General features: G+C 37.4%; 2 protein-coding genes and 1 pseudogene across 4 annotated transcripts; 2 read left to right on the forward strand and 1 right to left on the reverse strand.

Moving 5' to 3' along the window:
• Positions 1-28,816: 28,816 nt before the first annotated feature.
• On the forward strand, positions 28,817-45,192 carry LOC128221028 (T-cell-specific guanine nucleotide triphosphate-binding protein 2-like). Of its 3 annotated transcripts, none has more exons than XM_052929431.1 (3): positions 28,817-28,944; positions 40,961-41,038; positions 43,763-45,192. In XM_052929431.1, exons 2-3 carry the CDS (start codon positions 40,966-40,968, stop codon positions 44,926-44,928), a joined length of 1,239 nt encoding a protein of 412 aa, XP_052785391.1. In that variant the 5' UTR covers positions 28,817-28,944; positions 40,961-40,965; the 3' UTR covers positions 44,929-45,192. The 3 variants fall into 3 exon arrangements, with proteins under 3 accessions (XP_052785391.1, XP_052785393.1, XP_052785392.1); XM_052929433.1 differs by having other exon boundaries at positions 43,904-45,192; XM_052929432.1 differs by lacking the exon at positions 40,961-41,038 and having other exon boundaries at positions 28,836-28,944.
• On the reverse strand, positions 35,359-37,126 carry LOC128221787 (uncharacterized; annotated as a pseudogene).
• A 16,173-nt stretch (positions 45,193-61,365) lies between the features above and the next one.
• Positions 61,366-67,500, forward strand: LOC128221788 (ficolin-3-like). Its single transcript, XM_052930389.1, has 6 exons — positions 61,366-61,516; positions 61,785-61,955; positions 62,405-62,535; positions 64,094-64,190; positions 66,239-66,406; positions 67,289-67,500. The coding sequence occupies exons 1-6, from the start codon at positions 61,366-61,368 to the stop codon at positions 67,498-67,500; spliced, it is 930 nt and encodes a 309-aa protein (XP_052786349.1).
• Positions 67,501-72,089: the final 4,589 nt, after the last annotated feature.

Here is a 72,089-nt window from a genome sequence, read left to right on the forward strand (position 1 = left end):
TTTCATCTACCTGACATCGCTCTTTGCCATAGGATGATTTCGTCCAACTCATTTCTCCTGCATTGAAAGGCCTCATCACTGGCTTTGTTCTTGGTACATTCCATATTGCTAGGACACTGGTTTTGAACTTCACACCAGCAACATGATTGCAACAGCCTAGCATGCCAGCTGCACAGCTGCAGTAAGACACCAAAACTCTCCCACCAACACGAGCTGATCTGTCATTTTCTACTACCACCCATGTGTCAGCTGTTTTTTTGATTATTGCTATTGAGGGTGTCACTTGGGCTTTCATGATACATTTGTCACTAGTCTCACTAATGTCCTGCATATGCACTTCTTTAACCAAGCCACATTAAAAATATTGGTATGTTTTTCCTTTCTTGTTTTCATTCAATAACCTTTTGACTATCTCACTAGAAGTCATTCTATTCCAGTACTCTGCAATGTATGTAATGTAAACCGAGGGCCAGGTAGCTAAGCCATTCTTCTCAAATTTTCACCCAGATGTCAATAAAAAAGGGTCTGGAAGACGATGTTCTGCGAGCTCAGCGTTGGCGTCTACTGGCAGGTTTTCTTCCCAGGCACAAAATGCCCTGAAAAATCAAGATCTTGTTTTAAACAACTGATACAAAATTAAACAATATTTATACATTTTCATGGAATTTTGTTTCTAATGTTCATGAACATGTACTGAAAAGAATTCACCAGTCAATTGTAACACCCCCCTCCCATCCCCCGACCCGGGGTAAACTTATGAAAATCGGCGATATTTTAACGTTTCAGGTTGCCCGGCAGTGCTGAGTAAATGGAGTGGTTTTGTTTTAGCTTCGAAAAATAGCGGGGAATGGGCCTTACCTAGGTATCCTGGGGTGCGGTGACATTTGGCGGGGATTTAACCAGCAGTTTGTCCCCGCAGGCCCGGGATTGTCTGGACTGTAAGTCAAAGTCCCAACTATTCCTCAGACAATGTGGGCGTGGTTACAATTAACTTGTGCGTATAAGCATATACTGTAGGTGCAAGCAATGAGATGCAAGTGACGACGGTGGCAAGTTCAATATTTAGTTCTTCCAATGACTAACTTTTGACAATTTTTACCCATCTAAGGGTGAACTTCCAAACACCTTTTATTCAAAATGCTGAAGCAATGAATAAAAAGTAAATATATTAATGATAATAAATACAGACAATAATATGAACGATCTGTAAATCTATAAATCTGTAAATCTAAGTTACTTGTATATATAATAAACAGGAGTTTTCTGTCAGGAAGATAGAGATAAATGAGGAGTTGTGTACACACTAATTTCTCCTAATATACTGTGTAACTGAAGGAAGACAATCCATAAATCTCTAGAACTGCCTTACTTTTCTCGCTGTACAAAAATGAATGAGGAGTTGCAAACAAGCAGGACCATAAAACTGTTACTATTTAAAAGTGTACGGCAACAGCAATTTAAAGACGGTGAAACTCATTGATGGAATAGGCCCTCAGACAGCTACATTTTCTGAGAAATGGATATCAGACTAAATTATCCAGAGATAATTTATAAGATTTACATGAAATAAAAAACATGTTACTGTGTTTGTGTTCAACTTGTTACTTATTCCTGATTTGGTCCCTTCACTCCATTTAAAATGTGATTTTGAGAGCTTTATGATAGAACAAACTTGGAATTTTAACTAAAAAATCATGCATTTCGAAATTTGAATCATAAAAAAAATGCAAAAGTTATGAAAATTGAACTATTTTTACTTTAAATTGTAGATCTACAATCATTACCTTCAAAATGGTGATAAAATAAAAACAAATATATCTAATAAAACACTGTTTTCTATCTCATCTGTGTCCCTCTTCTTACATGCTTTATCTGCTCTTACCCAAGTAAAGAATGAAAGGTCCACAAGGCCTCTTATAAACCATGAGAATCCTGTTTACTTATCTGATTTTAAATCACCCAAAAGGCTTTATACACATTATGGTTCTTTAATTTGTATCTAGTCTCCAAAGGTGTCACAGTTGTGATTTCATTGAAAGAATTGAGGTTCGTTATTTAAAAAATGACGAAAGGAAAGCTTAAACGCAGTAAGTTTGGCGAGTATAACAGTCTGGAAATAAATATGCAAAAGCTCACCGTGCTGTTGATTATTCTTATATTATTCCCGGCCCCAGTTTTATGAATGAGACAAGATTTGGTCCGGGATCTAAACCTGGATTTTGATGCTGAAATTGTGTTTTTCGCTCAAATCAAGTATGAACTTAAAGCGAGTACATGGATATCTTGAAGCACAGAGTTATCGCTTACGTTCTTAGGGCTACAATTGAGAGCTTTTCTGTAAACTGCAGGGACTGTCCCCGTGAGCCTTTTGTCTGGTAGGTGAATTTTGGCTTAGTTGACTGGTGGTACCACTGTGCATTTCTTATCCACACACAACACGGTGTATCTGATATGACAGAGAATGGCCATGCACTTATGTAAGCTATGCTGGAAATACGCTCGGTACACAGGCTGTTATGTGTTATCAGATGACATTTAAACACAGAAATTGTGAGGCATCCAATACAGTAGTAATGACATCAATGCCGAAACATGTACATCTGTCATTGAGTTGTGCTGGTTCTGTTGCGTCAACACCACTGCAACTGGGCAATTCACTAGAAATATTTTTTCAGAAAAAATAAACCACTATTACTGGGCAGCGTTGTCATTCAGTGAACACCCAGAGCATCTAGTTACTTAACAGTAGCCTCATTAAGATCTAAAATTAACAAAAAGTGTATCAGAAAGCGTTCATATACTTAACAAAGCGTAAATTTCAGGCGGGCTGCGAGCAAATATTAACTAGGGCAAAAATCTCGCAGAAGTTTGTAAAAGACTATGCTAAGCTCTAGCTTGATGAATTAAGCCCAATTGCAAAGTGTAACTCAGTAACAAGGCGGAGTAAATTCAATCAAACATCAATTAAGTAACACAGAAAAATACGAAATGGCTTTAAACTCTCTCACATTCACAGCAGAATGTCTGATGACGGTCCTGTACGCCAACTAGGACGGAGAATTTGTGAAGTTACATGCACACACTCACACAACTTTACAGCCCAATAGTCATTGAGTTATGGTCAACACTGATTCACTATTACAAACTCACACTTAATCAATCAATCAATCAATCAATCAATCAATCAATCAATCAATCAATCAATCAATCAATCAATCAATCAATCAATCAATCAATCAATCAATCAATCAATCAATCAATCAATCATCAATCAATCAATCAATCAATCAATCAGTAAACTAATCCATTGATCAATCAATGCACAACCACATGGAAAGCTATGACATCCTTTGGAAGAGATGAATCTTGCAGTCCAGTAGACGGTACTGACTTACTTTTTTTGTCCCAAGAGGCAACTGCCATTAGAAAAAAACATGCTGATGGACGCACTAAAACAAAACCTTGTATTGAGTAAAATTAAACATTCAGCCTGTTGGCTGGGGTAACATATCTAAATCCCAGATGGATGATCAGCGAAACACGAATTGTATTGCGTGCCCGAGGATACCTTGACACAACTTACCATTATCCGCCTTGCGCTTTTGTTCACATAGCCGGCACACACAGTACATTCTTAGTTTGCATGTTGTGTACTGAAAAGTTTCAGCTTTCCATGACACTCTTCAATAAACCTATCCATGAATTGAAACGAATTAACAAATAACTACCAGGTATTAAATGGAAATAATGTATTTTTTTTACCTGAATTATTGATAAATACAACTTTATTGCAGGCAAACTGGATGAACTATTGTTTGTCTCCCGTTGAGTTCTTGTAATGGCTTTGTCACTATAGTCTTCTGAAGTTGTTTGCGTCCCGTTGAGTTCTTGTTATGGCTTTGTCACTGTAGTCATCTGAAGTTGTTTGTCTCCCGTTGATATCTTGTTATGGCTTTGTCACTGTAGTCTTCTGAAGTTGTTTGTCTCCCGTTGTTTTCTTGTTATGGCTTTGTCACTGTAGTCTGCTGGATTTGTTTGTCTCCAGTTAAGTTCTTGTTATGGCTTTGTCACTGTAGTCTTCTGAAGTTGTTTGTCTCCGTTGGGTTCTTGTTATGGCTTTGTCACTGTAGTCTTCTGAAGTTGTTTGTCTCCCGTTGGGTTCTTGTTATGGCTTTGTCACTGTTGTCTTCTGGAGTTGTTTGTCTCCAGTTGAGGTCTTGTTGTGGCTTTGTCACTGTAGTCTTCTGAAGTTGTTTGTCTCCCGTTGAGTTCTTGTTATGGCTTTGTCACTGTAGTCGTTTAACGCTGTTCTGTTCTCGTGGAGTTCTTCTTAATGATTTTCCATTGTAGGTTTCTTCATTGTAGATTTCTGACGCTGTCTGTCGCTCGTTGAGTTCTTGGATAGGCTGTAACTGTAGTTTTTTGACGCTGTTTGTCTCCCGTTCAGTTCTTGTTAGGGCTTTGTCGCTGTAGTCTTGTGACGCAGTTTGTCTCCCGTTGAGTTGTTGGTAAGACTTTGTCACTGTAGTCTTGTGACGCAGTTTGTCTCCCACTGAGTCGTTGGTTAGACTTTGTCACTGTAGTCTTGTGACACTGTCTGCCTCCAGTTGAGTTATTAGTAGGGCTTTGTCACTGAAATCGGTTAACGTTGTTTGTTTTACGTTGAGTTCTTGTTACGGCTTTGTCACTGTAGTCTTGTGACGCTGTTTGTCTCCAGTTGATTTATAGTTAGGGTTTTGTCACTTTAGTCCTCTGACGCTGTTTGTCTTCAGTTGATTTATAGTTAGGGCTTTGTCACTGTAGTCATTTAACGTTGTTTGTCTTGCGTTGATTTATAGTTAGGGCTTTGTCACTGTAGTCGTTTACCGTTGTTTGTCTCCAGTTGATTTATTGTTAGGGATTTGTCACTGTAGTCTTCTGACGCTGTTTGTCTCCAGTTGATTTGTTGTTAGGGCTTTATCACTGTAGTCTTCTGTCGATGTTTGTCTCCAGTTGATGTATTGTTAGGGCTTTGTCACTGTAGTCTTCTTAATTCATTGAAGGCTTCTGACGATGTCTGTCTTCCGTTGAGTTCTTTGTACAACTTTGTCACTGTTATCTTCTGATGCTGTTTGTCTCCCGTTGAGTTGTTGGTATGGCTTTGTCACTGTTATTTTCCGACTCTGTTTGTCTCCCGTTGAATTGTTGGTAGGGCTTTGTCAATGTTATCTTCTGACGCTGTTTGTCTCACGTTGAGTTATTTGGTAGGGCTTTGTCACTGTAGTAGTTTAACGTTGTTTGTAATGCGTTGAGTCGTTGGTAAGACTTTGTCACTTTTGTCTTGTGACACTGTCTGCCTTCCGTTGAGTTATTCGTAGGGCTTTGTCTCTGAAGTTTTGTGACGTTGTTTGTCTCCCGTTGAGTTATTGGCAGGGCTTAATCACTGTAGTCGTTTAACGTTGTTTGCAATGCGTTGAGTTATTGGTAGGGCTTTGTCACTGTTGTCGTATCACGTTGTTTGTCTCCCGTTGAGTTATTGGTAGGGTTTTGTCACTGTAGTCGTTTAACGTTGTTGGTCTCCCGTTGAGTTATTGGTAGGGTTTTGTCACTGTAGTCGTTTAACGTTGTTTGTGTCCCGTTGAGTTATTGGTAGGGCTTTGTCACAGTAGTCGTTTCACGTTGTTTGTCTCCCGTTGATTTATTGGTAGGGCTTTGTCACTGTAGTAGTTTAACTTTGTTTGTCTCCCGTTGAGTTATTGGTAGGGTTTTGTCACTGTAGTCGTTTAACGTTGTTTGTCTCCCGTTGAGTTATTGGTAGGGTTTTGTCACTGTAGTCGTTTAACGTTGTTTGTCTCCCGTTGAGTTATTGGTAGGGCTTAGTCACTGTAGTCGTTTAACGTTGTTTGTGTCCCGTTGAGTTATTGGTAGGGGTTTGTCACTGTAGTCGTTTAACGTTGTTTGTCTCCCGTTGAGTTATTGGTAGGGCTTTGTCACTGTAGTCGTTTAACGTTGTTTGTGTCCCGTTGAGTTATTGGTAGGGCTTTGTCACTGTAGTCGTTTAACGTTGTTTGTCTCCCGTTTAGTTATTGGTAGGGTTTTGTCACTGTAGTCGTTTCACGTTGTTTGTCTCCCGTTGAGTTATTGGTAGGGCTTTGTCACTGTAGTCGTTTCACGTTGTTTGTCTCCCGTTGAGTTATTGGTAGGCTTTTGTCATTGTAGTCGTTTAACGTTGTTTGTCTTCCGTTGAGTTATTGGTAGGGTTTTGTCACTGTAGTCGTTTCACGTTGTTTGCTCCCGTTGAGTTATTGGTAGGGCTTAGTCACTGTAGTAGTTTAACGTTGTTTGTCTCCCTTTGAGTTATAAGTAGGGTTTTGTCACTGTAGTCGTTTAACGTTGTTTGTCTCCCGTTGAGTTATTGGTAGGGTTTTGTCACTGTAGTCGTTTAACGTTGTTTGTCTCCCGTTGAGTTATTGGTAGGGTTTTGTCATTGTAGTCGTTTCACGTTGTTTGTCTGCCGTTGAGTTATTGGTAGGGTTTTGTCACTGTAGTCGTTTCACGTTGTTTGTCTCCCGTTGAGTTATTGGTAGGGTTTTGTCACTGTAGTCGTTTAACGTTGTTTGTCTCCCGTTGAGTTATTGCTAGGGTTTTGTCACTGTAGTCGTTTAACGTTGTTTGTCTCCCGTTGAGTTATTGTCAGGGTTTTGTCACTGTAGTCGTTTCACGTTGTTTGTCTCCCGTTGAGTTATTGGTAGGGCTTAGTCACTGTAGTAGTTTAACGTTGTTTGTCTCCCTTTGAGTTATATGTAGGGTTTTGTGACTGTAGTCGTTTAACGTTGTTTGTCTCCCGTTGAGTTATTAGAGGGTTTTGTCACTGTAGTCGTTTAACGTTGTTTGTCTCCCGTTGAGTTATTGGTAGGGCTTAGTCACTGTAGTAGTTTAACGTTGTTTGTCTCCCTTTGAGTTATTAGTAGGGTTTTGTCACTGTAGTCGTTTAACGTTGTTTGTCTCCCGTTGAGTTATTGGTAGGGCTTTGTCACTGTAGTCGTTTAACGTTGTTTGTCTCCCGTTGAGTTATTGGTAGGGTTTTGTCACTATAGTCGTTTAACGTTGTTTGTCTCCCGTTGAGTTATTGGTAGGGCTTTGTCACTGTAGTCGTTTAACGTTGTTTGTCTCCCGTTGAGTTATTGGTAGGGCTTTGTCACTGTAGTAGATTAACGTTGTTTGTCTCCCTTTGAGTTATAAGTAGGGTTTTGTCACTGTAGTCGTTTAACGTTGTTTGTCTCCCGTTGAGTTATTGGTAGGGCTTTGTCACTGTTATCTTCTGACGCTGTTTGTCTCCCGTTGAGTTATTGGTAGGGCTTTGTCACTGTTATATTCTGACACTGTTTTTCTCACGTTGAGTTATTCGTAGGGCTTTGTCACTGTAGTCTTGTGACGCTGTTTATCTCCCGTTGAGTTATTGGTAGGGCTTTGTCAATGTAGTCTTGTGACGCTGTTTATCTCCCGTTGAGTTATTGGTAGGGCTTTGTCAATGTAGTCTTGTGACGCTGTTTATCTCCCGTTGAGTTATTGGTAGGGCTTTGTCAATGTAGTCTTGTGACGCTGTTTATCTCCCGTTGAGTTATTGGTAGGGCTTTGTCACTGTAGAAGTTTAAAGTTGTTTGTCTTCCCTTGAGTGTTTGGTAGGGCTTTGTCAATGTTATCTTCTGACGCTGTTTGTCTCCCGTTGAATTGTTGGTAGGGCCTTGTCACTGTTATCTTCTGACGTTGTTTGTCTCCCGTTGAGTTATTTGGTAGGACTTTGTCAATGTTATTTTCTGACGCTGTTTATCTCCGGTTGAGTTATTTGGTAGGGCTTTGTCACTGTTATTTTCTGACTCTGTTTGTCTCCCGTTGAGTTATTGGTAGGGCTTTTTCAATGTTATCTTTTGACGCTGTTTGTCTCACGTTGAGATTTGGTAGGGTTTTGTCAATGTTATCTTCTGACGTTGATTGTCTCCCGTTGAGTTATTTGATAGGGCTTTTTCAATGTTATCTTCTGACGCTGTTTGTCTCCCGTTGAGTTATTGGTAGGGCTTTGTCAATGTTATCTTCTGACGTTGTTTGTCTCACGTTGAGTTATTGGTAGGGCTTTGTCACTGTTATTTTCTGACTCTGTTTGTCTCCCGTTGAGTTATTGGTAGGGCATTTTCAATGTTATCTTCTGACGCTGTTTGTCTCCCGTTGAGATATTGGTAGGGCTTTGTCACTGTTATCTTCTGACGCTGTTTGTCTCCCGTTGAGTTATTGGTAGGGCTTTGTCACTGTTATCTTCTGACGCTGTTTGTCTCCCGTTGAGTTATTTGGTAGGGTTTTGTCACTGTTATCCTCTGACGCTATTTATCTCCCATTGAGTAATTTGGTAGGGCTTTGTCACTGAAGTCTTCTGACGCTGTTTGTCTTGCGTTGAGTTATTTGGTAGGGCTTTGTCACTGTAGTCTTGTGACGCTGTTTGTCTTGCGTTGAGTTATTTGGTAGGGCTTTGTCACTATTATCTTCTGAAGTTGTTTGTCTCACATTGAGTTATTTGGTAGGGCTTTGTCACTGTTATCTTCTGACGCTGTTTGTTTCACGTTGAATTATTTGGTAAGGCGTTATCAATGTTATCTTCTGACGCTCTTTGTCTCACGTTGAGTTATTTGGTAGGGCTTTGTCAATGTTATCTTCTAACGCTGTTTGTCGCCTGTTGAGTTATTTGGTAGGGCTTTGTCACTGTTATGTTCTGACGATGTTTGTCTCACGTTGAGTTATTAGTAGGGCTTTGTCACTGTTATTTTCTGACTCTGTTTGTCTCCCGTTGAATTGTTGGTAGGGCGTTATCAATGTTATCTTTTGACGCTGTTTGTCTCCCGTTGAGTTATTGGTAGGACTTTGTCACTGTTATCTTCTGACGCTGTTTGTCTCACGTTGAGTTATTTGGTAGGGCTTTGTCACTGTTATCTTCTGACGCTGTTTGTCGCCTGTTGAGTTATTTGGTAGGGCTTTGTCACTGTTATCTTCTGACGCTTCTTGTCTTGCGTTGAGTTATTTGGTAGGGCTTTGTCACTGTAGTCTTGTGACGCTGTTTGTCTTGCGTTGAGTTATTTGGTAGGACTTTGTCACTGTTATCTTCTGACGCTGTTTGTCTCCCGTTGAGTTATTTGGTAGGGCTTTGTCACTGTTATCTTCTGACGCTGTTTGTCTTGCGTTGAGTTATTTGGTAGGGCTTTGTCACTGTAGTCTCGTGACGCTGTTTGTCTCACGTTGAGACATTTGGTAGGGCTTTGTCACTGTTATCTTCTGACGCTGTTTGTCTCATGTTGAGTTATTTGGTAGGGCATTATCAATGTTATCTTCTGACGCTCTTTGTCTCACGTTGAGTTATTTGGTAGGGCTTTGTCAATGTTATCTTCTAACGCTGTTTGTCGCCTGTTGAGTTATTTGGTAGGGCTTTGTCACTGTTATCTTCTGACGCTGTTTGTCTTGCGTTGAGTTATTTGGTAGGGCTTTGTCACTGTAGTTTTGTGACGCTGTTTGTCTTGCTTTGAGTTATTTGGTAGGACTTTGTCACTGTTATCTTCTGACGCTGTTTGTCTCACGTTGATTTATTTGGTAGGGCTTTGTCAATGTTATCTTCTAACGCTGTTTGTCGCCTGTTGAGTTATTTGGTAGGGCTTTGTCACTGTTATCTTCTGACGCTGTTTGACTTGCGTTGAGTTATTTGGTAGGGCTTTGTCACTGTAGTCTTGTGACGCTGTTTGTCTTGCGTTGAGTTATTTGGTAGGACTTTGTCACTGTTATCTTCTGACGCTGTTTGTCTCACGTTGAGTTATTTGGTAGGGCTTTGTCACTGTTATCTTTTGACGCTGTTTGTCTTGCGTTGAGTTATTTGGTAGGGCTTTGTCACTGTAGTCTCGTGACGCTGTTTGTCTCACGTTGAGTCATTTGGTAGGGCTTTGTCACTGTTATCTTCTGACGCTGTTTGTCTCACGTTGAGTTATTTGGTAGGGCATTATCAATGTTATCTTCTGACGCTCTTTGTCTCACGTTGAGTTATTTGGTAGGGCTTTGTCAATGTTATCTTCTGACGCTGTTTGTCTCACGTTGAGTTATTTGGTAGGGCTTTGTCACTGTTATCTTTTGACGCTGTTTGTCTTGCGTTGAGTTATTTGGTAGGGCTTTGTTACTGTAGTCTCGTGACGCTGTTTGTCTCACGTTGAGGTATTTGGTAGCGCTTTGTCACTGTAGAAGTTTAAAGTTGTTTGTCTTCCCTTGAGTTTTTGGTATGGCTTTGTCAATGTTATCTTCTGACGCTGTTTGTCTCCCGTTGAGTTATTTGGTAGGGCTTTGTCACTGTTATCTTCTGACGCTGTTTGTCTCACGTTGAGTTATTTGGTAGGGCATTATCAATGTTATCTTCTGACGCTCTTTGTCTCACGTTGAGTTATTTGGTAGGGCTTTGTCAGTTATTTGGTAGGGCTTTGTCACTGTTATCTTCTGACGCTGTTTGTCTTGCGTTGAGTTATTTGGTAGGGCTTTGTCACTGTAGTTTTGTGACGCTGTTTGTCTTGCGTTGAGTTATTTGGTAGGACTTTGTCACTGTTATCTTCTGACGCTGTTTGTCTCACGTTGAGTTATTTGGTAGGGCTTTGTCAATGTTATCTTCTGACGCTGTTTGTCTCACGTTGAGTTATTTGGTAGGGCATTATCAATGTTATCTTCTGACGCTCTTTGTCTCACGTTGAGTTATTTGGTAGGGCTTTGTCACTGTTATCTTCTGACGCTGTTTGTCTTGCGTTGAGTTATTTGGTAGGGCTTTGTCACTGTAGTTTTGTGACGCTGTTTGTCTTGCGTTGAGTTATTTGGTAGGACTTTGTCACTGTTATCTTCTGACGCTGTTTGTCTCACGTTGAGTTATTTGGTAGGGCTTTGTCACTGTTATCTTTTGACGCTGTTTGTCTTGCGTTGAGTTATTTGGTAGGGCTTTGTCACTGTAGTCTCGTGACGCTGTTTGTCTCGCGTTGAGGTATTTGGTAGGGCTTTGTCACTGTTATCTTCTGACGCTGTTTGTCTCACGTTGAGTTATTTGGTAGGGCTTTGTCACTGTTATCTTTTGACGCTGTTTGTCTTGCGTTGAGTTATTTGGTAGGGCTTTGTCAATGTAGTCTTGTGACGCGGTTTGTCTCCCGTTTAGTTATTGGTAGGGCTTTGTCACTGTAGAAGTTTAAAGTTGTTTATCTTCCCTTGAGTGTTTGGTATGGCTTTGTCAATGTTATCTTCTGACGCTGTTTGTCTTGCGTTGAGTTATTTGGTAGGGCTTTGTCAATGTAGTCTTGTGACGCTGTTTATCTCCCGTTGAGTTATTGGTAGAGCTTTGTCAATGTAGTCTTGTGACGCTGTTTATCTCCCGTTGAGTTATTTGGTAGGGCTTTGTCAATGTAGTCTTGTGACGCTGTTTATCTCCCGTTGAGTTATTGGTAGAGCTTTGTCACTGTAGAAGTTTAAAGTTGTTTGTCTTCCCTTGAGTGTTTGGTAGGGCTTTGTCAATGTTATCTTCTGACGCTGTTTGTCTTGCGTTGAGTTATTTGGTAGGGCTTTGTCAATGTTATCTTCTGACGTTGTTTGTCTTGCGTTGAGTTATTTGGTAGGGCTTTGTCAATGTAGTCTTGTGACGCTGTTTATCTCCCGTTGAGTTATTGGTAGAGCTTTGTCACTGTAGAAGTTTAAAGTTGTTTGTCTTCCCTTGAGTGTTTGGTAGGGCTTTGTCAATGTTATCTTCTGACGCTGTTTGTCTCCCGTTGAATTGTTGGTAGGGCCTTGTCACTGTTATCTTCTGACGTTGTTTGTCTCCCGTTGAGTTATTTGGTAGGACTTTGTCAATGTTATTTTCTGACGCTGTTTATCTCCCGTTGAGTTATTTGGTAGGGCTTTGTCACTGTTATTTTCTGACTCTGTTTGTCTCCCGTTGAGTTATTGGTAGGGCTTTTTCAATGTTATCTTTTGACGCTGTTTGTCTCACGTTGAGTTATTTGGTAGGGTTTTGTCAATGTTATCTTCTGACGTTGATTGTCTCCCGTTGAGTTATTTGATAGGGCTTTTTCAATGTTATCTTCTAACGCTGTTTGTCTCCCGTTGAGTTATTGGTAGGGCTTTGTCAATGTTATCTTCTGACGTTGTTTGTCTCACGTTGAGTTATTGGTAGGGATTTGTCACTGTTATTTCCTGACTCTGTTTGTCTCCCGTTGAGTTATTGGTAGGGCTTTTTCAATGTTATCTTCTGACGCTGTTTGTCTCCCGTTGAGATATTGGTAGGGCTTTGTCACTGTTATCTTCTGACGCTGTTTGTCTCCCGTTGAGTTATTGGTAGGGCTTTGTCACTGTTATCTTCTGACGCTGTTTGTCTCCCATTGAGTAATTTGGTAGGGCTTTGTCACTGTAGTCTTCTGACGCTGTTTGTCTTGCGTTGAGTTATTTGGTAGGGCTTTGTCACTGTAGTCTTGTGACGCTGTTTGTCTTGCGTTGAGTTATTTGGTAGGGCTTTGTCACTATTATCTTCTGAAGTTGTTTGTCTCACATTGAGTTATTTGGTAGGGCTTTGTCACTGTTATCTTCTGACGCTGTTTGTCTCACGTTGAGTTATTTGGTAGGGCGTTATCAATGTTATCTTCTGACGCTCTTTGTATCACGTTGAGTTATTTGGTAGGGCTTTGTCAATGTTATCTTCTAACGCTGTTTGTCGCCTGTTGAGTTATTTGGTAGGGCTTTGTCACTGTTATCTTCTGACGCTGTTTGTCTCACGTTGAGTTATTGGTAGGGCTTTGTCACTGTTATTTTCTGACTCTGTTTGTCTCCCGTTGAATTGTTGGTAGGGCGTTATCAATGTTATCTTTTGACGCTGTTTATCTCCCGTTGAGTTATTGGTAGGACTTTGTCACTGTTATCTTCTGACGCTGTTTGTCTCACGTTGAGTTATTTGGTAGGGCTTTGTCACTGTTATCTTCTGACGCTGTTTGTCTTGCGTTGAGTAATTTGGTAGGGCATTATCAATGTTTTCTTCTGACGCTCTTTGTATCACGTTGAGTTATTTGGTAGGGCTTTGTCACTGTTATCTTTTGACGCTGTTTGTCTTGCGTTGAGTTATTTGGTAGGGCTTTGTCACTGTAGTCTCGTGACGCTGTTTTTCTCACGTTGAGTTATTTGGTAGGGCTTTGTCACTGTTATCTTCTGACGCTGTTTGTCTTGCGTTGAGTTATTTGGTAGGGCATTATCAATGTTATCTTCTGACGCTCTTTGTATCACGTTGAGTTATTTGGTAGGGCTTTGTCAATGTTATCTTCTAACGCTGTTTGTCGCCTGTTGAGTTATTTGGTAGGGCTTTGTCACTGTTATCTTCTGACGCTGTTTGTCTTGCGTTGAGTTATTTGGTAGGGTTTTGTCACTGTAGTCTTGTCACGCTGTTTGTCTTCCGTTGAGTTATTTGGTAGGACTTTGTCACTGTTATCTTCTGACGCTGTTTGTCTCACGTTGAGTTATTTGGTAGGGCTTTGTCTCTGTTATCTTTTGACGCTGTTTGTCTTGCGTTGAGTTATTTGGTAGGGCTTTGTCACTGTAGTCTCGTGACGCTGTTTGTCTCACGTTGAGGTATTTGGTAGGGCTTTGTCACTGTTATCTTCTGACGCTGTTTGTCTCACGTTGAGTTATTTGGTAGAGCGTTATCAATTTTATCTTCTGACGCTCTTTGTCTCACGTTGAGTTATTTGGTAGGGCTTTGTCAATGTTATCTTCTAACGCTGTTTGTCGCCTGTTGAGTAATTTGGTAGGGCTTTGTCACTGTTATCTTCTGACGCTGTTTGTCTTGCGTTGAGTTATTTGGTAGGGCTTTGTCACTGTAGTCTTGTGACGCTGTTTGTCTTGCGTTGAGTTATTTGGTAGGGCTTTGTCACTATTATCTTCTGAAGTTGTTTGTCTCACATTGAGTTATTTGGTAGGGCTTTGTCACTGTTATCTTCTGACGCTGTTTGTCTCACGTTGAGTTATTTGGTAGGGTTTTGTCACTGTTATCTTCTGACGTTGATTGTCTCCCGTTGAGTTATTTGATAGGTTTTTTCAATGTTATCTTCTGACGCTGTTTGTCTCCCGTTGAGTTATTGGTAGGGCTTTGTCATTGTTATCTTCTGACGCTGTTTGTCTCCCGTTGAGTTATTGGTAGGGCTTTGTCACTGTTATCTTCTGACGCTGTTTGTCTCCCGTTGAGTTATTTGGTAGGGTTTTGTCACTGTTATCCTCTGACGCTATTTATCTCCCATTGAGTAATTTGGTAGGGCTTTGTCACTGTAGTCTTCTGACGCTGTTTGTCTTGCGTTGAGTTATTTGGTAGGGCTTCGTCACTGTAGTCTTGTGACGCTGTTTGTCTTGCGTTGAGTTATTTGGTAGGGCTTTGTCACTATTATCTTCTGAAGTTGTTTGTCTCACATTGAGTTATTTGGTAGGGCTTTGTCACTGTTATCTCCTGACGCTGTTTGTCTCACGTTGAGTTATTTGGTAGGGCGTTATCAATGTTATCTTCTGACGCTCTTTGTATCACGTTGAGTTATTTGGTAGGGCTTTGTCACTGTTATCTTCTAACGCTGTTTGTCGCCTGTTAAGTTATTTGGTAGGGCTTTGTCACTGTTATCTTCTGACGCTGTTTGTCTCACGTTGAGTTATTGGTAGGGCTTTGTCACTGTAGTCTTCTGACTCTGTTTGTCTCCCGTTGAATTGTTGGTAGGGCGTTATCAATGTTATCTTTTGACGCTGTTTGTCTCCCGTTGAGTTATTGGTAGGACTTTGCCACTGTTATCTTCTGCCGCTGTTTGTCTCACGTTGAGTTATTTGGTAGGGCTTTGTCACTGTTATCTTCTGACGCTGTTTGTCTCACGTTGAGTTATTTGGTAGGGCTTTGTCACTGTTGTCTTGTGACGCTGTTTGTCTCACGTTGAGTTATTTGGTAGGGCTTTGTCACTGTTATCTTCTGACGATGTTTGTCTCACGTTGAGTTATTTGGTAGGGCTTTGTCACTGTAGTCTTGTGACGCTGTTTGTCTCACGTTGAGTTATTTGGTAGGGCTTTGTCACTATTATCTTCTGAAGTTGTTTGTGTCACGTTGAGTTCTTTGGTAGGGCTTTGTCACTGTTATCTTCTGACGCTGTTTGTCTCACGTTGAGTTATTTGGTAGGGCGTTATCAATGTTATCTTCTGAAGCTGTTTGTCTCACGTTGAGTTATTTGGTAGGGCTTTGTCAATGTTATCGTCTAACGCTGTTTGTCGCCTGTTGAGTTATTTGGTAGGGCTTTGTCACTGTTATCTTCTGACGCTGTTTGTCTTGCGTTGAGTTATTTGGTAGGGCTTTGTCACTGTAGTCTTGAGACGCTGTTTGTCTTGCGTTGAGTTATTTGGTAGGACTTTGTCACTGTAGTCTTGTCATGCTGTTTGTCTTGCGTTGAGTTATTTGGTAGGACTTTGTCACTGTAGTCTTCTGACGCTGTTTGTCTCCCGTTGAATTGATGGTAGGACTTTGTCAATGTTATCTTCTGACGTTGTTTGTCTCACGTTGAGTTATTGGTAGGGCTTTGTCACTGTTGTTTTCTGACTCTGTTTGTCTCCCGTTGAATTGTTGGTAGGGCTTTGTCAATGTTATCTTTTGACGCTGTTTGTCTCCCGTTGAGTTATTGGTAGGACTTTGTCACTGTTATCTTCTGACGCTGTTTGTCTCACGTTGATTTATTTGGTAGGGTTTTGTCACTGTTATCTTCTGACGATGTTTGTCTCACGTTGAGTTATTTGGTAGGGCTTTTTCATTGTTGTCTTGTGACGCTGTTTGTCTCACGTTTAGTTATTTGGTAGGGTTTTGTCACTGTTATCATCTGACGCTGTTTGTCTCACGTTGAGTTATTTGGTAGGGCTTTGTCACTGTTATCTTCTGACGTTGTTTGTTTTGCGTTGAGTTATTTGGTAGGGCTTTGTCACTGTTGTCTTGTGACGCTGTTTTTCTTACGTTGAGTAATTTGGTAGGACTTTTTCAATGTTATCTTCTGACGCTGTTTGTCTCACGTTGAGTTATTTGGTAGGGTTTTGTCACTGTTATCTTCTGACGCTGTTTGTCTCACGTTGAGATATTTGGTAGGGCTTTGTCACTGTAGTCTTGTGACGCTGTTTGTCTCACGTTGAGTTATTTGGTAGGGCTTTGTCACAATTATCTTCTGAAGTTGTTTGTCTCACGTTGAGTTATTTGGTAGGGCTTTGTCACTGTTATCTTCTGACGCTGTTTGTCTCACGTTGAGTTATTTGGTAGGGCGTTATCAATGTTATCTTCTGACGCTCTTTGTCTCACGTTGAGTTATTTGGTAGGGCTTTGTCACTGTTATCTTCTGACGCTGTTTGTCTTGCGTTGAGTTATTTGGTAGGGCTTTGTCACTGTAGCCTTGTGACGCTGTTTGTCTTGCGTTGAGTTATTTGGTAGGACTTTGTCACTGTTATCTTCTGACGCTGTTTGTCTCACGTTGAGTTATTTGGTAGGGCTTTGTCACTGTTATCTTTTGACGCTGTTTGTCTTGCGTTGAGTTATTTGGTAGGGCTTTGTCACTGTAGTCTCGTGACGCTGTTTGTCTCACGTTGAGGTATTTGGTAGGGCTTTGTCACTGTTATCTTCTGACGCTGTTTGTCTCACGTTGAGTTATTTGGTAGGGCGTTATCAATGTTATCTTCTGACGCTTTTTGTCTCACGTTGAGTTATTTGGTAGGGTTTTGTCACTGTTATCTTTTGACGCAGTTTGTCTTGCGTTGAGTTATTTGGTAGGGCTTTGTCACTGTAGTCTTGTGACGCTGTTTGTCTCACGTTGAATTATTTGGTAGGGCTTTGTCACTGTTATCTTCTGAAGTTGTTTGTCTCACGTTGAGTTATTTGGTAGGGCTTTGTCACTGTTATCTTCTGACGCTGTTTGTCTCACGTTGAGTTATTTGGTAGGGCGTTATCAATGTTATCTTCTGACGCTCTTTGTCTCACGTTGAGTTATTTGGTAGGGCTTTGTCAATGTTATGTTCTAAAGCTGTTTGTCGCCTGTTGAGTTATTTGGTAGGGCTTTGTCACTGTTATCTTATGACGCTGTTTGTCTTGCGTTGAGTTATTTGGTAGGGCTTTGTCACTGTAGTCTTGTGACGCTGTTTGTCTTGCGTTGAGTTATTTGGGAGGACTTTGTCACTGTTATCTTCTGACGCTGTTTGTCTCACGTTGAGTTATTTGGTAGGGCTTTGTCACTGTTATCTTTTAACGCTGTTTGTCTTGCGTTGAGTTATTTGGTAGGGCTTTGTCACTGTAGTCTCGTGACGCTGTTTGTCTCACGTTGAGGTATTTAGTAGGGCTTTGTCACTGTTATCTTCTGACGCTGTTTGTCTCACGTTGAGTTATTTGGTAGGGCGTTATCAATGTTATCTTCTGACGCTCTTTGTCTCACGTTGAGTTATTTGGTAGGGCTTTGTCAATGTTACCTTCTAACGCTGTTTGTCGCCTGTTGAGTTATTTGGTAGGGCTTTGTCACTGTTATCTTCTGACGCTGTTTGTCTTGCATTGAGTTATTTGGTAGGGCTTTGTCACTGTAGTCTTGTGACGCTGTTTGTCTTGCGTTGAGTTATATGGTAGGACTTTGTCACTGTTATCTTCTGACGCTCTTTGTCTTACGTTGAGTGTTTTGGTAGGGCTTTGTCACTGTTATCTTTTGACGCTGTTTGTCTTACGTTGAGTTATTTGGTAGGGCTTTGTCACTGTAGTCTTGTGACGCTGTTTGTCTCACGTTGAGGTATTTGGTAGGGCTTTGTCACTGTTATCTTCTGACGCTGTTTGTCTCACGTTGAGTTATTTGGTAGGGCTTTGTCACTGTTATCTTCTGACGCTGTTTTTCTCACGTTTAGTTATTTGGTAGGGCGTTGTCAATGTTATCCTTAGACTCTGTTTGTCTCACGTTGAGTTATTTGGTAGGGCTTTGTCAATGTTATCTTCTAACGCTGTTTGTCTCCCGTTGAGTTATTTGGTAGGGCTTTGTCAATGTTATCTTCTGACGCTGTTTGTCTCCCGTTGAGTTATTTGGTAGGGCTTTTTCAATGTTATCTCCTAACATTGTTTGTCTCCCGTTGGGTTATTTGGTAGGACTTTGTCACTGTTATCTTCTGACGCTGTTTGTCTCCCGTTGAGTTATTTGGTAGGGCTTTGTCAATGTTATCTTCTAACGCTGTTTGTCTCACGTTGAGTTATTTGGTAGGGCTTTGTCACTGTTATCTTCTGACGTTGTTTGTCTTGCGTTGAGTTATTTGGTAGGGCTTTGTCACTGTAGTCTTGTCACGCTGTTTGTCTTGCGTTGAGTTATTTGGTAGGACTTTGTCACTGTTATCTTCTGACGCTGTTTGTCTCACGTTGAGTTATTTGGTAGGGCTTTGTCACTGTTATCTTTTGACGCTGTTTGTCTTGCGTTGAGTTATTTGGTAGGGCTTTGTCACTGTTATCTTCTGACGCTGTTTGTCTTGCGTTGAGTTATTTGGTAGGGCTTTGTCACTGTAGTTTTGTGACGCTGTTTGTCTTGCGTTGAGTTATTTGGTAGGACTTTGTCACTGTTATCTTCTGACGCTGTTTGTCTTGCGTTGAGTTATTTGTTAGGACTTTGTCACTGTTATCTTCTGACGCTGTTTGTCTCACGTTGAGTTATTTGGTAGGGTTTTGTCAATGTTATCTTCTGACGTTGATTGTCTCCCGTTGAGTTATTTGATAGGGTTTTTTCAATGTTATCTTCTGACGCGGTTTGTCTCCCGTTGAGTTATTGGTAGGGCTTTGTCATTGTTATCTTCTGACGCTGTTTGTCTCACGTTGAAGTATTGGTAGGGCTTTGTCACTGTTATTTTCTGACTCTGTTTGTCTCCCGTTGAGTTATTGGTAGGGCTTTTTCAATGTTATCTTCTGACGCTGTTTGTCTCCCGTTGAGATATTGGTAGGGCTTTGTCACTATTATCTTCTGACGCTGTTTGTCTCCCGTTGAGTTATTTGGTAGGGCTTTGTCACTGTTATCTTCTGACGCTGTTTGTCTCCCGTTGAGTTATTTGGTAGGGCTTTGTCACTGTTATCTTCTGACGCTGTTTATCTCCCGTTGAGTAATTTGGTAGGGCTTTGTCACTGTAGTCTTCTGACGCTGTTTGTCTCCCGTTGAATTGATGGTAGGGCTTTGTCAACGTTATCTTCTGACGTTGTTTGTCTCACGTTGAGTTATTGGTAGGGCTTTGTCACTGTTATTTTCTGACTCTGTTTGTCTCCCGTTGAATTGTTGGTAGGGCTTTGTCAATGTTATCTTTTGACGCTGTTTGTCTCCCGTTGAGTTATTGATAGGACTTTGTCACTGTTATCTTCTGACGCTGTTTGTCTCACGTTGATTTATTTGGTAGGGTTTTGTCACTGTTATCTTCTGACGTTGTTTGTCTTGCGTTGAGTTTTTTGGTAGGACTTTGTCACGGTAGAAGTTTAACGTTGTTTGTAATGCGTTGAGTCGTTGGTAAGACTTTGTCACTGTAGTCTTGTGACACTGTCTGCCTCCCGTTGAGTTATTCGTAAGGATTTGTCTCTGAAGTCTTGTGATGTTGTTTGTCTCCCGTTAAATTATTGGTAGGGCTTTGCCACTGTAGTCGTTTCACGTTGTTAATATTCCCTTGAGTGTTTGGTAGGGCTTTGTCACTGTAGTAGTTTATCGTTCTCCTTTTGAGTTATTGGTAGGGATTTGTCAATGTTATTTTCTGACGCTGTTTGTCTCACGTTGAGGTATTTGGTAGGGCTTTGTCATTGTTATCTTCTGACGCTGTTTGTCGCTCGTTGAGTTATTTGGCAGGGCTTTGTCACTGTAGTCTTGTGACGCTGTTTATCTCCCGTTGAGTTATTTGGTAGGGATTTGTCACTGTTATCTTCTGACGCTGTTTGTCTCCCGTTGAGTTTTTTTTTATAGGGCTTTGTCACTGTATAGGTTTAACGTTGTTTGTCTTCCGTTGAGTTATTGGTAGGGCTTTGTCACTGTAATCGTTTAACGTTGTTTGTCTCCCGTTGAGTTATTGGTAGGGCTTTGTCAATGTTATCTTCTGACGCTGTTTGTCTCCCGTTGAGTTATTCGGTAGGGATTTGTCACTGTAGAAGTTTAACGTTGTTTGTATTGCGTTGAGTCGTTGGTAAGACTTTGTCACTTTAGTCTTGTGACACTGTCTGCCTCCCGTTGAGTTCTTGTTAGAGCTTTGTCACTGTAGTCTTGTGATGCTGTTTTTTTTCCCGTTGAGTTATTGGTAGGGCTTTGTCACTGTATTCGTTTCACGTTGTTTGTCACCCGTTGAGTTCTTGCTATGGCTTTGTCACTGTTATATTCTGACGCTCTCTGTCTCCCGTTGCGTTCTTGTTAGGGCTTTGTCACTGTAGTCTTCTGTCGCTGTTTGTCTCCCATTGAGGTCTCGCTAAGGCTTTTCCAGTGTAGGCTTTTTTATTGTAGGCTTCTGACGCTGTTTATCGCTCGTTTAGTTATTGGAAGGGCTTTGTCACAGTTGTTGTTTTACACTGTTTTTCTTTCGTTTAGCTTTGTTTCTTTTAAAAAAAGTAAAATTTTAGCTGCAGGGTTTGTCCCACTGTATAGTTCTTATGTTATAACAGTAAATAAACAAAACACAGGAATTACCATTTTGACTTTACTTCCCGGAAATAAAAAACATGTTTATAGATTATTTATACAATCCAACACGCCAAGAAGAATAAATTTGAGGTAATGTCAAAGTTTGACGTCGTTGTTGTCCTCATTATCCAAAGATAGCGGATAAAATTGGGAAATTTTCCACAAATCACGGATGATTTAAAGTTACTAACCCGAATATCATCGACTACCCTGAAGAGTCACAGGAACTGCTTAAACAGTTTGAAAGACACTTTTCATTCAATTCATTTGTCAAATTTTATCTAGATACAAGACAAGACCAACGGACTGATCGTTTTTCTGCTGAGTGTAAATATGTAATGGGTTTTAAAAAAAAAACCTGGTTCGTATTTCAAGTAACAGGAGGCTTTCAGTGCAATTATAAATATCTTTACAAAACTTTCAAATATCATGAACACAATATTAACGATAATATTGGTATACACGTAAACATGTTATATATACCCATTTGTTAATATCACTTTTCAGTGTACGTTTATTGAGTACGCAAAAAATATCAGGTTTCAATTTAACGATAACATGTTAAAGACCACTTTATAAATGATCAGTAATCCTCGACTTAAATCGTGCAATCGTAAACTTTGAAAGTGGCGGTCAAGTGGTAAGTCTGTGGTGTTTAGTATGTGGTATGCGTTTAGTATGTGGTATGTCTGTGGTGTTTAGTATATGGTATGTTTGTATTATATGATATGTCTTTGGTGTTTGTTATGTGGTATGTATTTAGTATGTAGTTTGACTGTGATGCTTGGTATATGGTATGTATTTCTTACTTGGGATGAATTTAGCTCACGGTATGTCTGTGGTGTTTGGTATATGGTATGTGTTAGGTATGTGTTAAGTTTGTGGTGTTTAGTATATGACATACATTAAGTATGAGGTATGTCTGTGGTGTTTAGTATGTGGTATGTATTTAGTATGTGGCATGTCTGTAGTGCTTGGTATATGGTATGCATATAACATGTGGTATGTCTGTGGTGTTTGGTATGTAGTATGTTTTAAGCATGTAGTATGTCTGTGATGTTTAGTATATGGTATGCATTTAGGAAGTGGAATGTATATAGTCTACGGTATGTCTGTGGTGTTTGGTATATGGTATGCATTTAGTATGTGACATATATGTGGTATTTAGTATGCGATTTGTTGTGATATTAAGTATGTTGTATGTCTCTGGTATTCGGCATATGGTATGTCTGTGGTATTACGTGAATGGTGTGTCTGTGGTATTTAGTATGTGGTATGTATTTGTCACAGGGTGTGTGGCCGGTCGGTTTCTCTTTGGTGGCCACTCTCGCAAGTAGTGCTACCCTGACGCGCAGTCTTTCGCTAAGACTTGGGCGCACGCCCGCTGACGCGGTCACAGGGGGTACTTCGAATGATTGGGGATTTAGCTCGGTAGAGCCCCTGTGCCTCCTGTTCTTCAGCCCCTGCTGACAGACACCGTTGGTCAGCCTTAGATTAAATCAGTTGGGCAGATGTAGTTTCTAACACAGAGACTTGTTCAAGTTTTCCATTCGTTTATTTTGTGCATAAAGTTCTTTTCAACTCACAGGTAACAAATAACAAGTAGCATTAGTCCAATTGTGAATTCAGTATAAAAGTTTGTTTCATGTACAGTTATATGAAATCTTCATATGTGGCCGGACTATTTAGAAGTCTCTTGTTATGCCATTGTGGCTACGGTTATGCCACTTAAAAGAATTCAGGTGTTTCCTAATTGAAAGTCAAAAATCCAGTTAAGCCCCTTTTTTCTTCTAAAATTCTCTATAAGTACCTATTTACAAAATGTCCTCTTCCAATGAGAAAATAGTAGGAGGGGACATATTAAATTTTACCAATTAAAATTCTTTAAACAAAATTCTGGAAAGGATCCTATGACCAATCAAAATTTACAATATAAATATGCAAATAAGACAAGTAAGTAAGACTTGCTAATTACTCTAAGACTTTGAAGTCTATGTGTCAGGTGGCTTACTGCACCATACAATGAAATGTGCTAAAAATACTGAATAAACAATAAGCCAAAACAATATTAAACAATTGAGAAATACAACATTAGTCCAGACTCAATCCATATTATCATCTGGCATTTCACGCTCCTTAAAAAACTGCCTAATTTCTTATTTAAACAAAAAGATTAAAACTGCAGTTCCACAAATAATGTCAAGATGTCTTTTGAAAATCAAAAACAACAACAACTGACACAATACAAAATTATCAATTTTAGCAAATTGAAGAATTATGCATTAAAAATATTCACAAATAATTTCACCACAAATGTACCTTACTTCATATTTATTATGTTGTATGTCCCTGGTATTTAGTATATGGTATATATGTGGTGTTAAGAATGAGGTACGTGTGTGGTATTTATATGAATTAGGTCTGTGATATTTAGTTTATGGTATGTATGTGGTATTTAGTTTGTTGTATGCTTGTTGTATTTAGTTTGTGCTATATCTGTGGTATTTAGTATGTGATTTGTCCTTGGTATGTCCATTTAGGTATGTATGTGGTATAAAGTATAAGTTATGTTTGTGGTATTTATCTTGTGATGTGTCTGTGGTATTTCAGATGTGGTATGTCTGTGGTAGTTAGTTTGTGGTATGGTGTTATGTCTTTGGTATTTAGTGTATGGTATGGTTTTGGTATTCAGTATATGGTTATATTATTTAGTGTGTGGTTTGTACGTGATATGTCTGTGATTTCAAGTGTGTAGTACGTATGTTGTAGGTGTTTAGTATGTGGTATGTTTTTGGTATTTAATATGTTCCATTAGTATGTGGTATCTAGTATGTGGTATATCTGTGGTGTTTAGTATGAAGTAAGTCTGTAGTATTTAGCATGTGGTTTGTATGCGGTACTTATCATGTGGTATGGTGGTATTTCTGTGGTTTTCAGTTTGTGGAATATCTATGGTATTTAGTGTGTCGTACGTCTGTGTTATTTAGTGTCTGGCATGTCTATGGTATTTAGCATGTGGTGTTTAATATGTGTTATTTAGTATGTATGTGCTGATTAGTATGTGAAATGTCTGTGGTTTAAAGTGTGTGGTATTTAGCATGTGATATGATTATTGGAATTAAGTATGAGGTATGTGTGTGATATTTAGTATGAGTTATGTATAGTGTATTAAGAGTGTAGTGTTTGCGGTATGTCCGATAGTTTGGGTATGAGTAATGTCTGTGGTATGTGGTATTTAGTATTCGGTATTTCGGTATTTCTACTGTATTTAGTATGAGTTATGTCGGTGGTATTTAGTATCTGGTATTTAGTATGATGTATGTCTGATGTATTTAGTATGTGGTATGTCTGTTGTGTTTGGAATTTGGTATGCCTATAGTATTTAGTATGTTTAGTATGTGGTATGTTGTGCTTTTTAAAAAAGGTAAGTCTGTGGTATTTAGTATGTGGAATGTTTGTGGTGTTTAGTCTGTTTTATGTCTGTTGTATTTGGTATGTGTTAAGTCTGTTGCATTAAGAATTTGGTATGTTTGTTGTATTTATTATTTGGCATGTGTATGGTATTAAGTATGTTGTATGTCTGTTGTATTTGGTATGTGTTAAGTCTGATGCATTTAGGATATGATATGTCAGTGGTATTTAGTATGCGGTATGTCTGTGGTATTTAGTGTGTTGTATGTATGTGGTATTTAGTACGTTGTATGTCTGTTGCATTTGCTTTGCGTTAAGTCTGTTGCATTTAGGATATGATATGTCAGTAGTATTTAGTACGTGGTATGTCTGAGGTATTTAGTATTGTGTATGTCTGTGGTGTAGTATGCTGTATGTCTGTTGTATTTAGTATGTTTTATGTCTGTGGTATTTAATATGTGATATGTCTGTTGTATTTAGTAAATGATAAATCTCTTGCATTTAGTATATTTTATTTCTACGGTATTTAGTAAGAAGTGTGTCTGTGGTATTTAGTGTGTGGTTTGTCTGTTGTATTTTGTATGTGATAAGTCTGTTATATTCAGTATATGGAATGTCTGTGATATTTAGTATGTGGTTTGTCTGTTGTATTTCGTATGTGCTGTGTCTGTGGCATGAAGTGTTGGATTTGGCAGTGGTATTTAGTATGTACAATATTGGTATTTATATGGTATGTCTTTGGTACTTGGTGTATGGTATGTCTGTGGTATTTAATATGTGGTGTGTCTGTGGTATTTAGTGTGTGGTGTGGAAGTGGCGTTTAGTTCGCGAAATGTTGGTACTTATATGGTATGTCTGTGGTATTAAGTATATGGTGTGTCTGTGGTATTGAGTATGTGGTATTTCCATGGTACTTGGTATATGGTATGCCTGTTGCTTTTGTTATATGGTGTTTCTGTGGTATCGAGTATGTGGTATTTCCATGGTACTTGGTACATGGTATGCATGTTGTTTTTAGTAAATGGTATGTCTGTGGTATGTGGTATGTCCGTGGTACTTGGTATATGATATGACAGGGTATTTTAAAAAATATGGTATGTCTGTTGTCGCTATAATGTGGTATGTCTGTGGTGTGTCAGGCACTTCGTATAATCTGACACTCAAAAATGGCTTAGAAGGAAATATTTGCTTAATATTGTCTGAAATGTTTAAAATTGTATGCTTCAGGTCAAAATTCATATTATTTGACACTGTTTTTTTATTGAAATCCTTATTTGGCACTATATACTAATGGAACTTTTTTGTTTTTCTCTAAATAACTCTATTCATAATCAATATATATTTCAATTTTCTTGAAGAATTATGTATATAAGCGTTTCGCAACTGTCATTTAAAAGGTATTTCTATGCAATTAAAGTAATCATTATGGACAATGAAAACTGATTGCTTTTCGGTATGGAAATTGAAGTAATTACCTAATTACTGAGGTGTCTTAAACATCGTACGGTATTTAAGCTGTCAAATATATCTAGATTTCTGAGATTAAAGTAAGATAAAACTAGACCCACGGATTTATCTTTGTTCTGCTGCGTGTAAGTTTGTAGCGGGTTTTAAAAACAGATACCTGATTGCATTGAAAACAACGGGACCTCGTTATAAACTAATTATCTTCATAAAGTTTGTAATAGCATACAGATACTTTAGACTATTCATAACTGCTCCGAACAAAGAATCGGTGCAAAGTGGTAATATGATAACCACGTCAAAAGATTGCATGTCAAATTTGTTTTTATCTTAATGTATCCTTTACGGACAGGGGATATGTGATCCGTCCCCTGCTGATCTTACAGTTTATATTGTCTAATGGAATAATTTATTTGCGTGAGTGTTAGCTGCATAAAGGTAAATTGACATCTTGATATCTAGACTAATACTCATTGTGCGATGTTTGGGGCAAACGATGATTAAACTATTCTTATCATTAGATTGGCTGAATCATTTCAAACTGCAATGGTTAATTAGAATGAACCGATTTGGGGGTCGAATTAATCACGAAACTTATAGAATGTTATTAAAAATCTGACATGATTGCAGTACATTCATTGCAGTGCAGTCGATTGCCAAATTGTATTTAATTGCAATAAACATCATATTTCAGTTTCCAGAAAGCAATGAGACCGCTTTTTTTACTAAATCCAATTAAGTGTTCGAACTTACGCGTGGATCTGAATATATCCATATATATGAATAAGATAAAGATAGGTAACAATTATTTCAGAAAAGAATGCACGTACATGGACATTGAAAATAAACAACACCTAAAGTAAATAACATAATACATACTTGATATTATCAGAAACCATGACAGTCACACCAATCCAAGCATGACACAAAACAGAGAATACTCTTATTTCTATTGTGGCCCTTTCATATCATTCAATTGTCGAATGTTTATATTTTGAAGAATGCGTGGTCGCTGACTATATTGGTAGTAAGAATTAACTGGCAAAGAATTTCATTTTTATGCATTTAGGTTAAATTATGTTATTGAAATAAATGTGCGAAGGTCTGGTGAAAGTCAAACACATACTGCAGTGTCCATTGTGATACAAAACCTTGTGAATTTCAGTTGATTTATCAAGAAGTAAACGTTTGTTTAAATGTATTTCTGTCATCACTGTTCCGGACATTCTTGTATATTTTGTTTTGTTTTGATGACATCATTATTATAATATCTTATCCAAAATTTCGTCCCATACGCAATAGTTAATTAATAAAATACTTGTTAGTTAGGTGATCCAGGATAACATAGACTTGGCTGTAATCACTTTTTTCAACGTATTCTGATGAGTTTAACTGAAAGCATTAAATTGAGGCATTCTTTTTCAGAAAAAAATATACATGTGTAGACAAATTGCTTATTCCTGCATTGCATAGCGATTGCTTAGACCAAAAATTGATATCTAAACCTTCTGACAATTAAAGGCTACTTTTCAACAACTATGGATACATTCTGTAATGTTTAATACTGTTCACATGATTAAAGTATAAATCATGAACTTAACTTTGAAATATTGACATTTTGTTTCAAAGACACGTTTTAACTTTTTCACCAAAATCTTAAATATGAATGTTACTTGACACTTCCATAAATCACAGATGCGAAACAGTGGTTCCAGCTCTTTTGGCAGCGGTATATAAAAAGAGCCTTTGACACTCCGAGATAAAGCAAATGAGCGGAAATCATTAAAAAAAACAAGTATGACTTGTAAGTTAACCAAACATCACGATTATAAGGGCTTATTTGAGCTATCGGGGATTGCGGTGCTATATTAATATGTTTTAATTTCACACTTATTTCGGTTAGTTTGTTAAGGTACTGTTAATAAAATAATAATAAAAACGATTCTCCCATCAAACACATGCATGGTTAAAAAACGAAAGTAGAACATTTTCATCAACTTTAAGCTGAATTTCACTAAAATATCTTACATTTTAATTAAAATCGGTGTTTTTATTTCGTTGTGTATTGATATGACCGCCTGTTTCCCGGAATAAGCATGTTAATATTTTTATCTGGGTTGAGCTGGAGACAAAAGCTAGGGAGCTAGAGCCAAAGAATGAAGGCTAAGCCAATACGCTATAGAATGATGCATGTTTCGATAATAAATATCGGCTTATTTCAAATGCATTATTTTTACTTAAATGAAGATTACTTTATAAAATCTGTGTACTACTTCCCGATATATTCCAATTCAGAAAGACAGATGCGAAGCATTAACTGCTTTAGGTTTCAGTCTCACCAAGACCTATTTTGTCCTGTTAGATATATGTATATTCATTTCATTCTATATATCAAAGGGACAAGGATATTCATAAGGTGTGTATGTCTTTATATTATCGTAATAATAATGCATACTGTTGTTGTGCTATTTAAGTATATAATGATGAAGTTTAACGATAATTGCATCTTAAAAAGGTTTGGTGAATTTCAGGAGTTTAAGTATTAATATCAAACCATGTACGAGCGGTTGGTGGAACTTGGCCGACCAGTTTTTCGTCTATTAAATCTTTCTTCGATTATATACTGTTCTTTGACCCATTATAATTAATCATTTGAATTTTGAATTCTGCACTGGGTCGCCGGCTTTTCAAGTTTTGCGTCATCCAATAGCAAGTTGGTAATGGCATAAAATAATGATTTAGCCCCGAAGACATTGCTAAGATTGCTGCGCTCACTATCGGATGTTCATTCACGACAAAATAGAAGCACTCAGTATTACTGTCTTTTTTCTTTAAATCTTGTTTAGTAAAACTCAGTTGAACATTGATTAACCTTTTATACTTTCTCTTGTAAACATGCATGTGTTTGATGGGAGAATCGTTCTTATAACTCCATTAACAACATGTCTACAAATTAATCAAACCGCGTGTGAAGATTAACCATATGTATATGGCACTGCATTCCCCGATTTTTCAAAATAAACCCTCAAAAACGCAATAATAGTTAAAATAAAGAGTCATTCTTGCTTATTATAATGATGTCCACTCATTTGCGCTATCTCGGAAGTGTCAATTGACTCTTCTTTTATATACAGCTATTATAAAAGCTGGAGCCACTGTTTCGCATCAGTGTTATTGCTGGGTGCGCAATTCTTTTGTGTACGCCTTTGATACCAGGTAAACACTGCTGTGCTCAGTGTCACTCCAAAAGCGCATTCTGTGGAGGAAAGATGGACTTTAGAGGTTTACGAAAAAAATAAATTATACATTAATTAATGTTTCAAAGATCTGAACTTAATTAAGGTTTTTAGGAATTAAGGTATGTGTTTTTGTTTTATTTATTTTGAATTTGTTTTATAGTAACGTTTTATGAGGTTTCATGTATACACTGAATTCTATGATAGCTCGTTTTCAACCCGTGTTCAAGGTGCTTTAATGTCAGATACTTTATTTGTACATAAGTTGGAACTTGGAATCAAATTATCTGTAAACTATCCGCATCGTTTAAGTATAAATAATGTTTAACGTGTGAAACGCGATTGATAAATATTTTGATTATGCTTTACCTATGAACTAGACTGATATAGCGTTAAACAGCTGAACAGAAAACAACAACAAAAAACGTGTCACAAGCAATGATTTAGGGGGCATGCCGAACAAATACATAAAATACATACAGCAATGACCTGACCATACAGAATAATCAAGTTAGATTTTAGCGGTTTTTATAACAAAAGGTTTAAATAAAAAGCCTTGAGTACAGAAAATTGATAACAGATCATTATTTGTTTTATTTTGGTCAAATAAGTAAATATGATTACATGAGCATAACAATTAAAAAAGAGTTTTGCACCAAGTTATATTGTGCGCCTTTAGGTCTTTTCAGCCAATATTTGAAGCCTCTTTTATAGCAACTATTAAAAAGGCTGAGTACATTATGCCTTACGATGAGTTACGATATTATAATATTAGCCTTCGACTGCAAATCGTTGGCGATCGATAAAAAAGGTCCTGCAACAATTCAAAGGTAATCGTCGTTAATGCGTGAAACTATTTGCAATAAAAATCCTATTGAACACGTGATTGCAATCTCAAAATACATAAAGGCCCTTTGGTGCGACATAGACGCTCGATTTGGGATCATTTAAGACCCAATGTCTGTTGTTATCAACGATTTGAAGTCGCAGACGAGTGCCTACACTCATTAACAATATCTTAGTTGCTTACATTATCATGCGATCGTAGGTCTAGTGCGAATAAGATGACTCGACACTAAGAGATTTTGAGCTTTTGGTATTTATGAACAGTATAATATTGGATAAAAAGTTTACCAATTTATTAAAACTCAAATTATTTTAAATAAGCAAAACATCCTCGAGCTTTTTTCTGAGCTTTGATGAATTCGGTCTTAAATTTCATAAACCAAGCTGTAAAAAGACCGTAGCCTACGGTTTCGGGGGCGAGTTATTTAATATCAATTAAATGTGCCCTAAAGTTTATGATAACGGTATAAGACATACTTTTTTTTGTATCTTGATGTTGTCTTTTTAATCAGTCTAGCAATTGTTTGTTTGTAAAGAATGCCTTTAATCAATCAAATAAAATAATAATTTTCCATTTTGATTACGTGATGGTACATGTACCTTAATGGTAACATATTCAGACCTATCCCAAACTTACGTTCCACGTGACCTCATCATGACTAGGTTTGCGTGATTTAGGATGATAATTTTATTTCAATGATATACAAATCTGGAGCAAAATAATAATTGCAAACAAAAACACTTTTACACTTATCATAATAAATTATTATCAAGTTAAGAGGTACGTTTTTGTATGTATTTAATTGCCGACAAAAAGGTCAAAAGCTTTTTTGAAACTTTTCTGTAGTTCATCATGTTTTGAACAAAACTATAGGTAAAAAGTAATGTTTGATCCATGATATGTATGTATTAATAGCTAGGTTATAGAGACATTCAATGGTTTCTAAATGTTTAGTTTTTTGATTTACAGATTTGGGCCCTGCTGAGTCTGTGTAATTCACAAATAGGAATATATTTACACATATAATATATTCACACTTATTTTGAAACATTATTTTTGAATTTTAATTTTAATGTTATCATCGATGATAAGTTATAGAAAGATGCACTACTAATACCACCAAAGTTTCGTCCATTACCTTTACCACCACTATTCCGTCCAACATCTATACCAACACAGTTCCTTCCACTACCTCTACCACCACTATTCCGTCCACTACTTCTTTCACCACTATTCCAACCACTACCTCTTCCAATACGATTCATTCAACTTCACTACTATTCCGACAACTACCTCTACCTACACTGTTCCGTTCACGGCCATCACTGTTTCGTCCATTCCCTCTACCACCACTATTCCGCCCAATACCTCTTCTACAACTATTCCATCCAATACATCACCACCACAATTCCATCCACTACATCTACCACCACTATTCCGTCAGTTACATCTACCACCACTATTCCGTCCACTTCATCTACCACCATTATTCCGTTCAATACCTCTACCACCACTATTCCGTCAACGACATCTACCACCACAATTCCGTCCACAACCTCTACCACCAGTATTCCGTCAACTACCTTTACTACAACTATTCCGCCAGCTACCTCTACAAGCACTATTCCGTCCACTTTATCTACCACCAGTATTCCGTCTACTACCTCTATCACCATTATTCCATCCACTACCTTTACCACCACTATTCCGTCCACAACCTCTACCACCACTATTCAGTTCACTTCATCTACTACCACTATTCCGTCTTCTACCTCTATCACCACTAATCCGTCCAATACCTCTACCACCACTATTCCGTTCACTTCATCTACCACCACTATTCCGTCTTCTACCTCTATCACCACTAATCCGTTCACTACATCTACCACCACTATTCCGTTCACTACATCTACCACCACTTTTCCGTCCACTACCTCTACCACCACTTTTCCGTTCACTACCTTTACCTGCACTATTCCGTTCAATATCTTTACCACCACTTTTCCGTCCACTACCTCTACCACCACTTTGCTGTAAACTATCTCTATTTTCGCAACTAACAATACCGCCACTATTCCATTCACTACCTCTACCACCATTATTCCGTCCACTACCTCTACCACCACTATAACTTCCATTACCGCTTACACCACTATTCCGCCTACTACCTCTTCCACAACAATTCCGTCCACTACCTCTACCACCACTTTGCCGTCAACTATCTCTACCACCACTTTTATCTTAACTACCTATACCACCACCATGCCGTTCACTACCTCTTCCACAACTTTTACGTCCATTTCTCTATCACAATTATTCCGATCAAAACCTCTTTCACCCCTAGTCCGTCAACTAACTCTACCAACACTATTCCGTCCATAACCTCTCCACCATTATTCCGTCCACTACCTTTACTACCACTATTCCGTCAGCTACCTCTGCCAGCACTATTCCGTCCACTTCTTCTTCCACCACTATTCCGTCCCCTACCTCTATTACCACTATTCCGCCCGCAAAGTATACCACCACTATTCAACCACTACCTTTACCACCACTTTTCCGTCCACTACCTCTACAACCACTATTCAGTTCACTTCATCTACCACAACTATTCCGTCTTCTACCTCTATCACAACTAATCCGTTCATTACCTCTACCACCATTATTCCGTTCATTACATCTAACACCATTATTCCGTCTACTTCCTTTACCACTACTACAACTTCCAGTACCGCTTACACCACTATTCTGCCTATTACCTCTTTTACAACAATTCCGTAAACTACCTCTACCACGACTTTGCCGTCAACTATCTCTACCACCACTATTATCTTAACTACCTATACCACCACTATGCCGTTCACTACCTCTTCCACAACTTGTACGTCCATTTCTTCGATCAAAACCTCTTCCACCCCTAGTCCGTCAACTAACTCTACCAATACTATTCCGTCCATAACCTCTCCACCATTATTCCGTCCACTACCTTTACTACCACTATTCCGTCAGCTACTTCTGCCAGCACTATTCCGTCCACTTCTTCTTCCACCACTATTCCGTCCCCTACCTCTACCACCACTATTCCGTCAACGACATCTACCACCACAATTCCGTCCACAACCTCTACCACCAGTATTCCGTCAACTACCTTTACTACAACTATTCCGCCAGCTACCTCTACAAGCACTATTCCGTCCACTTTATCTACCACCAGTATTCCGTCTACTACCTCTATCACCATTATTCCATCCACTACCTTTACCACCACTATTCCGTCCACAACCTCTACCACCACTATTCAGTTTACTTCATCTACTACCACTATTCCGTCTTCTTCCTCTATCACCACTAATCCGTTCAATACCTCTACCACCACTATTCCGTTCACTTCATCTACCACCACTATTCCGTCTTCTACCTCTATCACCACTAATCCGTTCACTACATCTACCACCACTATTCCGTTCACTACATCTACCACCACTTTTCCGTCCACTACCTCTACCACCACTTTTCCGTTCACTACCTTTACCTGCACTATTCCGTTCAATATCTTTACCACCACTTTTCCGTCCACTACCTCTACCACCACTTTGCTGTAAACTATCTCTATTTTCGCAACTAACAATACCGCCACTATTCCATTCACTACCTCTACCACCATTATTCCGTCCACTACCTCTACCACCACTATAACTTCCATTACCGCTCACACCACTATTCCGCCTACTACCTCTTCCACAACAATTCCGTCCACTACCTCTACCACCACTTTGCCGTCAACTATCTCTACCACCACTTTTATCTTAACTACCTATACCGCCACCATGCCGTTCACTACCTCTTCCACAACTTTTACGTCCATTTCTCTATCACAATTATTCCGATCAAAACCTATTCCACCCCTAGTCCGTCAACTAACTCTACCAACACTATTCCGTCCATGACCTCTCCACCATTATTCCGTCCACTACCTTTACTACCACTATTCCGTCAGCTACCTCTGCCAGCACTATTCCGTCCACTTCTTCTTCCACCACTATTCCGTCCCCTACCTCTATTACCACTATTCCGCCCGCAAAGTATACCACCACTATTCCATCCACTACCTTTACCACCACTTTTCCGTCCACTACCTCTACAACCACTATTCAGTTCACTTCATCTACCACAACTATTCCGTCTTCTACCTCTATCACAACTAATCCGTTCATTACCTCTACCACCATTATTCCGTTCATTACATCTAACACCATTATTCCGTCTACTTCCTTTACCACTACTACAACTTCCATTACCGCTTACACCACTATTCTGCCTATTACCTCTTTTACAACAATTCCGTAAACTACCTCTACCACGACTTTGCCGTCAACTATCTCTACCACCACTATTATCTTAACTACCTATACCACCACTATGCCGTTCACAACCTCTTCCACAACTTGTACGTCCATTTCTTCGATCAAAACCTCTTCCACCCCTAGTCCGTCAACTAACTCTACCAATACTATTCCGTCCATAACCTCTCCACCATTATTCCGTCCACTACCTTTACTACCACTATTCCGTCAGCTACTTCTGCCAGCACTATTCCGTCCACTTCTTCTTCCACCACTATTCCGTCCCCTACCTCTATCACCACTATTCCGCCCGCAAAGTATACCACCACTATTCCGTCCACTACCAATACCACCATTATTTCTTCCACTACCTCTACTACAATTATTCCGTACAAAACCTGTACCACCATTAGTTCGTACACTACAACCTCTTCCACCACTATTCTGTCAACTTCATCTACCACCACTATTCCGTCCTCTACCTCTTCCACCACAATTCCTTCATCTACCGCTCTCACCACTTTTCCGTCCACTACCTCTACCAACATTGTTCCGGCCACTATCTCTTCCACCACTATCCCGTCCACTACTTCTACCACCACTATTCCGTCAAATACCTCTACCACCACTATGCCGTCAACTTCTCCTAGCACCACTATTGCGTCAATAACTTCTACCACCACTCTTCCTTCCACTACCTCTACCGCTACTTTACCGTCAACTATCTCTACCACCACTATTTTCTCAACTAACAATACTGCCACTATTCCATTGACTACCTCTACCACCATTATTGCGTCCACTACCTCTACCACCACTATAGCTTCCATTACCGCTTACACCAATATTCCGTCTACTACCTCTTCCACAACAATTCCGTCCACTACCTCTACCATCACTTTTCCGTCAGATATCTCTACCACCACTATTTTCGCAACTACCAATACCGCAACTATTCCATTCACTACTTCTACCACCACACTTTCTTAAACTACCTCTGCCACCACTATAACTTCCATTACCGCTTACACCACTATTCCGCCTACTACCTCTTCCACAACATTTCCGACCACTACCTCTACCACCACTATTCTCTTAACTACCTTTACCGCCACTATGCCGTCTACTACCTCTTCCACAACTTTTCAGTCCATTTCTCTATCACCATTATTCCGTTTAATACCTCTTCCACCCCTATTCCGTCAATTAACTCTACCAACAGTATTCCGTCCACAACCTCTACCAACAGTATTCCGTCCACTACCTTTACTACAAATATTTCATCAGCTACATCTACCAGCACTATTCCGTCCACTTGATCTACCACCACTATTCCGGCCACTACCTCAACCACCACTATTCCATCCACTACATCTAACACCATTATTCCATCCACTACCTTTACCACCACTAAACCGTTCACTAATTCTACCACCAGTATTCAGTTCACTTCATCTACCACCACTATTCCGTCTTCTACCTTTATCACCACTAATCCGTTCACCACCTCTACCACCACTTTTCCGTTCACCACCACTACCATAACAATTCCGTCCACATCCTCTACCACCGCTATTCAGTTCACTACCTCTACCACCACTTTGCCGTCAATTATCTCTACCACCACTATTTTCTCATTTAACAATACCGCCACTATTCCATTCACTAACTCTTCCACCACTATTCCATTCACTACCTCTACCATCATTATTCCATCCACTACCTTTACCACCACTATTCCGTCCACTACCTCTACCACCACTATTCAGTTGACTTCATCTACCACCAATATTCCTTCGTCTACCTCTATCACCACTATTCCGTTCACTACCCTTACCACCACTATTCCGTTCACTACCCCAACCACCACAAATCCGTCCACTACCTCTACCACCAATATTCCGTTCACTACCTTTACCACCACTATTCCGTTCACTACCTTTACCACCACTCTTTCGTCAACTACGTCTACCACCACTATTCCGTTCACTACCCTTACCACCACTATTCTGTCGAATACTTTTACCACCAATATTCCGTCCACTACCTCTACCACATCTTTTCCGTCCACTACCAATACCACCATTATTTCTTCCACTACCTCTACTACAATTATTCCGTACAAAACCTGTACCACCATTAGTTCGTACACTACAACCTCTTCCACCACTATTCTGTCAACTGCATCTACCACCACTATTCCGTCCTCTACCTCTTCCACCACAATTCCTTCATCTACCGCTCTCACCACTTTTCCGTCCACTACCTCTACCAACATTGTTCCGGCCACTATCTCTTCCACCACTATCCCGTCCACTACTTCTACCACCACTATTCCGTCAAATACCTCTACCACCACTATGCCGTCAACTTCTCCTAGCACCACTATTGCGTCAATAACTTCTACCACCACTCTTCCTTCCACTACCTCTACCGCTACTTTACCGTCAACTATCTCTACCACCACTATTTTCTCAACTAACAATACTGCCACTATTCCATTGACTACCTCTACCACCATTATTGCGTCCACTACCTCTACCACCACTATAGCTTCCATTACCGCTTACACCAATATTCCGTCTACTACCTCTTCCACAACAATTCCGTCCACTACCTCTACCATCACTTTTCCGTCAGCTATCTCTACCACCACTATTTTCGCAACTACCAATACCGCAACTATTCCATTCACTACTTCTACCACCACACTTTCTTAAACTACCTCTGCCACCACTATAACTTCCATTACCGCTTACACCACTATTCCGCCTACTACCTCTTCCACAACATTTCCGACCACTACCTCTACCACCACTATTCTCTTAACTACCTTTACCGCCACTATGCCGTCTACTACCTCTTCCACAACTTTTCAGTCCATTTCTCTATCACCATAATTCCGTTTAATACCTCTTCCACCCCTATTCCGTCAATTAACTCTACCAACAGTATTCCGTCCACAACCTCTACCACCAGTATTCCGTCCACTACCTTTACTACAAATATTTCATCAGCTACATCTACCAGCACTATTCCGTCCACTTGATCTACCACCACTATTCCGGCCACTACCTCAACCACCACTATTCCATCCACTACATCTAACACCATTATTCCATCCACTACCTTTACCACCACTAAACCGTTCACTACCTCTACCACCAGTATTCAGTTCACTTCATCTACCACCACTATTCCGTCTTCTACCTTTATCACCACTAATCCGTTCACCACCTCTACCACCACTTTTCCGTTCACCACCACTACCATAACAATTCCGTCCACATCCTCTACCACCGCTATTCCGTTCACTACCTCTACCACCACTTTGCCGTCAATTATCTCTATCACCACTATGTTCTCATTTAACAATACCGCCACTATTCCATTCACTACCTCTTCCACCACTATTCCATTCACTACCTCTACCATCATTATTCCATCCACTACCTTTACCACAACTATTCCGTCCACTATCTCTACCACCACTATTCAGTTGACTTCATCTACCACCAATATTCCTTCGTCTACCTCTATCACCACTATTCCGTTCACTGCCTCTACCACCACTATTCCGTCGACTACCTCTACCATCTCTATTCCGTTCACTACCTTTACCTGCACTATTCCGTTCTTTACCTTTACCACCACTCTTCCGGCCACTATCTCTTACACCACTATCCCGTCCACTACTTCTACCACCACTATGCCGTCAATTTCTCCTAGCACCACTATTGCGTCAATAACTTCTACCACCACTCTTCCTTCCACTACCTCTACCGCTACTTTACCGTCAACTATCTCTACCACCACTATTTTCTCAACTAACAATACTGCCACTATTCCATTGACTACCTCTACCACCATTATTGCGTCCACTACCTCTACCACCACTATAGCTTCCATTACCGCTTACACCAATATTCCGTCTACTACCTCTTCCACAACAATTCCGTCCACTACCTCTACCATCACTTTTCCGTCAGATATCTCTACCACCACTATTTTCGCAACTACCAATACCGCAACTATTCCATTCACTACTTCTACCACCACACTTTCTTAAACTACCTCTGCCACCACTATAACTTCCATTACCGCTTACACCACTATTCCGCCTACTACCTCTTTCACAACATTTCCGACCACTTCCTCTACCACCACTATTCTTTTAACTACCTTTACCGCCACTATGCCGTATACTACCTCTTCCACAACTTTTTCGTCCTTTCTCTATCACCATAATTCCGTTTAATACCTCTTCCACCCCTATTCCGTCAATTAACTCTACCAACAATATTCCGTCCACAACCTCTACCACCAGTATTCCGTCCACTACCTTTACTACAAATATTTCATCAGCTACATCTACCAGCACTATTCCGTCCACTTGATCTACCACCACTATTCCGGCCATTACCTCAACCACCACTATTCCATCCACTACATCTAACACCATTATTCCATCCACTACCTTTACCACCACTAATCTGTTCACTACCTCTACCACCAGTATTCAGTTCACTTCATCTACCACCACTATTCCGTCTTCTACCTTTATCACCACTTATCCGTTCACCACCTCTACCACGACTATTCCGTTCACCACCACTACCATAACTATTCCGTCCACAACCTCTACCACCGCTATTCCGTTCACTACCTCTACCACCACTTTGCCGTCAATTATCTCTACCACCACTATTTTCTCATTTAACAATACCGCCACTATTCTATTCACTACCTCTTCCACCACTATTCCATTCACTACCTCTACCATCATTATTCCATCCACTACATTTACCACCACTATTCCGTCCACTACCTCTACCACCACTATTCAGTTGACTTCATCTACCACCAATATTCCTTCGTCTACCTCTATCACCACTAATCCGTTCAATTCCTCTACCACCACTATTCAGTCCACTTTATCTTCCACCACTCTTCCGTCTTCTACATTTATCACCATTAATCCGTACATTACCTCTACCACCACTATTCCGTTCACTGCCTCTACCACCACTATTCCGTCGACTACCTCTACCACCACTATTCCGTTCACTACCTTTACCTGCACTATTCCGTTCTCTACCTTTACCACCACTCTTCCGTCCACTACCTCTACCACTACTTTACCGTCAACTATCTCTACCACCACTATTTTCTCAACTAACAATACCGCCACTATTCCATTCACTACCTCTACCACAATTTTTCCGTCCACTACCTCTACCACCACTATAGCCTCCATTACCGCTTCACCACTATTCTGCCGACTACCTCTTCAACAACAATTCCGTCCACTACCCCTACCACCACTTTGCCGTCATTTATCTCTACCACTACTATTCTATCAACTACCTATACCGCCATTATGCCATTCACTACTTCTTCCACACCTTTTCCGTCCACTTCTCTATCACCATTATTCCGTTCAATACCTCTTCCACCCCTAGTCCCTCAACTAACTCTACCAACACTATTCCGTCCACCACCTCTCCACCATTATTCCATCCACTACCTCTACTACCATTATTCCGTCAGCAACCTCTGCCAGCACTATTCCGTCCACTTGATCTACCACCACTATTCCGTCCACTACCTCTACCACCACTATTCCGTTCACTTCCTCTACCAGAACTATTCTGTTCACTACCTCTACCACCACTAATCCGTCCACTACTTCTACCACCACTATTCCGTTCACTACCTTTACCATCATTATTCCGCCTACTACCTTTACCACCACTTTTCCGTCCACTACCTCTACTACCACTATTCCGTTTACTACCCTTACCACCACTATTCCGTCGAATACTTATACGACCAATATTCCGTCCACTACCTCTACCACCACTTTTCCGTCCACTACCAATACCACCATTATTTATTCCACTACCTCTACTACAATTATTCCGTCCAATACCACTACCACCATTAATTTGTACACTACTACCTCTTCCACCACTTTTCTGTCAGCTTTATCTACCACCACTATTCCGTCCACTACCTTTAGCACCACTGTTCCTTCCACTACCGCTCTCACCAATTTTCCGTCCACTACCTCTACAAACATTGTTCCGGCCACTATCTCTTCCACCATTTTCCCGTCAACTACATCTACCACCACTATTCCGTCCAATACCTCTACCACAACTATTCTGTCCACGATATCTACCACCACTATTCCGTCCACTTCTTCTAGCACCAATATTCCATCCTCTGCCCCTACCACCATTATTCCGTCCACTACATCTACCACAACTATTCTGTCCACTGCCTCTACCACCAATATTGCGTCCTCTACCTCTACCACCATTATTCCGTCCACTACTTCTACCACCACTATTCGGTTCACTACGTCTACCAACACTTTTACTTACATTACCGCTTACACCATTATTTCGTATACTACCTCTTCAACAACAATTCCGTCCACTACCTCTACCACCACTTTGCCTTCAACTATCTCTTCCACCACAATTCTCTCAACTACTTATACCGCCATTATTCCGTTCACTAACTCTTGCACAACATTTCCGGCCACTTCTCTACCACCATTATTCCGTTCAATACCTCTTCCACCACTATTTTGTCCACTTCATCTTTAACCACTATTCCGTCCATAACCTAAACCACCATTATTTCGTCCACTACCTCTACCACCATTATTGCATCCACTACTTTTACCACCACAATTCCGTCCACTAACTCTTCCACAACTATTGAGTCCACTTCATCTACCACCACTCTTCCGTCTTCTACCTCTACCACCACTTTGCCGTCAACTATCTCTATCTGTAAATAATGAATTTTGAAAAGTTGAATTAGATAATCATTATATATTAGCACCCTTAAAACCAAATCTGTCATAATATTGCACTATTGCCTTACTAAAATCAAAAAATCTGTTTTGTCACATGCAAACATGTTTTATTTAAGGCACTATGGCATCAAACTCCATTCCATTAGAAGAGCAGAAAGAGTTATTGGGGAAAAAAAACAAGAATCGTCAAGAGGGTAAAATATTTTATGAATTTAAATATTTCTAACATTTTAGACTCAGCCTATCATTTCCGCTAACATTTCATTTGCATTTAGTTAATTACTAGTTTGAAATTTATCTAATATCTTAAAAAAGAAAAGTAAATCTGACCCGATAGTTTCCTACAGCACCCCTCCCTTCAATGACAGGGGCGGTATTGATAAATATTTCTTCTTAAATGTGAAACAGCGACATTCTAAAGAAAAGGTTGGTCATGCTTTTCGATGAAATATGGATATTCATCAGTGAAAAGTGAAATATAGATTTGATATTTTCACTGCAAACCAAGAAGTAAAAATATCAAATTTAAGAATGTCTATTATAATCCATTTGATATATTTCCCTAGATCAACATCAAACACGTTATTCTTGAACAAGAAAATGTTGCCAAAAATAATTTAAAATTAAATAAAGGCTGCATTTGTTTAAATAATTTATATTTGGAAATAAGCAAATTATCGTTTATAAAAAATATGATCTTTTTTTTATTAAATGTTGTCTTAAACTTTGAAGATAAATGTTTGAACAATTGCTTTCATTTCAACGGAATTGCTCGAACAAAAACCCGATTTAATTTCGTCGTTCAAATATATTTTAAAACTTGTCATTGTAATACGTAGGAATCCCCGGAATTTCACACAAAAAATAACAGATAAACGGATGATTTTTTTACTCCTACAACGCCTCCAAATTTGTCAACAACCTAGCATGGTCTTCACACTTTACCTGAACAACGACCTGTCTTCTTGCGAATCAAACTGGTCTCTGACAGTTAGGGTTGACTGAATGTATCATAAAATAAACCCTATAATTAATAACAATGTTTTCATCCAATGATTATCCGCAATCATTTCGATCGTTTAATCCTTCAAACTTTCATTCAATAAAAGGCGGCGTACTAATATGATGATGCTTTCATGCCCTGTTAAAATTTAAAACGCTATTTTGCATTTACTGTTATTATTTGGAACATAGATGCATTAATAAATGTTCATAAATTAGTGTTCGTAAAATGTTTGCACTTTTTACGAAATGAAAAATAAACTATGAAAAAAGAGCATCGGATACCTTTTTTTCAACGAACAGGAAATAGAAAATATAACAAAATATGTTCATCAAGTGGGATATTAAGAAAAATAAATTAAAATAAGAATAAAACTCCGAAACAAGAATAACATAAAGATCTAAACAGAAAATGTGTTCATATAAGCACTACCACTTCAACCAATACCACCACTATCATCACATTTTCGCCACTACCACCACTATCGGCTCTACCACTTCAACCATTACCAGCACGCTTTAGTCCATTTCCTCAACCACTATTCCGTCAACTTCCTCTACCACCACTGTTCCGTACACTACCTCTTCCACCACTCTATCGTACACTACCTCTACCCCACTATTTCGTACACTACCTCTATCACTACTGTTCCGTACACTGCCTCTACAACTACTGTACCGTCCACTATCTCTTCCACCACTATTCCGTCCACTATCTCTTCCACCACTATTCCGCCCATTACCTCTACCATATCTATTCCGTCCACTACCTCCACCACAACCTTTCCTTCCACTACCTCTACCACCACTATTCCGCCCACAACCTATACCACATCTATTCCGTCCACTATCTTTACCACTACTATTCCGTCCAGTACCTCTGCTTCTACTATTACGTCCACTGTCTCTTCCACCACTATTCCTTCAACTACCTCTTCCAAAACCATTTCGTCCATTACCTCTACCATCACTATCACCCCTAAAACAATTCCAACTACCTGCACTTCCACCACTATTGCGTCAGTAGTACGGATGATACTACAACTACACATACTAACTCTACCACAGCAACTACGATTGTCATGACTTCCACTAATCTCACTATCACTACAAGTAAGGTTACAACCACAATTATCATCTTCACCTTCTTAACACCACTACTTCCACCACCAACATCACCGCCACCACAACCACCCTCACCACTTATTTTGCAACCAATACCACCACTACCACTACCACTGCCTAAATCACTACCACTACAACATAGAACACTACAAGCATTTACATAATCACTTCCAAAATTACAACTACCATTATAACCACTACGACTAGCATCGATACCACCATTAGCACGAATACCCCAACAACTAACACATCAATCACTACCAATGTCCTTTCAGGCTGATTGATACAAGACAATTAAACACAAAATTTCGAAATCATTTAGACTTAATGAAACTAACGAGTATTCATTCACTTTGTAACAATATTTAAAAAATAAAAAAATCTTTAGACAATGAGTAACTTCAAATTGTATAATTCACACTTCTCATAACAGGTTTTTCAACAATATATTTCTATTTCACAATTCACTTTTTTAAACATTCACGATTTAAAGATAAATTGTAGAAGTTAAAATAAGGAATTTGGAAAAGTTAAATTAGATAAACATTACTGCAGTATGTTTTTTCTTCTATTAATATTATCACCATAAAAATCAATTTTGAAGGAGTGCATTGAACAATGTATGCTGAATCTGCCTACTACAGCGCCAATGCCCAACGACGACGTTGAATTGGCCTACATCTTTCTGGGTGATGATGTCTTTGCTATATGTTATAATAATGCTTAATAATTAATAATTATTACTAAAATCAAAAATCTGTTTTCTCACATGCAAATATGTTTTATTTAAGGCACTATGGCATCAGAATCCATTCCATTAGAAGAGCAGAAAGAGTTATTGGATGAATACAACAAAAACGGTCCTTTAGGTTTTAAGAGTCTAATTCTTAGGAAAATTGACAAATGGAAAGAAACACCTCTTCACATTGCAGTTACGGGAACTCCCGGTGCTGGAAAATCGAGTTTCATCAACACCTGTCGCGGGTTACTCCCATCAGACCGTCTTGCTGCAGGGGTTGGTGTTACAGAAACCACACGTACAGTTACAAAATACCAACATCCGAAGATGGCCAATGTTGCTCTGTACGACCTCCCTGGAATTGGAACTTCGAATTATCCTAATAATTCCTACTTGCAGATGGTAAATTTTGAGAAGTACGATTTTTTTGTCATTATATCATGTTCGAGATTTACGGAGAACGATGCTTGGCTTGCCAAAGAGGTTGAAAAAAAAGGGAAACATTTTTATCTTGTCAGATCAAAAATCGACATCGACATAGAAAATAATAAGCGCGATTTCAACAGGGGCGATAAAGAAACCCAGAAAATAGTGAAAGAGGATTTGGAAGCCTGTCTTAGGGACCTTCAAATCTTAGCCCCTGTTTACCTGATCTCATCGCTTCTGAAAGACGTACGTAAATACGACTCTCCAGCTTTAACAGATAATTTGATCGAATCGACACCAAAGATAAAGAAGCAAGCCTTGGTATTGTGGCTTCCGACGATAACAAAGAAAACGATCAGCGAAAAGGTTGACGTGTTGAAGAAAAGAGCTACTTATATGGCATTAGCTTCTGGCATCTTTGGAGCAGTACCTCTGCCTGTTGTGAGCATTGGAATTGATGCAGCCATTATATTGGGTGAAGCGAAATTTTATCGTCAGCAGTTCTATCTCGACGACGAATCGTTAAAAAAAATAGAACATGATTACTCGATCAAAATTGATGGATTACATTTGGCTTCCCGCGATATCAATTTCACTGAAGATGGTATTGTTGCGTCCGTCGCGATGAATATTGCAGGAACTCTAGGGAAAATTGTGTTACCAATAATAGGATCTATTTTTGCAGGTTATCATTATCACAATGATACCAGGAGATTGCTGTGGAACATCATTAATACAATGGAAAAGGATGCACTTAAAATAAATTATGAAATAGCAGAAAAGATGTTTTGAAATGAGGAAATGTCTTTCATGTTTTATAGAAACATTACGTTTTGGCGTTCTACTTTGCATCTGATGGAGACAATCTTTATGAAAGCATGTTACTTTTAGTGTTGATACTGTTGGCAACGAATTTGCTTAAACGGACCATGTGAACATTTTATATATGTCATCAGATGCATGTGTAGATAAAATCACTTTCTGCGTTTGATATTTTGAGTAAATTATTTTATAGACGGACTGTGTAACGATAATAAATATATAGCACGTGGAACATTAGCGGGTTATATATATATATATATATATATATATATATATATATATATATATATATATATATATATATATATATATATATCCAATCTTAATGACTGTTTAGTTTCGACCTTGATCAAATGCTATGAGAAAACACCTGTCTATATCATAGCTGCTTTGATTTGTTAAATTAGTGATAAACAGCATAAACTAACCGATTTTGATCATTCGTTTTGATAATTTTGCTCAAATGCACACTTATTGTTAGTCCTCTAGTAAAGTATCAGCATATTTGTAAACTTGTTTCACCGTGTTTCTTGCTTAATTACACTTTTTTGCATGTTTTGATCCAATACAGAGTACTGTTGGGGAAAATGGTGATGTTGAAACTAGAACAAATTGGCTAAATATATTTAAACTTACTGACCTATTCAAGGCCTGCGATTTAAAAACTCATTTTGGCAATTTGATTTGAATAACCTCCTTGGTTTATATATTTTCTAAGCTCTGCGTTTACTTAGTTGAACTTGCTTTATTGCTCATACTTTTCCTGCTAGTTTTTTCAATAAGTAATTTTACAAAGTGATAAGTGTACAACTGAGAAAGAAGCTAGTCCCACAAGAGATATTGACACAAAAATGACAGTGCTTAACAATTGTATATGCCGTCGAAACTCATTGGTTCGAACTCAAAAGGGGACCGGCGAAAATACTTCGAGCCTCGAACAATTCGAGCCAGGCGTATTTACCTACATTCAGTATAACGAAATCGGTCCTTTAAATCCTGCTCGAGCAAACGAGGAATTCGAGCCAAGCGAGTTCGAGCCAACGAGGTTAGAGGCTTATAAAATGACAAAATTGTATTTAACATGCACTCATTTTCCTCCTTAAATTGATTTTAGTTTCATGAATGGATATGCTTGATTATCGAAGAAAAACAGTCATGGGGATAAAAGCCTTTTTGTCGGCCTCGTTGACTTCGTCATGCAAACACTTTAACCTTGGACATGACTCTACAATATATTCAAATGAATATTGGTAGGTTTGTTGTCAGAAACAATATGCACATGTATAGCAAGGCCCATTTCCATGTTTGCAATGATTATAGGGTTTTTATATCGCCTACAAACAACGACAACAGCAACAGAAGAACGTTTCCGGAGCTATGCGGCTCTCCTGTTGTATTTAGTTATTGTATGTACGGTTATTATGTCAATACACATGCAGAAAATGATACACTTTGTTGTATATAATGTATATAAAATATAATAAATAAGAATTCAAATCATTATTGCTGTGTTTGAAGCATGTTGTTTTGATTGAGTTATATTGTTACAGCAACGCCAATCCTACAAATAATGCACAATAATGAATAAAAAGTGTAATCTGGATGTTAATAAAACCTAGTCAGAAAAGTACACACGTTAACAATGTAACAAGGTGTTGCTTAGAATGCTAGAGTAAAAGAAATGATAAAAAATTGATCAAATGTTGATGTTTCAAGGGCCATACTTCCATAGTAAATAATTCGTTTCATTTGTAAATTTTATATTTAGTGTGTTGACATATTGAATTTGGCCAAATGTTTCGGTTAGAGTGAAATCAACTCAAGACCCAGAGTGAAAAGCGCAAGCTGGGTATCAATGGAACTTGGTTGAGATATAAATTTTAACATTGTCACCAAGTTATACATAATGGCTTAAGTTGGCAACGCTCAAGTAAGGAAGCGCAAAAGCGAAATAAGTCATATTTTGATATTTCAAAAAGGAGTAACATGATTTTTCTGACTAAGAATTCGAAAGGGCATGTTCTTGTTATCTTGTTATATGGCAATTCCCATAAAAAAACGGGGGGGGGGGATATATCTGGACAACAATCATAGTGCGAATTAAATGGCAGAATTAGAAGCTAAGCTCATAGCCCATTTTGATACGCACATACCCTAAATAGACAGTATCGGAGCTGAACGAAGTGCATGCGCATTATATGCAGGAAAGAACTTTCGGTCTTAAATTTGTATCGCAATTAAGGCTAATCTGTGAAGGTTTTAACTCATCGTGCTCGTTGATTAGTAAGTAACACAATGGGAAATATAGGGACATACAGGGACTCACCAAGCAGTACCTTTCAAATGTTCTCCCTGTTACGAAGACAAAGTATAAGCCTAATGTTTACTAGACAAAGGTCACTCAAGCAATACATACAGAGATCTCATGCATCCATTTTCATACTCATTCAATAGAAAGGACCCAACATGCTCTATTAAAAATGTATCAATTATACGAAAATTGAAATAATATCTCTTTGTGTAACTAGGAGTAAGCTAAAGACATTGTGGATTTAAGAATATCATATCATGTGTAAACCGATTATTTTACTGAATAACCTCTAAGTTATACGCAGTCATATATATTATACATATATACATGTATATTTAGTTTTCCCAATATAGCTAGTGATTCCGATCTCATTGCAGTTTGGCAATTCTTTACACAATGTATTACTTTTGTGTTTTTCTAAATAATACACTGGAAACGACAGGACAAGGACGTACAAGAGACTATGTGTTCTACATGTGGGCAAAAGGATCGACTCATTAAACTATACGGCCTTTTTCTCAGGGAAATATTCAATACAATTTGTTTGCTTATCCTTGGAACTATTTCAATGATTCCAATAAGATGTTTTGGCAATTAATCTTACAGTCCAATCAACACAATTAGACTCTACTCTTCAAATTAAGTTCAGTTCATTTCTTTATTGAATGTGTGTTTACATTTACAAATAAAATATGTGCATGCAGATGGCGATGAATGTTTAACTATATTTTGTTGTATATTGGAAAGAGTGTGTTGTTGTCAGAGTTGATAATATTTACTAATATAAACCCTTTTCTATCGCGACCGAACCGGACGCACTTTCACCATATGATAGTGGTCAAGCATTGTTCATGGTACTATTTATATAAGCCTATTTTTGTAGTGACCCCTACCGGCAACCTATACCCATACCACAACGGTCTGGCATTATACATGGTACTATTTATATAAATTTTAATTGTAGTGACCCCTCCCGGCAACCTATACCCATACCACAACGGTCTGGCATTGCACATGGTACTATTTATATACACTTTTATTGTAGTGACTCCTCCCGGCAACCTCTACCCATACCACAACGTTCTGGCATTGTACATGGTACTATTTATATAAACTTTTATTGTAGTGACCCCTCCCGGCAACCTATACCCATACCACAACGGTCTGGCATTGCACATGGTACTATTTATATACACTTTTATTGTAGTGACCCCTACCGGCAACCTATACCCATACCACAACGGTCTGGCATTATACATGGTACTATTTATATAAACCTTTATTGTAGTGACCCTTCCCGGCAACCTATACCCATACCACAACGGTCTGGAATTTTCGACGTTCGACCATGACCCAGACTCTTTGTCCCGCACAGACTGCGCCAAACTAGAGCAAGGCGCGTGCTGGTATAATAAGTGTTACTACGCCAACTTAAATGGACAATGTTTCGTTCCTGGCACTCACAACGCCATAGGGATGACATATGATGCATTTATGGGAAGTGTAAGCTTAAAAGAAAGTAAAATGATGTTTAAATAAAAGTCGAATGTTGCTACAACTGAAAAGAAACGAAACCGGCTTCCATTTATGTAACACTTCAGTTCAATAAACTATTATTTGGTTATTGTTGCTGCTTTCTGTTGTACATGTAGTAAATCATTAATGTGTCATATTTCATTTAATGGTTTGATAACATATAACACGGTAAAGATAAGATATGTACAATTCGTATTCAAAACCCTCCACATTTATCACGTTTCTTTATTTTGAAAGTTTCGTTGACCAAGACATTAAGAAATCAAATAAGAACAGTATATAGTCGGTAAATGGGTCGTTTGTCTTTTCAATTTTGTTCCTATATTCAATCTTATTGATAATCTAGCACGGATAAGCTATATATATTTGCTCCTTTTTTATTCTAAACAATGATACAATGAAAAATATAGGTAATAGCGCAGCAGTCGAAAATTAAAAAAAATAACTCAGTTGAGGGGCACAAGAAAGGCGAAAACGTAGCAGACTATAGACACAGCCATATTAACATTACTTAATCAAATACAAACACCGAAAATAAACTTACACCACGTATACAAATACAAACGCTACAAACAAACTAGCACTACACTTTTGTATTGACCTGGAATGGCTTATAACTGAGTGAAAAGTGACCTAGGTCTACTTTTAAGGCTCGGTGCTAATGTATACGTCTACTGTATCAGCGACAAGTACTTCACGTACGTCTAACGTTCATTATGTTACCGTTGTTTCGTCTTTATTCGAAGAAAGGTTAGAAACACATCAAAGAAAGAGCGTTCAGAGGTAGATAAGTAAACGTGACTCTTGTAAATCGCGGCTTGTTTATAAAAACAATGTATCCAACTTTGAACTCATTACAAGAAATAAAAGATTTTTTTTACAATAAGGACGTACAAATTCACAGAAATCGCTGAGGAATTTACACTAACTTTTCACGATCGAGTGTCCCTCAGACGCAGACATTTGTATCTAGCCTTTTACCGAACTATTTTAGATTAAGAGCAAATCTTTTAAAATCAGTGTATATAATGGCAACAAAAGGACGTTAATCGCGCTTAAACACAACTTTTGAAATGGTATGTAGGTGGACAGTACAATTGTGCAAACATCGTAGTGCACCTCTGATTGAATCACCAACTCACTTCACCGAAAGGTCATGCTCACTTATTGATCTTATATTTGTAAAAAACACCAACTAATATTATTAAAAGTTTTGTTCCTGACCCAATTATTCCTGATCTTACAAGATATCATTGTCCTGTTGTTTGTGTTTTAAAATTCGACAAACCTAAAGTGACCTGTTATAAACGTCGTGTTTGGTTATATGATAATGGTATTTATGATGACTACAGAGACAAAATGGCGATGAAAGACTTTGAGTTTTATACACAATGATGATATTGACTATGTTGCCGTTGAAATTGCTCAAACCACTTTTTCGTGTGCTTCAGAGACTGTCCCAAATAAAATAGCAACAATTAGGCCACACGATATTCCATGGATGAACAATAATATCAGAAAGCTTATCAGAAAACGTACCAAATTACACAAACATGCAAAACGCCTCAATACCAATGAAGCCTGGAGTAATTTCAAAAAAGCAAGAAATGATGTGACCAAAATTATTCGGAAATCAAAAGCAGACCATAATACCAAATTAGTAGATAAATTAAATTCAACAAACGTCTCAACAAAGGTATGGTATAAAACTGCCAAGCAAATCACTAATAGAAACACGTCCCACATTCCCACCTTGTCTGATAACAACCATGAAGCCTCAACAGATGTCAAAAAAGCAACTTTGTTAAATAACTTCTTTTGTTCACAATCCTCTCTTGAAGATTCACAGAATCCACTTCCTGATATTATTGATGTGACTGGAAGCTCTCTTGAGAACATGAGAAAGTTTCTACACAGGATGTGAAGGATGCTATTAGTTGTATGGATCCTTCAAAGGCTAGTGGCCCAGATGTAATAAATCCTACACTCATTTGTGAGGGTGCATGTGTTCTGGCGGCTCCATTGTCTACTTCTTTTCTCCAAACTCATTGATTCCTGTACATTTCCAGCGTCATGGAAACTTACAAATGTTACTCCTATATTCAAAAAGTCTGATCCTACAAGGCCCTTCAAACTATCGTCCTGTTTCTCTCCTTAGCTGTCTAGGCAAGCTCATGGAACGCTGTATTCACAAAAAGCCTTACAATTACGTTGTCAGCAACTCCGCATCAGTCTGACTTCATCAAAGGGGATTCTACAGTTAATCAACTTACTTTCCTTTATAATGAAATTTTTCAACCTCTTGACGAGGTGAAGGAGGTGAGGGCAGTTTTTTTGCAAAATATCTAAGCTTTTGATCGAGTCTGGCATAGAGGCCTAATTCACAAACTGTCTTCTTTTGGCATCAGAGGGAATCTACTCAATTGGTTTACATCGTATCTTTCCGGTAGGAAACAAAGAGTCGCTGTCTCAAATTCTTCCTCATCTTGGTCAGACGTGCTTGCGGGAGTGCCTCAAGGCTCTATTCTCGGTCCTCTACTTTTTCTCATTTATATAAACGACATCGTTGATGATATTGAAGCTAACGTTCGTTTATTTGCAGATGATACTAGCCTTTACATTGTGGTCGAGACACCTGAAGTTTCAGCTGCTGTAATTAATGCTGATCTTCAGAAACTATCTATTAGGTCAACTAAATGGCTTGTCACTTTCAATCCTTCCAAAACAGAATCAATTATTTTCTCTAGGAAACGTGATAGAGGGATTCAACCTCCATTGTTTATGCACAATACTCCGATCAAAGTGTTCGTTCTCACAAACATCTTGGTCTCTGCCTTTCTGATGATGCTAAATGGAAAGATCATATCACTGCGGTTCTCGACAAAACTTGGAAGAGATTGGATATCATGCGTTCCCTTAAATTCATGCTTTCTCGTAACTGCCTTGAAAACATGTATAAAGGCTTAATTAGACCTCTTTTGGAGTATGAGGACGTTGTCTGAGGCAACTGTAGTGCTAACATATAGAGTGATCGAAGGAGCGAGGATAGGTACCGGTGCCACTTAATTGTGTAATATACAGGGTCTTATGGCTGATTTGAAAGGGGACAAACTTGCAATTAAAAGGCAAATACATAGGCTTGTTTTTTATTATATGAGTAAAGGTATGACACCCGAATATTTATAGTCGTTGATTCCCGCCCAGTCTCAGGTCAGATATCTACTTAGAAACTCCGAACTACCAGTTTGTCGCACCCAGTCATATGCGTCATTATTCCTTCCTGCTACAGTCCGAGATAGGAACTCCCTTCCAATAGCAACAAGACACTCGGAAACAGTCCAATCTTTTAAAAACAAACTTCAAACACACTCCACAAAATCATCTTTACTTTACAATGTCGGTTCGCGCCGCAACCTAATCATGCATTGTCGCCCAAGACTTGGGTGTAGTTCGCTTAACTATGATCTTCACAGAAAAAATATCATTGACTCCCCTTCATGTACATGCACCGCAATTGAATATGCATCCCATTTCCTCATGATATGCCCTTTATACTCCACCCAGCGACAGCGATGTTTCAATGACCTTCCTTGTGCACCAACTATTCATAATTTACATTTCGGTGACGATCGCCTAACTTTTGAACAAAACAAGGATATATTTCTGTGTGTGCAGAGGTTTATATCAAGTTCAAAGAGATTCGATGCTTGATCGGGTCTGTTCGGATAGTTTTCGGTGTAGGGGCAGTGTGTCATGCATGAGATGATAGACCTACTATATAGCTACATGTTTTAGAAATGATAACATTATGTAAGCAAATATACCACACAACTTTTTTTAAGCATCTTGATCGGATTTGAATATTATATGTCTATTGAACTAAATTACTATTAGGAACGGAATTTACATAAGTTTTAAGTAGCTTGTTTTCCAATCCTTATTATTTGTATTGCTGTTAAATACCTTGTATATTTAAATTTGAAATAAATACTGTTTAAACTAACTTTTTATGCGAATATACTTGTATATGTTTCATATGCCATCCAAGTGCAATTATCATACGAAGTTTGATGCCATCCAAGTGCAATTATCATACAATGTTTGATGCCATCCAAGTGCAATTATCATACGATGTTTGATGCCATCCAAGTGCAATTATCATACGATGTTTGATGCAATCCAAGTGCAAATTATCATACGTTGTTTGATGCCACCCAAGTGCAATTATCATACGATGTTTGATAAGTTAATATGTAGAACTCTGGTTGATTATACTAGATCGCCGCTATCTCTTGTGGAACACAAGCTTGCGTCACACTGTCAAAGTTCACAGAGACACCAGAGCTTTCGAAGAGTACAGTTGTTTAAATGAAGGTCTAAAATAATTGATTTAATATTGTGTTGTATTTTGTTCATTATAATTTAAATTTGTTATCTCTGGCTCTATTTAAAAAGTAACATAATGGAAGGATGGGTAGTTTTGAAATGTATGTTGCTGTTGGCAATTGATTCTAAACAAGGTAAGACTGTTTTAAAAGATTGAAAATAGATCAACATTTATATCTGTATCCATAATTGCAATGCACCACAATTATGTAATTGACTCAAAATTATGATTATTCTCATAAACATATACAAATACCTATCAAGTATGTTTTTTAAATCATTGTTTGAGAATGTAAGCGCAGTTGATTTGTTGAGTCATTGCGTGAGACCGAGAAAGCTATAAACGAATCGTGTATCAAGCATATGTTCGCCCATCTCTTCTCGCATAATACAATATCAAAAATTACCATAATATTTTATAATAAAGCAACAAATGTAGCATGTTTACATGACATTGCTGCCTTGCCTTATGCCCAAAACAGGGTTTATATTTGAATTTTCAACTATGGGTTTGTCCCTGTATTTTTCGTTGTTATATTGAAACAAAAAATGATATATTTTTGTATTGTTTTACCAAAGGAAAAAACAGGAAATAAAAGTAAATATTCATATGAAATGTTAATTTAGGAATAATTTGTGCAATATATACTTATTGTGTTGTAGCGGATTGCCTGACGTGTCTCCAGTGCAACAACATCGCTCTTCCTCGCCTTTGTAAAACAGTTGCCCACTGTAATGATGGAGATGTAAGTTGCTTGTAGATTTCAAATATTGCATTCGCTTAACCTGGCCTTTGTACAACAGTTGCCCAGTGTAACGATGAAGATGTAAGTTGTTTGTAGATTTCAAATATTGCATTCGCTTTACCTCCCCTTTGTACAAGAATTGGCCATTATAACGATGGAGATGTTAAGTTGTTTGTAGATTTCAAATATTGCATTCGCTTTACCTCGCCTTTGTACAAGAATTGGCCATTATAACGATGAAGGTGTAAGTTGTTTGTAGATTTCAAATATTGCATTCGCTTTACCTCGCCTTTGTACAAGAATTGGCCATTGTAACGATGGAGATGTTAGTTGTTTGTAGATTCAAACAATTGCTTTCGTTTACCCACGCCTTTAAACTAGAACGTAACGATTGAGATGTAAGTTGTCTCTGCGTTTATGATGATCTAATGTTAATGTACAGGTTTTATCTGCCTCTTATTGGTAAATGTATGTAAAATCATTATGACTAAGAAGGACAGAGTGAGCGGAACGAGACAAGGAACCCTTCTTAATCGTTTGGATTTTACACAAAATATTTTAACTGTTATAAATTAAAACCTGTTTTCTACAGGCGGGGAACCAAATTATGACGTCATGCATGTCAAGTTCTATTTTGTAGCTTTATGATTTAAAGATTAAGCGTTGACATTATTGGAGGCGGATAGGTGATTTCATTGGCTGGAAACTAGGTTATGATAAACATTACATGTGTGGTCGATATTAAGTGAACCTGTTTAACCAAACATGAACGTATAAAATACAAAAATACTTATTTGGCTATTTGGCGTTGTTTATGTAGCTTCTTTCATAATATTTAATATATAAAATATTAAGATATAACATGTTAATCTATTTGTTCAATTTTACGTTTTATCTTTCTGTTTGGTGTAATAGTCTGCAACACAAAGTATTAAAGAGGAAAACACAGGTGTGCTTTTCTGTCATTTTTTCTATTTAAAAATCGTACGAAAATGTGATCAGGAATAACACCTGTAAGTATTTTTATTGGTATTTTTACCATGCAGGTATGTAAAGCAGTAAAGTTTGTCAACGGCCTCGGTGAGACGAAATATGACATGGGTTGTTCTCCAAAAGATGTAAGAAACAAGTTGTAGTTGTTAAATCCATTTACTTTTCCATTACATAAGCTATAGAATTCAAATTAAGTTATGTATATACATGTATCAGAAACGTGGTAATGTGTCCTCTACAATAGTTGTGAGTATATTAAATAATAATAATCAAGTGTTGTCATTAAGTGTCAATTAGGAGCAGGTTCAATCTGACTATTTTAAGGGGAAAAATAGCTGTAAGTATATATTACTTTGACCAGTTTGAGCAATTATCTACCATTAAACTGTTATCATGTAAGAACCTGTCGTATACGGACCCGTTAAGTAATAGTGAATACTGTATGGTCCTGTTACACAGGATTGCCACAACGTGTCGATTATGTAATATGATCATTGCATGATTGATTATATGCAGGGTATTGATATGGCTTCTGCAGGTCAGTACAGGCATTGTTGACATTATATCATTGTTTAGAAGCAGGCTTGTAACACAGTGGATTATATTAGCCAGTAGCTGTATATAATTAATTACATGCAGAATGATCACGTGTCCATTATTGGCCAGAGCTCCGTTTTAATAAGATATCTAAGTCGTAAAACTTTGGTAAAAGTGCGCACATACGACCGTAAAGGTAAGGACATTATCTATGCGATACTCTAATGGAAACGCAGTAACGTCCATGACGGAGTTTCGCATAGAAGGTTACGATCCTAGCCCAACGCCCTACGATTTTAATTAAACGGGGCCCTCTATCATAGGATTATTGACACAGGGTTGTCACAATGTGTCATCTACAGGCTAGCTAAGGTGTTGTTAACATACATGGTTATCTGCATGCAGGATTGTCACGTAGTGTCACCTACAAACCAGTCCAGTAACTGCACACAATGCTGTAGCCAGGATCTGTGTACAAACGACGCGTGTGGAGTACAGGGTTTGATTATTATTTTAAACAAAGCAGAACAATCTACTGCAAGGTTTAATACAGGATATTTTATTAATACAATGCAGAACAAGGGTTTGATACAAGCTATTTTATTCTAACAATGCAGAACAATGAAGGAAAGGATTTGATACACGATATTTTATTTAAACAACACAGAACAATGTAGATCAGGGTTTTCGATACACGATACTTTATTCAAACAATGCAGTACAATGAAGGAAAGGGTTTGATATACGATATATTATTTAAACAATTCAGAACAATGTAGATCAGGGTTTGATATACGATATATTATTTAAACAATTCAGAACAATGTAGATCAGGGTTTGATACACGATATATTATTTAAACAATTCAAAACAATGTAGATCAGGGTTTGATACACGATATTTTATTTAAACAACACAGAACAATGTAGATCAGGGTTTGATACACGATATTTTATTTAAACAACACAGAACAATGTAGATCAGGGTTTGATACACGATATTTTATTTAAACAATGCAGAACAATGTAGATCAGGGTTTGATACACGATACTTTATTTTAACAATGCAGAACTATGTAGAACATAACGTGTGGTGAAGTTATAGGAATGCCATCTTTATCCTTCCGTCCGATCTTTATCTTTTACCGCCCTAGGTCAATTGCGCTGAAACCTTTCTCCGAATAGAGATCAAGTTATGATTCAATGGTTAAGCACCACATGGTCATTTACAAAATCACAATTTAAGGGTTCAAGCAATATTTTTGTCCCGTGATTTAGTGATTTTCAACAAATAAGTACGTGTTTTTTCTGCTGATTAAAACTGATTTTTTGTTGAATTCAGCTTACGTTAGTAAACTACGGCAAGGTATAGGTCCTTACATTTCGTGTTCACACTTCATCTTAATAAACTTCATAAAGTTGGGGATATTTCAGGGTAATACTCTATCTAAGTCAGTCTACTGATCATAATCCTCAAAAAAGAAATACAGCAAAAGCTGAGTTTTCCTATGGGCTGGTTCTCATTAGCTACCCACCTGATATTGAAACCATTCGACGTATTTAATAAATATTCATAACCAGTTATTCATTGCTTCGAGTACTGGGCTACCATTTTTAATGCATATCCATTCCACGTCACATCCCCAAGGGTAGAATGGTGTCGCTTTAAGTGTTACCTCCCTGTGCACAAAAGCCGGTCCTACCACTGACATCGTTCCATACCGGTTCATGGCTTTGCCAACGTAGCAAACATGAGCTGAAATAGAGGTTTCAAACAAATCACAAGTACACATCTCACCCTTAAAACGATACATTACAAATCAAACCGTAATGAAGATTTTGGTGGAAAATCCAATCGTACACAAAACAAGTAGTAGTAGTAGTAGTAGTAGTAGTAGTAGTAGTAGTAGTAGTAGTAGTAGTAGTAGTAGTAGTAGTAGTAGTAGTAGTAGTAGTAGTAGTAGTAAAAGTAGCAGCAGTAGCAGTAGCAGTAGCAGTAGTAGTGTTAGTAGTAGTAGTAGATTTATAAAACGAAGTAGTAGATTTATCCAACATACCAAAAAGGAATACGCCAAGTTGCGCACATATTAACATCCATTGTCGTGGCATATCTCCAAAAAATGACGTATTATTTAATGAGAGTTTTGTTGCTCGATCGTACTAAACGCAAACGTGAAACATTTGTTACTTATTATTTTAATAAAATACAAAAAGACCTTCCCTACAATTTCTACAAGGGAAAATAAATGTTAATTGCACTTTCTGTTCACAATTGCTTAACTGGCGTACCGGAAAAGCTATAGTGATACTTTGGACTTGACATTAAATTGATCTAAACGTCTGTTAATATATATATATATATATGAAAGAAGCTTTCAACCGCAGACTGACGCTATATTCTTTATCTCAAAAAGGAAATACAATAGGTCTAACATAGTTCATAAATGTTTGTTCGTGTTCTTATGAGGAAAATAAAGATTATTGTATGGTATACCACTACTCAATGCTCGCTCCTTTCTTTCAAGCCAATATTAAGGTATCCGACGTACATATAAGCTTGCCGCTTTATATACTCACTGATAATATTACTATTTGGTATGCTCACTGACCGAACATACTTTAGTAACATTTGTAAGGGAATTGTCTGCTGATTACTAACATATAAAATAAGTTCAAGAAATTATTTTGTTCAAGGACACTCTTCTACTCTTAGTAAACGATACCGAAATACTATGGGATCGCCATGCATCCAAACTTTTCATATTCGTACGTGAGATAACTTGATTAGAATCTATCAAGGCCAAAAAGTGTTTGATTGTTTTATTTATTTTAAGGTATTGCATAATATGCTTTCAAAGGTCTGTTCAAGCTCAATTTTTAGAGAGTTGCAATCTGTATGTTATTTTTAAAACTTTTATTACAAAACTTAAGCGAAACACACAGACTTTTTAATTGTACCCCCTCTCTTTTAAACCCATGAATCGGATATATCGTGTGTCGGGAGCACCGATCAGGAAAATATAGTAATCATATTTACGCACAATAGTGAAAACAGATATATCTATATAAATTAAATACCTTTTCTCAAAGGCTAACAATAAACTTATAACTCTGAATCAATGCCTGCAACAACACCTCGAATAGAAATAAAACTAACATGAAAATTAAAAATAAAACATTTGAAATATTGTTGGGATGTCGACTAAGTCATTATGTTAACAAAACATTACTTGGTCGAGGAACATAATACAATCAATGTACTGAGTGAATGTCGTTGCCGAGTGAATTTGGTGGAGTTTTGACAATTTCATGGACCGTGACTCGATAATAATTCCTGATCTGCTAATTAGTAAAATAATTTATAAAAATGTTTATAGCAGTCATTGTATGGGCCAAGTTTGTGCCCTATCTCACTAAATGTAAAACAATCAACAAAAGTAATGTAAAAACATATCAATGTACTTTCTATCATCAAAAAATATGCCCAGTTCATCACAAATGTTCTTCCCTTTCTCCGAATGTCTGAGTAGATTTACTGCATGTTCGATAAAGCGTCAACAATCATTATTGTTTAATTCGAACAATAACATGTGTTTGTGTGATTTTTGTATGTTATTTACAGAAAATATTATGAATTGTGTTCAAATGAAGGCTTCAACTGCTTAATATATAAAGTTTGTTTGTATTTATAATTATATGATCAATTTTAATCAGAACAAAATAAGTATTTGTCAGTGAGCATTTGATTTTATGAAGGCAGCAGGGGGCCTTAGGACACTTCCTGAGTGGTGAAACACTATTCCATCACACCATTGTCCTAACAAACCGTGAACGTTTTTTGGGGGATATTTGATAAACATTATTTTAAACAACACAGAAAAATGTAGATCAGGGTTTGATACACGATATTTTATTTAAACAATGCGGAACAATGTAGATCAGGGTTTGATACACGATATTTTATTTAAACAATGTAGAACTATGTAGAACATAACGTGTGGTGAGGTTATAGGAATGCCATCTTTATCCTTCCGTCCGATCTTTCCCTTTTACCGCCCTAGGTCAATGGCGCTGAAACCTTTCACCGAATAGAGATCAAGTAATGATCCAATGGTTAAGCACCACATGGTCACTTACAAAGTCACAATATAAGGGTTCAAGCAATATTTTTGTCCACGACATTTAGTGATTTTCACCAAATAAAGACGTGTTTTTTTCTGCTGATTAAAACTGATTTCCTGTTGAATTAAGCTTACGTTAGTAAATTACGGCAAGGTATAGGTCCTTACATTTCGTTTTCACACTTCATCATATTATAAACTTGGGGATATTTCAGGGTAATACTCTATCTAAGTCAGTCCACTGATCATAATCCTCAAAAAAGAAATACATCAAAAGCTGAGTTTTCCTATGGGCTGGTTCTCATAAGCTATCTACCTGATCTTGAAATCCTTCGACGTATTTAATAAATAACCAGTATATTAAATATTTTAACATTCAAAACAATACAATTAATACACTACAAATTATAAAAGAGTTTTGCAATAATATGCAAACGTATATAAGTCAAGCATTGAGATTGATTTAAAAGTCATATATCCTTGTTATTATATTGTATATTGTACAAGTAAACTGGACACATAATTAAAATCATGTGCGAATTTCTTTTACTACAAAACAATTATAAAAATATTTTGCCAGGTTATGGATCTCTGGAAGGACCAATATGTTACGGCTGCACTCAACCAACACCATCTGGTCGTTGTGGTAACATCACCTTCTGTACAACAGGACAGGTTAGTCAGTAAAAGAAATCGAACGTTTTCATTAACTATTCTTTATGTTTGATTGTTTCCCGATTACTGTTTTGACCAACAATTGTGCTGATCAACTGTTGTTTTCACCGACAATGGTTTCGACATTTTCACGCTTCTTACCATTCATTAGTAAAGATATGTAGGCACAAAAGTTACATGGCAGCCAGATGAGCAACACAGTCGTCAATAAAGATGCTTTATTTACGATTCTCTGTTAACAACAGATGTATACGTCAAATATACATCTTAAACATTTACCTTGTAGCACATGGGCCTCGATAATCTTTTTACCGCTTTGTTCCTGTCGTTTCCAATTTAAGTATATAAATGTTTCCAACAAAGTCATTGGGTTTTCTTATTGTGTATTTTTTTTATTTAACAATCGTAATTGTACTGCTGATATAATCATATTAGAGATTGAGCACATGGAGTTAAGTTGATTCCTTCTTTCCACTGTATGTACCGAATTGGGATATTTCTCTGTATTTTTCATTCATTCAAAACGAACAAATAAGTTTTACCTTTGGAACAAACGTTATATAATGAAACGTTTTAAGAAAACGTATTATATAGCTCAAATCAAGCTGTTTTTGTACGTGAAGGCAGAGATCACCTCCACTCGCCAAGGGAGATCACTGGGTATGCGTTTGGTTCCATATTAGTGTCATACGAATATATCTCTGTTTTTCAGGAATGTAATGTTTTTGGCAAGCTGTTGTCTGATCAAATGGTTTACACCTCACAGTGTATGTCAAAATTCGTAAGTATGTTTGGGTAAGGATTAATCAACACGTAAGATTAGTCAACGATTGATATTTATTCCGATACAATATGATGGTAGTTGCACAGCTGTTCTCGTTTTCATTTCAGTGATAATATTTATTTGGATATCTGGTTTGGTTTTTAGAACCTTCTGTTAAATTATTATATTTTTTTTATGAATATTTACAAAACAAAAAAACCCATATATATGTAATATGTCACCACGTCAAGTTAACCTGCCGGACTCTCTCTTTTCTCAACCTAAGGAATGCGCTTCACACCATACTGGTGGCAGTATTATTGGGAGAAGACACTTTGAGATGTCGTTGTCAGACGAACATGCCAAACGGTCGCCTGAAGAACACTTGGAGACATCACTGGCTGAAAAACACGCCAAACGAGCGCCTGAAGTGCATGAATGTGATATCTGCTGTTCGACTCAGCTCTGCAATAGCGAGTGCGCAAGAGCAGGTGACGTTCTCAAATATTGTTCTCCATACAATAATAACAAATACATCAGACTGAACTCTAACTTATTCGTAAAGACTAAACAAATATATAACTTACTTGTGTAATTAAATGCTCAATATGAACTAAATTGCAAATAAAACCTTTTTTGGTACAACACGAAAGTATCCTTATTTCCACGACTCACAAGAGGCGGTTCATATAAGGGAAATAACTGAATTAGATTAGTAGGATGATTTGCTAAACTTAATCAATTTAATTAAACCGTTAGTCGACGGAGGCTGGGGAGATTGGGGCACGTGGTCTCAGTGTTCGAAGACATGTGATAATGGCACCCAGTCACGTGGTAGATCATGTGACTCACCAACACCTGCAGGGGGTGGAGCTGTCTGTGCAGGATTGAACTCCCAGTCACAAGGATGTTCTGAAATGAGCTGTCCAGGTTTGTTTTCGTTAATCTCCGTTTGAATCATTCACTTTCAAGTTACTATTTCTTTGTGGTCAATTGTGAAACAAATAATCAAATTAAAATAAAACTTAGACCAGGTCTGTATTGAAGGAGTTTAGCTCAAACAAAACTAATGCAAACCTGACCATGGCAGCAATAGTATATACACTCGTTCATAGAATTTTGCTATAGAATACATGTCTGTAAACAGATGCAGGCTGACTATGGTTTCCAGCCACGACCAAGTACATATAACAATAATAAGGGTTTTGGTTGCAAACGAAAATAAAAATAACAACAACAACAGCAGCAGCAGCAGTAGCTACAAAAATACAACAAAATAAAAAAAACAAACAATAAATACAAAAACAGTCGGACTCTAATATTACCGATCATATGAAAGTATGACTGTAGATGAATAAGTGATATGTTCATCCTTACAGCAGCTGATTGCTCTGACTTGCTGAATAGTGGCGGTTCCTGGCCGTCCGGCGTTTACAGAATGGTTACCTGGCAAACACACAAAAGATTTAACGTATTCTGCGATATGGACACTGATGGTGGTGGATGGACAGTAAGAATAATTATTCTCTATACAAACATTGTTGCATTTTCTCTATACAAACATTGTTGCATTTTCTCTATACAAGCATTGTTGCATTTTTTACTTGCCGATTCTACTCATCCACTTATTGCCAATTGTATATCAGTCAAATCGATGGGGGTGTTGCTTAATCAATATGTAATATGATGAATAAACTTGTGTAACATGATAAAGAGATTTATATGTTATATGATGAAGAGATTTATATGTAATATGATGAAGAGATTTATATGTTATATGATGAAGAGATTTATATGTTATATGATGAAGAGATTTATATGTAATATGATGAATAAACTTGTGTAACATGATGAAGAGATTTATATGTTATATGATGAAGAGATTATATGTTATATGATGAAGAGATTTATATGTTATATGATGAAGAGATTTATATGTTATATGATGAAGAGATTTATATGTAATATGATGAATAAACTTGTGTAACATGATGAAGAGATTTATATGTTATATGATGAAGAGATTTATATGTTATATGATGAAGAGATTTATATGTTATATGATGAAGAGATTTATATGTTGTATGATAAAGAGATGTATATGTAATATGATGAAGACATTTATATGTTATATAATAAGGAGGTTTAAATAGTATATGATGAAGAGTTTTATATATTATGTGAAGGTTTATGTGTTTTATGATGGAGATGTTTATATGTTATATAATAGATCAGTTTATACGTATTATGAAGAAGATGTGTATGTGTTCTGTTATGGAGATGTTTATATATATCATGGATAGGTTTATATGTAATATGATGAGGAGGTTTATGTGTTTTATGATGGAGATGTTTATATGTTATATAATAAATAAGTTTATATGTATTATGAAGAAGATGTGTATGTTTTCTGTTATGGAGATGTTTATATGTATCATGGATAGGTTAATATGTAATATGATGAAGAGGTTTATGTGTTTTATGATGGAGATGTTTATATGTTATATAATAGATAAGTTTATATGTATTATGAAGAAGATGTGTTTGTGTTCTTTTATGGAGATGTTAATATGTATCATGGAGAGGTTAATATGTAATATGATAAAGGTTTATGTGTTTTATGATGGAGATGTTTATATGTTATATAATAGATAAGTTTATATGTTATATGAAGAAGATGTGTATGTGTTCTGTTATGGAGAGGTTTATATGTATCATGGAGAGGTTAATATGTAATATGATGAAGAGGTTTATGTGTTTTATGATGGAGATGTTTATATGTTATATAATAGATACGTTTATATGTATTATGAACAAGATGTGTATGTGTTCTGTTATGGAGAGGTTTATATGTATCATGGAGAGGTTAATATGTAATATGATGAAGAGGTTTAAATGTAATTTGATGAAGAAGTTAATACGTATTATGATGGGGAGGTTTATAAGTTATATAATGGACAGGTTGATATGTAATAGTATGGTTCATGTTAAATATGATAAAGTGAATGATACGTAATACGATGGAGAAGTTAAATGTCATGTAACGAGGAGGTTTGTGTTATTTAAAGGTGTTCCAATACCGGTTCAATGGCAGTGTGGATTTTTACAAGAACCTTCACAACTACGAGGCTGGATTTGGATCGCTTCATGGAGAGTTTTGGCTAAGTAAAGCGATTCTGAACACTTGTAAAGCTTCTGCTTTATTGCAGTATCACACGCTTTTCCATTGATAATATTTCCCTGTTAACATTTAGTCTGATACGGGAACTTTCATAATACATTTGTGAAGGGCCCCTCAATTAAGGAAACGTTATACTTAATACGTTTTATATAGTGACGGTAATTTGACGGTTTTTGTTGTTGGTGAAGGCAGAGGATTTACATAATGCACTTAAAACACAGTTCATCGACAGTGCATGAGTTGAACAATCTCCTGTTCAAAACGTAGGCAGAACACCAATAGATGATAGTGACCTGACAAAAGTCGATGACAATGTGTGTACATAATTGACGATTTATTAAGTTTTACCGTGACGGTTAAGCTACGGTATTCACGAACCATACTATTGTGGAATATAGATGGTGTTAGCTGATTGTACACTTTCCAGGTAACGTTGGCGTCGTGACGGTATAAGGGAAGCCAGTATTTCTGCATGTGACATTAGAAATGTCCAGTAATGACTTAGACTATAATGTCACTGGCAATTATATTAAACAATATCGTCATGTATACAAAACGGCGACTTTTTACAGCTTTATTTATAGTATTAAATTGATGCAAGCTTGTTGTGAATATAGTATGGTATTCAAACTGGATTGTATGCATGATGTTTAAATATACTATCTGCATATTATAAAACATATGATAGTTCAACTCCTTATTAACCATCCGCATTTGAAAATGTATTAGTTTTGATAACGTCCATGCATAACAAGTGGGTGGGGAATGCTGATTTCCTGTGCACCTGATAGTAAAGCACTGCCATGATCTATTCGGACAAATTTGAAACTGTTGGAGGCTTGAACGAACTGACATCCCTTTGATTCCTAATGTCTTCTTCTTCAGAGGTTAGTTTCGGAAATGAAACAGTGATGAAATACCATATACAATACATATATGTTAACAAAGATGCCGACACTGAAGACAACGTGTTTCAGGATGTTTCATTCGCCAATTAAATGATAGCATTTTTAGACAATGATGTCTATTTGTTATCAGTCGAGTTTAACAGTGTATTTTAAAATAGTGACGGTATGACTTAATATTCAATTCAGTTCTTTATTAACATGGGCAAGTTTTTCGTATGCTTAGTTGGTTCTGTTGAATGTATGGTACAAATGTATATAGTCGAAACCCGTAGGCTTTATATTGCTTGACTTGATTTCCTCGTTTGCTCAAACTTGTTGTAAAAGACCGTTTTTATTCGATGTAAGAATTCCCGTTTCGATATGCGTGAGGCTCAAAGTATTTTGGCTGGTCCCTCGGATATCGAGTCAACGGGTTTCGACTGTACACTTAAATACACAAAGCAGTTGTCAATATCTGTAGGACATTTATGAATCAGAAATCGCGAGTTATTGTCGACGCTTTTTAAATTGAAGCAGTCTAGTTAGTTATATGCATGCTTCTTTTATTCCAGTCATGGAGAACAGTTAAAAGGGACGCATAATAGTTTTATGCAGCCACAGTAATTTGATGGATATCAAAGTTTAAGACAAGGAGGACAACATTCAGTATTAAACCAGCAAACATAAAATCAACTGTATTAAGTATTTCGACACTAGTTAAATCTGCTTTGTGTATTACTTGTTGTTCGTTGTTGAATCTACTCTGTGTATTATTCGTTGTTGAATCTACTCTATATATTACTCGTTGTTCAATCTACTCTGTATATTACTCGTTGTTGAATCTACTCCGTATATTACTCGTTGTTGAATCTACTCTGTGTATTACTCGTTGTTTAAATCTATTCTGTGTATTACTCGTTGTTTAAATCTACTCTGTGTATTACTCGTTGTTTAAATCTACTCTGTGTGTTACTCGTTGGTGAATCTTCTTATTATTTCACTCGTTGTTACATCTGCTTTGTGTACTACTTGACCTTTGATCTTTTTTGCATTACTCGTTGTAAACAATGCTTTGTGTTTTTTGGTTGTTAAATCTGTTCTATGTTTTACTCGTTGTGGAATCTCCATTTTGTATTACTTGTTAGGTTTGCGGTATCTGGCTGAACAGACATCTCGTCGTCACAACAACACGCTACGTATCGATCTGGTATCCGCCAATGGAACGAGGGGGTATGACGTGTACGAGGGATTTAGCATCGGACGTCCAAGAACTTATGCGCTACATGTGGGCCAAAGGATCGACTCGTTAAACTGTAGGATTTGTTTCTCTGGGGCAGTATTGAATACAATTCTTATCCTTAGAAATATCTCAATGATTCCATTCAGTTTATAAACAAATTAAATTTACAGTCCAATGACATCACTGAGGTTCTAAGCTTAAAAAAGTTTAGTCTAAGGTGTTAAAGGAATGTATGTTTAACACGTGTGCAAATACAAAAGTGTGTTCGTCAAATGGGTTAAAGCATACTTTATTATGAAAACAAAATTACATATGATATGGTGAAATTAAAAATACTTCAAAGTAAAGCAAATTATTTTTGTCGTTAGATCTTATGATGATTATTTAAATAAAACCTTTTTATAGTTGCCCACCCCGGCGCCATATCACGTTACCACGAGTGTCAGGAATTGTTTTTGGCAACATTTATATACGCCTTCTTAACGGAGAACCATCCAATTGCGCTATTCCCATACCACAACGGCCAGGCATTGTTTATGGTTACACTTATATAAACCCTGTTTTATAGTGACCCACCCTAGCAATCTATACCCGTACCACAACGGCCAGTCATTGCCTGTGGTTATACTTTATACCTAATAATTTTATATAAACCTTTTTTATAGTGAACCACCCTGGCAATCTATACCCGTACCATAACGCCCTTCATTGCCTGTGGTTATACTTTATACTTAATACGTTTATATAAACCCTGTTTTATAGTGAACCACCTAGCAATCTATACCCCTACCACAACGGCCAGTCACTGCCTGTGGTTATACTTTATACCTAATAATTTTATATAAACCCTTTTTATAGTGACCCACCCTGGCAATCTATACCCGTACCACAACGGCCATCATTGCCTGTGGTTATACTCTATACCTAATACCTTTATATAAACCCTGTTTTATAGTGAACCAACCTGGCAGTCTATACCCATACCACAACGGTATGTTATTTTCGACGTTCGACCATGACCACGACCATTGGCATTACAGCAACTGTGCCGTCCTGGAACACGGTGCGTGGTGGTACAATGATTGTTACTATGCAAACTTAAATGGACAATACGACGTTCCTGGTACCCACAATCCCTTAGGGATAACGTATGATGCATTTATGTGAACTGTAAGCTTAAAAGAAAGTAAGATGATGTTCAGATAGATCTAATACGTTGGTGCAACTAAAACACGAAAATGGTGTTCATGTATAATTCACTCCCGTTCAATAAACTATTAATCGGTTGTTGATGTTTTCTGTTGTACGCTGGTATATTATTATAATTTTTTATTTCATGGCTGTGATAATAATTAGGCGGCACAGATACGATAGATATAAATCGTGCACCTGTGTTGTAGTAACATTTTCATTTACAAACACAATTAACAAACATTGCACGTTGGAAGTTTTTGTTTTATTATTATAGACATGTTCATTTGATTCTAGGTATTTTTCAGTTTCTGACACAAATACATACATCACCCTTGAACAGCAACATGGTTTAAAGGTACAAGTTTCCAATTTCTGATGCCACAATCCACTGAGTTTAAAAAATACAACAAACACATACATTATTGCTGCCATTGAATTTTAAATAAAAAATATCACTTATCAATAAACGTTTTGGTAACCGCATCGAAGCAAACACCGAGAGCCTGAGTAGCTAGTTTGGACACAGGGGCAAAACGGTAGACGATAGAACGTTAGTCAACATGGAAAAAGTGTATACCGGCTTAAGATAAAACGCAAATTTAATTGGAAATCGGGACAAACCGGTTAACGACAGCACGTGTATTAAATTGGAAATCGGGGCAAACCGGTTAACGACAGCACGTGTATTAAATTTGAAATCGGGGCAAACCGGTTAACGACGGCAAGTGTATCAAACTAAAAGTAAACGGTTCAACATGAGTCAAGTGAATTAAATTGAAAATTGGGGCAAACCGGTTAACGACAGCACGTTTATTAAATTGAAAGTTAACGGTACAACATGAGTCATAATGGGAACGGGGGTAAACCGGGTAACGACAGCACGTGTATTTAATTGAAAGTTAACGGTACAACATGAGTTAACAAGAGAACGGGAGCTAACCGGTTAATAGGATCTCAAGATCAAACGTATCAAATAATCGCACAATTAAACCTATAGATTTATAAGGCCTGCAGCAACTTGATAAAATAACACCAAAAACAACAGATAAACGTATTAAAAACCCTTAAGTACTCAACGACATGATACAAACAATTGAATTGAATAATAGTAAGTACAGATAGATTAACAGTGCTGACTCCTCAAAGGAACGAAGTGAGTTCATTACTAATAACGAACATTTGACATATGCATTTAACATTGATATACTAACATAATATTACGATGATTTGCACATGTTGAAAATACGTTCCGGTACATGAACATGGGGGCTACATTTTGTACACTACCTAAATCAGGTTTCTACATGGTGTTGATAGATACAGTGTGCCGTTCCTATTTTAGCTTAAACTGGATGGGAATTTAAGAAAATTACACGTAAAAGTAACTAATTATATCGGATTAATGTATAGACCAAATATATATAACGTTTTAAAGGATTGTGCATTATCGATAAAATCTGATCATTGTATCTTGCACAGGATATTAGAGGAGACTACATTTTCAAAAGGTATATAAATCAAATGGAACTACAGCAAAATAAAACTAACCAATAACAAAGCATGTTTGATGAAGGATGGTATAACATTTGTACGATTACATAAAACATCAGTTTTTACTTAAAAAAATAACAATCATTTGCAATATATGTACAATGTATAAAATATATAAAACATTTCTATGATTACAGAAAAACATCATTTTTTTTTACTTTTTAACAATTAAATACAATACATCTACAAGTGATGTTCTAAAAAATCATGCATATTGAATACAATATAAAAACACTACGATACGATGTCAGTATATCTGGGTTAGATGTTTTGGTATTTGATAGAGATCTACACTGATGCATTGTCGTACACAGGATCTTCTACAGCAGGTTTCTGTGTTGAGGAGAACTCAATGATAGTATAATCCGTCCGTGTATCATTTTTCCTTGACGGAATTCTGGCGTAAGCTTCCTGTAGGAAATTGAAGTCCAACTCGTCGTACGTTAAGCTGTCGTCATTATGTGGTTGCTGAAATATGTAACATTGTATTACGTTAACAAATGACATAATTAGAAAGTATAAGTATAACCGGTTACAGATCTCGTGGGAGAAGATTATCAATTTATGTTTAAACTTGCATGGCATCATATTTGGTAGTTTATCATGTTAAACCATTACCTTTGAATATATGAATGTCCGTCACCTTTCAACATATTGCACACTGCCTTACTGTTTTCAATCTTGAATATTCACCATTACGGTTAAACTCATAACAGTTGGTTAACTTGCACGTCTTACTTCATCTGGCCAAGCTACTTTTGTGTAACATTTACATCACATCACAGTAATAATCACTACGAAAACATTGCAGTTAAGTGAGTTACCATTGTTTCAATCCTCTGTGTGACAGGCTGCCCCTGTACGACTGCATACAGGACACCTTCCGTTCTTATGTGTACAACGTCATTCTCTGACGAGGTATCTGTATCTTAAAGGTATCATTAATTGCTTTCATTTATAAGGTCTATTTGGAGAAATATAGGTTATGATAGCATATAAAGAAAATGAACAAATATAAAACTGGATATGATTCCGAATGACTGTATTTCAAAGGGTAAGTGGCTTTTGCTAAATAATAGCCAATCAATCAATATTTTTTTACAAAATGACAATTAGCTATGATACAAATGATCTCGAAAGCGACATATATTATAAAGATGTTTATTTTTCAATTTTTAAGTGATACAAAAGCAGCACTGACTTTTAATTTGGATATGTTTATTTAATTTATGTTAAAGTTTTATGATTATTATACTTATTATTTTTCCCGAAATGGATAGTGAAGTTTCATACGGAATAAGTAGATAGTAGAATAACAAAAACAAAGAAAAAGATCCACCTTGGCATAAGATGGGATTTTCAAAGGGCAAGAAAAGTACCAACGCATGTACGTATTAGTAAACTCAATAAAAAAAACTTACCGCTGTGATTTTCAACACTGAAAACGATCGAAACAATTATTTCACGCCTTCTTTTCGTACTTACGCTTCCTTTTAAGACTTTTATAAACACAAATTTCGATAGACGAAATTATGTTTTAGCGGAAGAACTGTCCTTAATAAATTTCATAATATATCAATAATTTAAGTATAAGTAACTGCGCAACATGTCTCTGAAGTTCTCTATCAATAAATCAGAGTTATAATTAATACATACATTTCAACTGTGTTGAGTGCATTGACCTTGCCGTTTAAGAAATATACATCCTGAAACAGATATTCATATATTTGAAACATATAGTCTACACTGTTTCCAAATAGTTTAGTTTGGAGTGTCTATGTAGATAATATGTTTATTTTGTTGTATAATTTGAAAAGATGTATTAAACTGCATGCTTATGCTAAATACTTTTTGCACAAACATTTATATTCCCTTGTTGGTCTTTGCCTATAATTCAGTCTTTAAACCTACTTTTAAATAGTGTGTTGTTAAACGGACTGTTGTTTCTTTTTCTAAATCAAACAATACAATTTGGATAAAGAGTTTGTTCACGCAAGTAATTTTTCTTAAAACTGCACGTTCTGACTTATTTGCAGAAAATAACGTTTCACTTCATTGAAAAAAATCCTTACTTCCCATTGCAAACACGATGCAGAGTCCACAGAGAACAACTGTTCCAATTAAAAGGTTCTTGACAGGAAATCGGAATATTGGAGAAAATGTCTGATTGTCATTGTCCTGGCATTGCATTCCTGCATAAGTATTTTTCATATCATTTAAAGTATCGAAGACATTTCATTTATTAAAATGTATTCGATAAACAACTAATAACTACTAACAATATGTTGGGGAAGACGTTACTTAGGGGAAGACGTTACTATGGGGAAGACGTTACTAATGTTATTAGAACTTGTGTCCAACCCATTTGCTTTTTATATACTCTATATCATTGTTGTAAATACCGATCATGTTGAATGAAAAAAAAGCAATAAAATATGTTAAAATCACTTACCATCTGTCCTTGAGCTTAAAACGATCAAGGAATTTATCAGATACCCTTCTGATTTCCAAGCAGTGCAAGTGTATGTATTTTCCACTTCTCCTGTATGATTGAGTCTTAACAAGCATCCCCCTGTTTCATTACAATACTTTATAACAGTGCTATTTTCATCTTCCCAGCGAAGCGTCCATTGCTCTTTAGCATTGCAGCCACCCACAAAACATTTAACGTTCAATGTAAAATTTAGACATATACTAAGAGGTGATGTCGTGTTCAAATTAAGAGTCGGACAATCTGAAATGTATTGTAGCAATTGTTGAGAAACTAGTTATCAAACCTAATAGAAAACAATAGATAATTGCATATTGTAAGGTTTCTATCATCTCATTCCTGATACATGTTTATAAATCACCTCGAATAAAAGATATGATAAATAAAATACGTTTCGGAAGATAGATCCTGAGGGAAAATGTACATGAACATAGCAGTCTCGGGTTGAGAGTGAGAACGAAATATAATAAAATCGAGTACGTACCTGAAAAATTAATTGTATAGTCTTTATATAAATGCG

The sequence above is a fragment of the Mya arenaria genome, chromosome 16 (genome assembly GCF_026914265.1).
Source record: "Mya arenaria isolate MELC-2E11 chromosome 16, ASM2691426v1".
Taxonomy (NCBI): domain Eukaryota; kingdom Metazoa; phylum Mollusca; class Bivalvia; order Myida; family Myidae; genus Mya; species Mya arenaria.

Coding starts and splice junctions, on each gene's coding strand:
- LOC128221028 (XM_052929431.1), top strand. CDS start 40,966: ATGGCATCAAACTCCATTCCATTAGAAGAGCAGAAAGAGTTATTGGGG. Junction 41,039..43,762: donor AAACAAGAATCGTCAAGAGG/GTAAAATATTTT, acceptor GTTTTATTTAAG/GCACTATGGCATCAGAATCC.
- LOC128221788 (XM_052930389.1), top strand. CDS start 61,366: ATGTCGTTGTCAGACGAACATGCCAAACGGTCGCCTGAAGAACACTTG. Junction 61,956..62,404: donor TTCTGAAATGAGCTGTCCAG/GTTTGTTTTCGT, acceptor TCATCCTTACAG/CAGCTGATTGCTCTGACTTG. Junction 64,191..66,238: donor TCATGGAGAGTTTTGGCTAA/GTAAAGCGATTC, acceptor ATTACTTGTTAG/GTTTGCGGTATCTGGCTGAA.